Genomic DNA, 72,089 nt, shown 5'->3' on the forward strand with positions numbered 1-72,089 from the left:
ATAAACAATGATATTATTTCTAAATTACCATCCTTGCCTTGATAAACTGAATGAAGAGCACAGCATAATCTGGAGTAAGGCTTTAAACCAGTTCTTTACTTCCTCATAGCTGTGGCTGTCTTTGTACCAGAGCTAATACACAGACAAGGGGGACTTGATCAATCATGTGTATAAAGACATGCAAGTTCCCATCATGTTACTTTTCTTCAAACTAGAAAAGAGAAGGCTTCCAGGAGAGTTTTAACCTACATACAAATAATTTGATGAGTTCAGTGAGCACTCAGCAGGACATTCATTCAACTCATCATATTTCTCTAGAAGGTTTAAAGGGTCAGTTCACCCAAATTATTTTTTCCTGAGTGTAAAAAAATAGAAGAATCTTAACTCGAGGTCCACCTACTAGCTTTTTCCAGAGCTTTTAAGCAGTCGCAGTCTTTGTCTTGCTCCATAATAGTAACTGATCAACAATAAGACTAATCAACAGTAAACTTCATTCTCTGAAGAGGACCATGAGATACAGTTGAAAGCTCCAAAAAAAGATAGTAGGTAGACATTGAAATGAACAAAGCCACTCTAGCTACATTAAGTTTCTGAGAAACACTAGATACTGTGTGATCAAAATGTCTTTACTGCCACACATATGCACCAACTTCACCTCCTCACCTCATATTGTAATTTTTACAGACATTGTGAAGCTGAATGAAAGTGGAAACCAGCCCAGCACAGCCCTGAGGCCTGTTGAGCCACTAAAACTGCCAAGGTTGTGTCACGGTCAAATGACTACCAAAAGTTGATTGACCTTATGACATTTTGTGAGGCACTTAACCGTTTAGCATCAGTAGCATCAATTTGCGCTCATTCACATCATGAGGGTCCTCAAGCCTTCAGTTACCAGTGGCATCCCTGCAGCTCTTTGATCAGCTGAGCACAACCGCACATAATTGAAATATGCAGATCGTTTTTCTTTCTTTCTTTTTCTTAAAGACATGTCCCCTTGTTGAAAGCTGTGCATTCTAAAAGGCCATGTCCCAAACACCGGGCCGTCGAAAAAAATCATTTATGGTTGGCTTTCCAGCTGAACTGTCATGGCTAAAAGGAAATGAAGAGGTTGGGAGGGGGGATACAGAGAGTGGAGGGGGATGTTTGGGGGCTTGGGGTGGGGGTGTTTTAAGGGGGCTATGGGGTGGTGGTGTCTTCCCTTTTGATCTTTTTAGGGCAGCAAAGAGGGAGGGGGGCTCTCCCTGAGCTGGCAAACACATTTAGCCAGTAATTGTTCAGATCAGACTGACAATCAGTCTTGGAAATGCATGGACAAACAAAAGTTTACAGCTCCAATTGGAAAAGTCAACAGGTCTCGCATAAGGCCCGTACATAAACAATGAAACTGTTGAGCTGGAGCTTCACTTTGATCAGTTGTTTGCATTTCAATTATCCAGCCTGGTCGGACTGGTGGCTTTTGTTAACACTGCTGAATGGGAGCTTGGATTTAATGGGCTGCCTGTCATTTTTGATAGAGAATCCATCCACCTTACTAACATCTCCGGAGAATTGTTGGTTAGCAGCTCAGTACAGTACAGCATGAAATCACTGATGTCACATACAGGGTATTTTACCCCAGGTGTCTCTCTGACAAGGTACAGAGAGACATTTTGAAAACACATGACATGAAATTATTTGTACATTGGATTGATTTTTAGATTTTCTCATTTTAATGTGTGCTGTGGGTCACTGACATAAACCTAAAAGCACCATGAGTCTAACCTTTATGAAGAATGTTGATTCCCCACAAAGTTCACTTGAAAACACCTCACTACTTAGTGAATGCAGACTGAAATGTGTCTGTTGTACAATGTAAGCTCTTCCTTAGGTTTTTAAAAGCACCAAATTTCAAGCAGCAATACCAAGGATATGACTTCAGTGTCCTGAATGGTAATGGAAACATCAAGAATTGGCATCAAATGTCTAGCCAGATTCTGAGCTCTGTTACATTCAGGCAATGTTCCTTATTTAACATTTTTGTATAGAGCAGTTTGGTGTATTTTGTTAAATAAAAGAGTGGTTTAAAATGTTGATATTGCCAAAAAATTAATATGTACTGAAATTGTATTTGTACCACATCCAAACTTTTCATACACAGTGTTGCAAAGGGTTGACCTAGTGATGAAAAGACTACATAACTAACCACTGACAGAATTTATTAGCAAAGTCAGCATTCCTAAAAATGCATGTATATACAGGTATATTAAGTTTTTACATTTTACACCCACTGTGTCAGTGTATAACCAGAAGGACTCATACAATAATAGTAGCACATTAATCAACATCAGAATACAAGTGGATCACAAACATAAATACCAATCAAACGATGAAACAAAAAGGGAGAAATAGTAGGGATCAAATGAAATCAATAATAAGGACATGAGAAAAAATAAATAAATGAAACAGAGAGCAATTGAAAAAACAATTAAATGGAAATTATTTCGTTCGAATAATAATTTTATATTCAAAAATTGTATTCAATTTGCACAACTTCACTTGCTCATTTTTTGGTCTAAAAAGATCCAGTCAAATTAAAAAAAAAAAAAAAACATTTAAAAAATCTAGTTGCTCAAAGTGAAGAGGTCAAATTCACACACAAAAATTTTCCTTCACAGTCACATGAAGTAGAATATGTCAGTGCTTGAAACTAAGTTGTTTTTGAATATTAATATTTAGATTTCAACACTTAATATTCAGTACTGTTTACATTTTACAATAGGTGTTCAGTTGCTTGTAAAATTAATATTAATATGGCCTTTTCTTTTGTTTCCATAGCCCTCCTCATGGCTTGTTGAGTATTGTTTTGTTTTTTCTTGCAGTTTGAGTCGAAATTACTTTGACTGAGTGACTTCAAAGCAGCTGATTTGATAGACATGTTTACCTAAAGAAAATAATATCTAGATAATAAAGGCCTGAGGAGGGGGAAACCTTCACCACCAATGTATGTGTTAAAATATTGCAAATTTCGAGGTACCTCCATACTTCATAAACTGATGAATAATATTCTTGACAACGTTCCTGATACTATAGGACTTTGTAATATTATTCACCATGTGCAGATATTCCTCAGACACCTCAATGCTTTTCTTTGACTCCCAATCTGCAGCACATGAAAGTCAGCCCAGAGGGTCAACAAGGGTTGTTTGCTCCCTGGGAAAATCCTCATCTCACTTTCAGAGCGTATACAAGTGGTTGGAGGTTGTAAGTGCTTTTTGATGGGAGCAGCTTCTGTGTCGTCTTGTGGCATTCGAGGCTGCTTAGGGAGGCAGGGTCACGTTCCCTGGTCACCCCTGCTATTCTACGGCCTCCACAGGGGGGGTCGAGGCAGGGGTTAAATTGCTCCCTAAGCAAATGAAGAAGGTAGCTCTGTTTGTTTATCCGGGGTTAAGGATGATGGTTGCGGCTCAATAAAATGGATGAAAGCGATCTTACCCCCGTTTTTCTGCACCGGAATTGCTCCACATTTGCATGGCAGCACTGGCGACACAGAAGGTGTGATTTTTCCCACAAGCCGGCTCTTCCCCAAGGTTCACTGTGACTGGAAGTGGTGGTTGGGGGCTGTAATGGAGAGGCCAGACTAGGGCCCTTAGTCAGTCAATTTACACATAAGTCCCTTTCACACATGCACTGCAACCCTGAAATTATCCAGACATTGGAGGAGCTGTATGTGTGAACGCAAATGTCCGAATCAGTTGGACCGGACATTAAATAGACTTTACCCTGCCAGCTCCCTAGTACAAAGTCTGAGTGATGTCCAATTGAGCCCATGTGTGAATGCAGCAGCTCATTTTCGGGAGAATTCACGTCGAGTTAGTGGGCGTGTTGATGACGTTTCTATCATGCGGCTGGCACTGGCAGCAGGCCAGCGAAGATGCATTGTTTTGACTGGGCCTGAACGCTCCACTGTGAAGCTAGCATTAGAGGACTTCCTGTGATTTCTCAGAAAATAACAGCAGTTTTATTTCTGGTGTAAAGTTTAAAAACGCCAAATTACAACCACAGTGTACTTTTTGAGTCATGTCCTGCCTCCTGCACGCTCTACCCAGGTGCCACTGCAAGCCTAAACCAAAAGTATTTCCAGTAGGTGAGAATGTGTCTGACATGGACAGTCTCCTTCTGTATGCTACATATGTGAAAGGGCAACTTTCATATGTGAAAACTGCTATAGTCTACTGGCCCTCCAGAGGGTTCATAAATCCTGGATTTGAGAAGCAGCAACATAAATGCATAATTCACCAACAAAAATACATTCTCAGTTTACATCATTGAGTTATCATGAGGCACTGGCTATAATTGATTGATCTGGTGTCTAGGAGCTTCTATGGGAAATCCTCAGGGACAAATCCCTCTGTTAATCCAATGTGGAAGGTCTTAAGCAGATTAATGTCAAGTATTGTCAAGACCATTTAATTCAGTGATTTCAGTTAGACAGGTTTTCATAGGTCAGGCTTAACTAGTGAAGGAACCTCACCATTTACTTCCATTTTTCACCTGCATCTTCTCAGCATAAAGAAGTGCACAAAATGTTTTAATCGTGCCAACTAGGTCATTGTGGACTTTATGGAGATGGGATGATGTGGGATTCCCATGACAACAGATGAGCTATGAAGATGGGCATGCAGTGTACATGTTGGGGAAAGATTACAGTATTTCTACACCGATGAGCCAATCAGCTAAAATTCTAATTTCAATTTTATAAAATTTTTTCATTGTGGTGGGGTAGTCATGCCGAGCCATACTGTAAACAGCCGCAAGCTGTGCTGGTTTTCTATAAGAGCCTGTCATCTACAGCTCTTCATCTAACATCTCACTGTGGCTGTTTCTGCTTGCACTATTTCTCCCTGCAATATTTAAAACTGATCCACTGACCAAATAGTGCTAAATATCTCCATATCTGGTTGTTTAGACTTGTGTGAAGAATAGCACCGCTAACGGAGCTTGCAGAGTTCGCCACAGCTATTGTCTTTTGTGAGGCTGCAGTGGAAATACATGTCATCTTTTTTTAAATGGTTGACACACTTGGTTAGTTTAACCCTAGCCCTTTCCATTAACTGTTATATTACTTAAAAAATATTACCATATTATGTGTGGAAGAAAGATTTTCCAGGAAATTTTCTTTCTTTCTTTCTTTCTTTCTTTCTTTCTTCTTACATAATAAATGTGCTACCGCTACAATGCAAGAGCACAGCATGAAGGATGGAAGAAATCCATGTGGATTATCAGCTGTCCATTCTAAGGTCAGCTAAACATCAGAAACATTCTAACTCCAATAATTCTTGAACTGTTTAAAACATTTAGTCTGCGCTATATGATGTTCCATCTGTCTGAGTTATTGGACAGTACATTCATGTGCCCAAGAAGATGGTCATTTCTTTGATTTTAATGATTTCATGGATTTCACTGGTACCACCCTCAGGAAATACGGCTCAAGGCTGCTAAGGCAGGTGTGATCAGACTGAAAGTAAGGTGAAAATTAGAGCTGATGTGAGAGCATACAAAGACTCCAGGTAGCATGAATTGAGGTGATGGCACTTGCACAAATGTTGGTGCTTACCCTGAACTGTATGACTAAAGGTCAACTCATGGTCTGCGTGGTTGTGAGGGTCTATGTGATGTAAAATCTTCTGTCCATGTAGATGGACATCTGCATCGGGGTCCAAGCCCAGAATTTGCAACTGACTGTGCTTGCACTACAAAAGCAAACTGGATGCCTGTTTCATGTACTGTATGTCTCACTGTGTGTGTCCATGCCTCAAAAATATTTAAAAAAGCTCATTGTATTGTTAGTTTCATCTAATGCCGGGATCACATTACACAATTTCTGAATGACCAAACTCCAGCCAGACCCTGGCTTCTTAGAACTCTAGTGTGACATTGTTTGAAAGAAGAATGAATGGTCAACAACAAATGTCCTCATGGGGGAAATTTATGGCCAACTTTCAATCAGCAGTTCTGGAACTATTTGCTCTCCTGCTGGTAAACAAACACATACATGAGACACTGACGCACCCATACACAAGTCAGACATCAACACACAGGAACTCAGCAGAGGTTTTCCAGAACACAACTACTTTTTTGGACTGACTGTTAATCAGTTCAGGTTAAAGTGTAGTAGTGTGTAGATCAATCACACAAACATTTTAGTCAACCAAAGTGCATCACATCATCATATGGATGACAATAAGACGACCAATAAGAAGCCAATATCAGAATCACACAAACAAATCAAGATAGCAATCTAACTCTCTTTCACACAAACATACCTGCATAGACATACACTCTAGTGCATGTTGGGATTGTCCAATCAGATTAAACCCTGGGGTGTTAAAAGGTGGAAGATTAAAGAATAACAGTAGAGATACTGAGAGTTACAGAACCTGGAGGAAGCTAAAGCCTAAGAACAAACACAGTGGTATCATCTCCACAACAGCAAAGCACCCTGACAGTGACATGCTGCTATCTGCTAAAAAGGAAGGAGGGGGGTGATCTTCATGACTTCAAATGACCTTGTTATCCCTGTTGAGATCAGACTAAGAATACCCTCCCTGTTAGCTTTCCCTGGTCAGGTTTCATGTGGGGAGAAACCAAAGGCCACAGTGTTTCCTTTCTGCTCAGTTAAGAGGTGCTGGTGCAAGACAGTTAATACCAGTGCTTAAGAGTACATGTTTCTCAACAACCCTCCTGGAAAAATAAAATGATACTCAAAAAGATCCAATCAAAAATCTTCTAAGTAAAGGTAGATAGACAGATGCATACATTGGATTTTGCCTTAAATAAGGTGGTTCAGGTTCAGACTTAAACAGCTACAGATTGATTTGGTGTAGAAAACCTCAAAATCTACAATTTAGTGTGGAAAATTTCAAAATCTATGCTGACTGCTGAGCTTTACCCTGAATCACCCAGCCCTGGACAAATTCACTATAGCACATTTGTGTGCTCTTGTGCCACAGATATAAGTCAATACATATACAACTGTTGCAATACAGTGACATTATTTCAGCTGTTCAACTGATGTGAAGTGAGATTAGATATGTGGAATATACCATTAATAACAGGCCTACTCTCTGCTGGGATAGACAGTAGGCCTGTAGTAGGCAAAATAGAGGCACCAGGTTAACAGCCATGGGGATGAATGCTCCAGTTTTTAGACTCACATTTTTTTATTTTGAGGTTTTCAGAGAGTTCAGTATGTTAATTAGAGTCAAAGACTCAATGTATTTTGTATTTTGTACGATGATCTAGAGAAACTGGGACACCTTTGCTATTATCATTTTTAAATGTAAGTTTTCAGTGCTGTTAGCATCACAAACTAAATTCCATTCACCTCCACTGTATTGGCGAATGGAATTCAGCCTATCTCAGAACCTGGACAAATGAAACTAAAACTATCTGCATGGATGGATGCCACGAGTACAGTGAGAAAATATGTTTAAACCCATTTCAGAAGATTCCAGAAGATTTTCCAAGTGAGGAAGCAGATGAGCAAATGCTCAACTTGGGCTGGAATCTAATTTGAAGATCAAACTTTGAGTGTTAACCAAAATTTCTGGTCTTGGGTCACTTTGGGTCTGTTGGCAATTTGGGATTTGCATTTTTTCTTTTAATTTAGTTGCAATAGTCACAGGTACAAATTTCAGACCTGTGAAGACTCCAATTCCAAACATATACTGTAGTCTTCTACTGTAGCAACTGTTCTATGGAAACAACATGGAAGACAGTGATGGATAGCTGGCCACATACAGCTAACTGACTAACAAGCTGACACTATGTAAACGCCAAATTAATGATCTGTAAAGTATATGTGACGAAATGTCAAACCCAACAAATAAGTCCACTGGAGCACTGTTGACTGTGTGGCAGCTCTCTGCCTTCATAGCATGTGTATGTTCTAGCATTAGTATATAGCATTACAGATAGCTCAGCTGCCACTGGTTCTCACATATAGTAGGCAAAAATGTTGCTTTAAGATAGTACATATTGAAACAAATGTATAGTATGCTCTAAAAATTGACTAATAGGTCGCAGTATCCAAGTTTTAAAATATATGGTGCACAGAAGGGGTCATGATGTGGTTAGCCTAACTTAGCAAAAAGACTGGAGGCAGGGGGAAACCGCTAGCCTGGCACTGTGCAAAATTCAAAAATACACCCACCAACACCTCTAAAGCTCACTGATTAACATGTTGTATCTTGTTTGTTTAATCTGAACACAAACAGACATGTAAAACTAACAACTTGACGTTTTGGAGGTAGTTGCTTGCTGGAACTATTTTGGCAAACAACAGTCGGGTGAAATGATTGAGCATAACTTCCTGAAGTCTTCTCATCACAGTGAGGTTTCCAGATTTGGTACCACTGTACCAGTATAGAAACCAAAAACTTATCGTTTGGATTAAACAATAAAATACGTTGTTAGCATGTACTCCAGAACGACACACAGAAGTGTTTTCTGCTCTGACAGACCAATCAGCAGAACCACGTCAACTGCCTCTGCCTTCAAAACCATCCCATTTCCTAAACCTAACCAAACGTTGTTAACGTTTGGTTAGGTTTAGGAAACATCTTGGTTTGGGTTTAAAGTACTACTTTGTTACTTCGGTAGGGGACCTTTGTCATCATGGTTGCAACCACGTTGTTAAGGTTAGGGGACAATTGTGGTGATGCTTTAAAATAATCTTGTGTTAGTTTGCAGTTAGAAAGGGGAAATGAACAGTATTCTCCCATGTTAAGGTCTGATGTGTTGTTAATCCCACACAGACTTTGTTGCTCTACAGTGTACGGGTACTTGAAATTTGTAATCAATAACGGGCTACATATTACTCATTGTAAAAGTAATTACATGACTTTACTCATTACTCAGCAGCAAAAATAACATGTTACATTACTCTTAACTTTACTTTCATTACTCAGCCGCTGGCCCAGTCAAAGTTTCCTTCAAACAACTCAGAATCTTCCACAGCCACATGTTGCATCTTTTGTATTTAACACATGTAGGAATAGAAAATGAGACATTTGTGGTTTAACAAGCAGGCAGGATACAGTTTGGAAGGATTTACAGACCAACCAGCAGCTAGCGTTAGCGTAGCCTCAGTGACTACACACAGCACCCCAGAAGTCCCAACCTCAACTGCACGATTCACAAACCCTCCAACTCAACCAGCATCAGTGTCAGGTGACTCCTGAATATAGGCGTGCCTGTGACTAACGTTAGCAAGCCACAACACACAACATGTAAATAAGATGACTTTGGAATTACAGTAAGTCATATTTCTGTCAGCTAATTGCAGAGACCACACTGATATCAACCCTCCATTAATCCTGGTAAAACAGTGAGCACGTGGACCCCCAAGTGTAAAAGTAACAGAGTGTTACTGGGATTACTAACTGTAATATAATTACTTCATATTGTAACCCTTTGCACTACTTGTTACTGACAAAAGTAATCATATTACTGTAATGAGTTACTGCCCGAACTGTTGATATACATACTCAATAGGCAGACTTCAGTCCTGATCCAGACCTAATAACAATTTAATCTGGACCAGAAACAAAATAAATAAATCATGAAATTGAACCAGCTGGAGTCACGATATCAAGACTCCAGCAGAATAATTGTAAAATCGAACATTTTAAACATTGAATACAGCGAAGAACTCACTAATGAACACATTAGTGTCTCTGCCTGGTCATCACTCCTTTTTATGCTCAAGTTTAATGACTCAGTTATGTATCAAAGGTTTCTCATCTCCCATTAATACAGAAATGCTGTTCATGCACAGAGTTCTGGAGTTTTTGTACTAACATCAGGTTATGCAGCCTTACTGGAACTTTGATGCTGTTGAAATTCATTAAATGAACCTCCAAGATTTGTATTTGAAGCTGCTGCTCTATAATAACGTCACCTGATTTCCTCCTTTGCTCCTGTCACTGCAGCCGCTAGAGGGCGCTGTCACTTGAACGTAATTACATGTTGTTTTGGGGCACTTGCTGAAATGTCCTGGGAGGATGCCAAAACTTTTGGCAAATATCTCCCTCTAAAACCACAAATTGACAGATTTACATTTAAACAAATGAGATCCAACATGTTAATCAGCGAGCTTTAGTGGGGTTTGTATGTATATTTTTGAACAGAGCCAGGCTAGCTGTTTCCATCTGCTTCCAGTCTTTATGCTATGCTAGGCTAACCACATCCTGACTCCTTACTTAATACACAGACATGAGATGGATATTATTTTTATAGTAAGTGTATTTCCCAGAATGTTGACCTGTTAATTTGAAACATTGGATTGTAATATCTATAATGAACAAATGGCCGACTATTCAAAACATTACCAGTGAGCGTCATATTCCACCTGGAAGCCACAAAACAACTAGAGCAGCAGGTGCACAGATGGTTTCATACTAACACTAGGCTTAGTTAGATACAACTAAGTATGAAAGTGTTGATGATAATGGTGGTCAGTAAAGTTATGTGTTTATCATGTTTCACAAAGCGGTCCAAAGCAAGCATGTACCAAACAAGAGTTTAATATCAGTATTCTAATGTACATTTATTAAACATTTTAAATAAATATTCCATCCTTAAAATTATTTTACACATCCTCAAATAAAAATATATTTTTATATGTATAAAAAAGACATACAAGGGGCAACAAGAACACAAGAGGGTGAGGGTTAGTGGGTGTGTCAAGGGGTTCCTTACACTTCAATGCATTTTCTACACATCAACTTTACAGTCAGAACAGGAAACCTGTGATTATCAAATGTAGCTGCCCCGTTGTTCTATCAGATGCTCCTAAAGCTCTGTTTGCTTTAACTGTGTGATACAGAATGATCTGGGTCATGATGCAGCATCTAGAAAGAGGCTAAACCCTGCAGTGTTACCACCACGTGGTTATGCAACGTTTACTGAACCCTGGCGCTCTCCAACACAGTGTGTGACAGTTTGTGTCTCTGAACGCAGCGTTCCCTGGCAGTGCGGTCAATCAGGGCCCTTCAAGTCTCCTTGAGCAGCAGGCAAGAGTCCAAAAAACGACTCCACTGGTCAAAATGACATAAAAAAAAAACAATACAACGCACTCTACTAAGATGTCCCCGATAAGTCAATGAGTTATGTGCATCTAAAAACAAACTTTCTTTTGCTTTTTTACACAGGTCAGTACTAAAAGTCTGGAGTACAAAAATAGATTTCACATGTTTTTGTCTATTTACAGCTTTTTTTTAACTTTGAGAAAAATAGAAAACAAACTACACATTAAGATATAGTAATGCACGGTATAAAAATGTCTCTAGAGGTTTTTTTGGAGAGCAGAGGATTGTGTCGGCTCCTGGTAGTTCAGTCTGTCAGTTTCTCCTCTTTCTCTCTCTGCCTTTTCTATCTTGCCCCCACTCCTCAGCGCTCTGACGAGTATCGTGTACGTTTAGTCCTTTGACTGAAGGGGTAGTGGATGAAGTCGAAAGGCCGGTGGTGGCTTGGGTGGGCGGGCTGCTGGCCCTTTGGCAGCCTCTTCATGAAATGGACCTCGCGTTGGTGCTGGCGTGTCTGCGAGCCTTTCCTTGGCCGCCCACGGCGAGTGAAGGCCATGTACCAGCCCTCGTAGCGGGCGTTCCTCAGTGCTGTGTAGTTGTTCTCCAGCACAATCTCAGTGAAGATACAGTCTCGGCCTTGTCCATTTTTCTGCAGAAACACACACAGAAAAACAGTCAGTCGGAATGTTCACAGAGGACAGCTCATTGAAGATTTACAGATGGGAAATATCAGATGTATAAAGGCTTCCCTGTGCAGCCTGTCCCTTACATGTACACACTCACACACGTGCACACACACACACACACACACACACACACACACACACACACACACACACAAACACACAGAGCCCTCCCCTCATACTGTACATGCAGCATATGCTACAGTCATTACAGATCAGAGAGAGGGGGATGACAGTAAGCGATGACTCTTCTCCCCCTTCAACAAACATCCAGCAGCCCTCGTGGGTCAGTAGCTGCAGGACGGAGCTTCCAGCCATAAAGCCTTAATCAGCCCCCGAGTGTCACTTTCACTCCTGGTTTGATCTCCTGTTGCATTTGTGGTTAAATTTAACCGAACGGGGCTTCTCAAATTGAGTATCAATCGATAAATCCTTAAATACATCTCAGCAGCTCTCTGCTGTGTTCAATTAAGGCCCCTTTAGATCAGCTTGTTGACTTCAAACAACAATGCAGGACAGGGAGGAGGTGATAAATAAAAAGATGAGTAAACTGTTACCTCCAGTTGGTGATATCATCAAGTAACATTAACATTACACAACTGATCAGTAATTCATTAGTAATAAAATGTACAGTGAGGTCAACTGAAACAGCATCTACTGGACATGGACACACAGTGCTAGTCTACTGTAACAAGCTCCCACCTTTTTGGACAAAATAGTGTGTTAAAAATAGTCATGATGCAACCATGTGCACACACATATCCAAAAGACACACTCTGTTCATTCCTTCTCTCTTCGCACACACATACACACACACACACACACACTGTGGTTGGGGCAGGCTGTGACTGGGCCGGTAGCTCAGGGCAGATGGTGTACGAGGCAGGGTGCTGGGTGGGCGGGGGGAGTGTGTGCGGGGGGGTGCAGGGAGGCTGGCAGCTCTGTTTATTAGCCATCACAGTAAGAGAGGGGCACTGAGATAACCTCAGCCTGAAACACACACCTACATACTCTAATAACAGCAACATATACACTGTACAGCTGAGCCCTGACCTGCAGATTTATATTGTAGAAGTCCAGTTTAAAGGCTATAATACAAACATCATGCAAGGCTAGCTATCATTTATCCATCATCAGCCTCTATTACCCTCTAAACACTCTGATCATAGAAGCATCAAACAACTCTCCTGAAATTATGTAGCTGGTCATCGTCCTGAAGTCATGACAACACCAAAATCACACACGAAAGGTTAAACCAGTGCAACACGCTAAACATTTAGAATACTAGGCTACTACTGTCACCTAAAGCAAGGTTTTAAAGATATGGCCTAGAGGCTGAAATGATTCTAAGTGTCTTCTATTGTCAACAAATCCCATGAAAAGACAAAAAAAAAATATAATTTCCCAAAATAGCTGGTCACTGTCATTTTTTTCAAATATTACTCAAACAGGAAGAAATAGTGCATTTCTTGGGGTCTATTTTCTGCAGCGGAATGAGATATAATAGGCTTCATATATACAGATAACACTTGTCAGTAAGATCAATTTGTTGGTTGGTTTTAGTCTTTTATTGGGATTTATTGATAATAAGAAAAATAATGAATGTGCCTTATTGTGTAAAAATCATCATAAACAATGTTTGCATCTTGTGTTATATTTGGAACTATTTTAGGTGAGCAGTTGTTTGGGTCATTCATTCGCTGTGCAGTGATATCAGGCTGCACACAGTCTTTTATTGTCCAACACATTTTAGTCCTATGGACACAAGGGAAAGTAGTCCCAGCTAGTTCAAAATAATATGGTAATTTAATATATTTACTGTAAATCTTAACGGTCTTCAACAAAACTTGCTAGGGTTATTATTTAAGACCACTGATGATTTAGCTTTAGAGCATCAACAACTACTTATTTTTTAAATTTTCACAAAATGTAGTGTGAGAATTGGCATGGAGCACCAAAGAAAATGGACAAATAGATCATTTTGGTCTCAACAATTAAACTTCTGCTCTCAACAATTTGCCACAGGGTTTTCCATTACACCACACAAAACCACGAGACAAACCTTAAATCCTCTTCTAACTGTGCTGCTACAACTGTTGACATTTTGACCTCAGCTACAATAAGCTAGCCAACCTTTTGCTTCTACTTCTGCTGGTTGAGATCAATGTTTCCCCTCACCTTGCCGATGAGCTTCCCCCTCTTGTTCATGCAGATGTAGAAGCCGGTCTCAGCTCCCTTGATGCGCACACGGCTCCCAAATGTGTCTGTTTCCACGATGAGTTTAGCTAAAGAAACGAAACAAAAAAGTTTCATCAACAACTACAGCTGATAGAGGGAATGTGAGGGTGGTAAAAAGGTTTTAGCACAAAGTGGCTTTTTTTGTTTAAATATTTTTAAAACATTAAAACCTGAATGAATGACTTAACAGTGTGCACGCATGTGTGCATGGACATAAAAGCATCGACAACACACGCAGAAATGCTTGAGTGTGTTTCCAAGCATGCATAGTCTCTATCCTCAGACACACACACACACATACTAAAACCTGTGGGACCATTCCTGGGGATTTATGCAAGCTGAAATTCTTGCAAAATGATAAAACCACGTGTCTCTCGATTCTTTGAAAGCTAAAGAGGCGACCCTGGCAGGCCCATCAAGAATTCCTTTTCAAATAAATCTGCATTGCCCTCACACATAAAGCTCCACATTTATCTCTATATCCCGAGAAGTACTGAAAGACACAGGAAATATGGACAGTTGCATTTTTGTGTTGCTTTTCAACAAGATAAAAAACTAGTCTGGATTTATAAATGTGAGTGAATTTGCAGAATGACAGATAATGTGTGTGTGCACAGGTTATTTCCAGTCTGATACACACAATGTGTTTGAATCAGCATTGCAGAAATTGAACAGTCTCACAGATATTGATCCAGAACATTGAAAGCAAATAGCAGATGAGCGTATATAAATTCCATTTTAATCCACATTGTCTCATAAAAATGGTTCCATGGCGTCGGCCACAGGGTTACTGGGGTCACTGGGAATGGTCAGGGCCTTTTCCACCCACCCACTGACTAACCACTACATGTCTGAGAGTTATAGTTGTGGTCACAACCAGCAGTTATAGCTGAGCTGAATAACGGGCAGAGTCTGAGTGAAAGAAAGACGTGGGACACACACACACACACACACACACACACACACACACACACACACACACACATCCCCACTCTCACACTTTCGCTCTCTCATTTCATACAAAATGACTTCAGCTTGTGGCCACACACGTGCACAAGATTACATCCTGTAACAGCTACATTTGAGCTCCCTGCCTGTACAGACAGCAGCATCAAACTATAATCAATACACATTTTATTTCATGAGTTCATGCTCCTTATGAAATTGAATCTACTCTAAATACAACAGAAACTGTAGGCCAGAGTGACTGCAAAGCTTGACGAGGCCAGTTTACGTTCTAAAGCTGGATGGAGTGGGGGTGGAGGGGGGGAGAAGCAGCTATGCAGGAAATGTTCAGGAGGTAGAAGTAAGATGACTTCTAATGGCTCTTCCAGACCTGCAGGATCTCTGGAGGATCATCTCCAGCACCATCTACAATCCAGTGGGCAGTTTCTCTGAGCTGCAAGCCTCTTCCCATCCACCAGTAGTAACTGGGATCACAAATGGTGCAAAGAATGACCTTCTCTATGAGTCACCGAGTCTTTCCTTATTTGGGGAATTTCAGCATCTTGAAACAAGGCAGAATTTGATCAGATCTCTGAATGACTAAAGATTATTAAAGAGATTCTGCATTAGAAATGATCTATCCTCTATTGTTTTACTTACATATTTTCATCTCTTCATAAAAAATAAGAAATAAACATAAAAACTAAATATATGTGTTTTTTCGAAGGTAGGTGGTTTTGCTGTGACAGATTTGCATACTTATGTCATATTTCTACTCTTAAAATGCTTCAGGTCATGAATATACAGCCCTTATTTCACTATGTGAATGACATTATAATATTGGCCTTGAACCACGTTAAAAAAAAAAAAGTGCAGTGAAAATGTTCGTTCACAGTAGAAAGGAGGAGTAGAAATTAATTCTAGAAACTAAGAGTAAAAAAATAATACGCTAAAAAAGAACATTTAAATATTGAAATGTTGTAAATGCAGGCACATTTTAAAAGAACTGCATAGAAAAATGAAAGAAATTAAATTCGAAAATCTGAAATGTACATGCTCTGAAGAGACCTTGAAGTGCGCAGTGAAAGATTTCCTTCCGCTCACTGAGCGTAAATCGAAAATGTACATAAAACTAAATAAATCGAGATTATTCGTTTATTGGAGCCAAAATCCAACAAAAATGTTTGAATGTTAAAAAAAAACGATACAAAAAATATATCAATTTGAAACTTTGTCTTAATATTAAAAGATATGATGTGTCTTTACTGAATTGCTGGGCCTTACCGTGCACATCTCCATCGTCGGCCATGGCGTTGATCTTCTTGTTGGGCAGGACCTGCACATGCTTGCCGCTGGTCCTGCTGTACAGCTGGTAGATCCGGATCAACCTGCGGCTCACGCGGTCCGTCACTTTGCTCTGCTCGCTTACATGCTGCGTGAAATTAGGCGGGGACTGATTGGTTACCTGTCAGAAATTAGATGTCATCACAATCAGTATGTGTACATTTATCTCTTTTATTCTTATTTTTAACTGACATTAATTTGCGCAGAAGAGAGAAAAAAAAAATTAAATCAGGACTAAAATACTGAGATTGAAGCCAGTCGCTTGCCTTCGGGTTACTGTAGGAAATCTTAATCACAGAGGGAAAACATATCCTAACGCAATAACAGCTTGTTGTTGTTTTTTCCCGAGTGACAAGTGTAACAAGTTCCAGGAGAGCTGCTGCCAAATGAAATTAACAGCTTCCAAAACAGACGCACGGTGTGATTACAGGTTGTGCGTACAGGAGAATGCGCTCCACAGCGCACAGCAAAAACACTTTATAAACTTCTCATTCTTTAGTATGTGAACTAACAGGTCACTGACGTTAACCTCACACTAACCCTAAATCTTTATTTCTCTCTCTCCGCCGCGCTCCGCTGTGATGGAATGACTGCTGCTGACGGAAACATTGGCCCTCGTTTACTTTAAACCCCACGACATTTTTCACAAGACTCGCAAGCATTTCCCCGTGCCCTGATGCCCACGTCTGTGCTCGCGCGTCCTGTGCCAGGTGCCGGTCTGTTCATCAGCAACCTGCCAGCAGGCCGCGCGCCCCGCTGCCCGCCGCGCCGTGGGAGCCATCCGATATTGTTGTATCACATAATGTTATGATGATCCCTCACCTTTCCTCCACTCGCTCTTACTGCGCTGTGCATCACCAGCTTTGGTTACCGTTGGTTTTAGAAATTTGTGAAACTAATCATATTTTAGAATGAAAAATAAAAAAAAGATGATTCTAAAACATTTATATCCGTATATTTATATAAAAAGGAGTAAAAGCAGTGACGTACCTGAGCATAGTAGCAAAATGCGAATAAGTGTAGAAACCTGCAAAGAAGAAGAATAAAATGTATTAAGTCACTTAATTCAGAGCTGCGTTTAGGAGCATTAACAGTGCGTAAAGAGTGGAAGTGAAGGAAGAAAAGCACTCACAGATAGCTGAGTCTGGATGGGATGGGTCGCATGATGGATGGAGGTGAAAAGCTCTTCCAGTAGCTAAATTCTGACCAGGATCCTTTCAGAGCTGCGAAGTCCCGCTGATCTCGTTGGAAATAAAACGATCAAGTCCAAAAGATTTCACTGAAATCCACAAAAAGGTCAGAGGTGCTGGCAGAGAGGCTCATGAACGCACAGCGGACTCATTCTTTATCAAATCAACGTCCATCACAGGCAAGCTCCTGCTCCGCTGAAAAGGCTGAATAACAGTGATGAATGATCACTGGTAATTAAAATAAAGAGCGTCTGGCTCTGCCAGATGGCTACACAAAGTTTAAGTGCACTTGCAGAAGCGGAGCTGTACGCTGAAGTTTTGGGAAAAGCGCTGCAGGATTGAATTCTTTATTTTTACTAAGAAGATAAAACCCTGATGCAAAGAGAAAATCATCCGGACTGTCAGACTTATTCCGTCTGGTTTGTAATCCTCGGCCTTCAGGTGTGTGTGATCCGCTGCAGAGGAGACTCGGGCTGGCTGTGGCTCCTCAGTGCTCTCGGAGTGGCTCGATGCTCGGCTGTGGCAGGACTGCAGGCAGGACGCTCCTTCTCTCCACTCTCTGCTCCCATCCCACACCGCTGTCAAGCCTCTCGCTCGGCGCTCACACACCCCCGGTTAAAATGGCAGGCTGATCTGTTAAGAACAAGCCCCCTTTTTCTGCAGAACAAAAGCAGACACCCCCCACTCTCCCTTCCCTCCCCCTTTGATTCAAAACATCTCTTTACCTGAGGAGCGGTCCACACTTGGAAGGGGGAGAAAGAGGCGAGGAGGAGCCTGGCTGCCACAGCCAACACACTAAAATACAATATTACCGCCTCCCATCATGATCATAAACAGTTGTGAGTGCATCAACTGTGTTGTGATAAATCATCAGCTGTAACCTGATGACCTCGCAGACCCTCTCCTCTTCTCTCTGTCCAGCTAGACTCGTGCGTTTCCAGTCTTGGGATGTGCTCAGTGAAGCTGGAGCTGCTCAGCTTTGTGTATTGACAGAGCAAAGTGTGAGACATATTAAAAGGATTACAGGCGATTAGCGTTTTTAAAACACCCTCTCCCTTCATTTGATAAAGAAAGCTGCCTCTTCTCGCCTTAAAGGTTTAACTGAACTGCAGAAACAAACAGACTTATTCATGACTTAATCCGAAGCAATAAATGAAACTCTAGAAAGCTGAACTGCTTGAAGATGACAGAGTGAAAAATCAATTCATTAAGACGAAGCAGACAGCAGAACTAGGACTGGTCAAAGGATGACACATTCACACCTCGCAGCTTGGTCAATGACATTAAACAGGCCCATTTTGTTTTTGACACAAACCACATTAATTATCTGCAAACCGCGCCCTTTTATTAACGAACAGCCATTGAACGCGACAACTATCACTTAGACTTTATTGATTGATTTGACAATTAATTAGATAACGTGCTTTCCCAGTATCGGCCACAACAAGAGCACAGAAACTCACAGTCTGATAAATAAACACCATTTAAGGAGTCATTAAATTAGCTGGAAAGGCTTCAAGTGGCCCATTGAGAACATCACTCTGCTCTGTTTGTAGTGTAAAGCAAGGTCGCTCTGCAGAGTTCACTTTCTCAACCATCTGGACGGTGCAAGGCAGCAGATCAGGAGCCAAACGCGCATAAAGGCTGGTCCGTTAAGCATTTTACTAGAAGAGTTCATGAGGGTGACCTAAAATGCTGTGTTATACATCCCAACATTACATCCCAACTGAAGTCTCAAGCATCCCACAACTATGAGAAAAGCATGATTTCATTGTAAGCCTGTCATATAGAATTATGCCACCAGTGGGCGCTCCAGAGGAGATGGTTAGGTGTGGGCTGAGTCAGTTGGCCCCAGTGTCCTTGATGGTGTAATAGGACAGACAGTATGAAGGACAGTGCAGGCTAGTGAGTGGAGCTCTTCTCTGTATGTGTGACATGCTGCAGTCTCTTCATCTGTTATCTTCTTTACTGACAGGCTTCATGTTGTCGGATGGTTTGTTTTTCTGTTTCCTTCCCTCCCTCCCATTAGCATCTTCTACCCTGTGTGTGTGTGTGTGACTGTATGTGTGTGTGTGTGTGTGTGTGTGTGTGAGAGAGAGAGAGATAGACAGAGTGTGAGGGGTACAAGTTAAACTTGTCACCCCAATGTGAGACATAAAGTGGGTCAGGGTGTGTTAGATGATGTGAGTAAAAGTGGTGGTGCTAGACTAAAAACTGTAATGAAAGCTACTGGACTGTGTGTGTGTGTGTGTGTGTGTGTGTGTGTGTGTGAGTGTGTGTGTGTGATGAGCGGCAGGTAGCTGCCACTCTGTACCCTGGCTCAAGGCCTGGCTGCCCTCCCCTTAACCCCAGGAGCCCTGCATCCATCAGCAGCCCTGCAGGGGGCAAACACCCTTCCCCCTCTGCTCCTACTGTCCCTCTCCTCTCTCTTTTATCCACTCATGATCAGGTCTTCAGTGTGGAGTTATGAAAAACATATTTTAAACTGTAAATAAATACATAATTAATTAATAATTGACAATCTTCATCAAAAGAGAGCGTAGGCTATATATGAAGTATTTTTCTAAAATTAGTATTTGGACCATCATGGGACACTAAAACAGCACATGTTAAGAGAAGCTGAATATATTTGTTTCTCCCACAACTATCAACAACCATTTGTACATTAGCAAATATTTTTCAGTTTTAGATCGCTGCCAGCAATTGGTTTCTATCCATTTCAGTATGGTATGAACATACTGTATATTTACAGATACTTTAGTTATGTAATGCATCACTGCTTTTACTGCTTTGAAGTTATATGTTGTTGTGTGGTAATGCATTAGTGACTGATTTTAATAGTTTGCACTGCATTACTCTGCAACAGTAATGTAACTGACAACAACAAAAGCAGACATGATGTCTGTGATGAATTTACAGAACAGGATCATTCTGGTTTATTACAGCATGGGTCTTATGAGCGCTCACCAAGAGCCATCACTAAAAGAAGTCAGATGGGTTAAGAAACAGGAGCAGTAAGGCAATCAGACAGGTTATAAACAAACATCCAGGTTAGTCAAACTTATCTAAAAGAGAAAATGAAGGTGAGCAATAAAATTATAGCCCAAACTGTCTGTTGTAAACATCCATCATAGTTTACAGACCCACTTCTTGCTCATACTGTACTTACTGTGTTTCCAACCTGTCTGACTGCTCTGGTTTCTTTGTTGTAAGACCAAAGACAAGACCCAAGTTATAATAAAACATTTAGATCTCTGAAAACTGATTTTACACTGTAGTGAAATGAAATGAAACTAAGAAGTCCTCCAAATTAAACAAAACATGCACTCCAGTCCATCACATACAAATGCTTTTTGATCTGAAGGTCCTATTGACTGGATGACATCATTTGTCTGTGCTTTCTAAAACAGTCACAAATCACTGACAAATGATGTGGTCCTGCTGATAGGGATGTCATCCTCTATGTGTCGTTCTAAAGGGCAATTACAAATGATGTATTTTGTTGTTTAATTTGGAGGACTTGTTGATTATATTGCCATCACATTTAAAGTAAGGAGGTGCATGTCTGAAAGGGTTTTTCCTTCCCTCTCTTTAATTCACTACCTTGGTTACACCTCTCTCTCCCTCCACACCAATATTCAGCCATCTGCCACTTCCCCTCCTCCCTCTTCTCTTCCTCCTCTCTCTCTCCCTCTCTCTGTTCTCCCTCCATCTCTTTAAAGGGAACTTTAAAGAGATGGATTTTCCCACCGTTTTGGGTCTAAGTGACTAATGGGGACAAAAGTATTTGAAATGAGTCCAGTATTGAGCGGGAGTGCTTCAGCTGGCAGTCATGAAGCAGGCTGCAATGTAATCCTTGGGGGCAATTGCACCCGTCAAAGTATGTCCACTAAAAGTGCTTGTTTAGCCACTGACTGACTGATTATTATTATAAGTAAAACAAAATAAGTAAAATAAGTAAAAATTAAAGTAAACACAGGAACTAGCCGCCTGTAGCAGCATTATGGCTAACTGCGTTGGGATGTATATCTGGGGCAGCTTGCCAGCTAACTGAACCATGCAGATATTCATCTGTGTGGTTTGTTTACACGTATGAGGCTGACTTTCACCATGGTTAGACTGTAAGGACACTAAAAAAGCTAACTGTAATGATGGATCATGGAATATTATGAGGACGATCGTGGGTCATTTCACTTTGAATGGCCAAACATTTACATTTGAGCCAGAGAACACAGAGAGGAGATAAAACAAATGAAAGAGGAAAAATGAAGAATGGAGGCAGAAGGGCAAAAGGACCGTCAGGAAAGACAACGTACAGTAACTGTTGGTGTTCCTGCAGTCACTGTTCTCTTCTCCTGATGAGTGAAGAGGAAAACCTGTTCTGCAGAGGGACCTGTTGCCTCCAGACTATAGAGGTGTCCATGGATGAGAGTAATGGACATTGTTTCACCTCCATAGAATAAACTAGATGAAAAGAGCGAGGCCAGCTCAGCACGGTGCGAAAAATGTGATTTCAAGACATAACTGTGAGGAATTACAGTATGTAGGTTCCCCACATATTCATCTGCACATACCAGTTTGTTTACATGTATGAGGCTGACTTTCACTGTGGATGGATTGTAAGGAAAGTTAGCCATAATGTTACTACAGGCGGCTAGTTCCTGTGTTTACTTTTCATTGTCAAACACTTAAAATAACAATCTGAGCATGTCAGTGGCAAAAAACAAGCACTTTTAGTGAACGTACAGTGACAAGGCGCAATTGTTCCCAAGGATTACATTGCAGCCTGTTTCACAGCTGCCGGCCTTTAAGCTGAGGTGGACATTATCTTTACAGGAAGTGCAGGGCCAGAAATAATCCAGTGAGAAGCACACTATTTCCAGCTGCTGGTTGGACTGATATGTTCAGTTTGTAACAATCTTTCATTTCATTACAAATCAAATGTCAACAAATCTCTTATTTGATGTGATGATGGAGTGAGTATACACTGGCCATCTGAACTGGTTCAACTGGACAACCTGAAGGCAACATCTAGAGCAGATTCCACATGTGTGAAATGTTGTGTAGAATTGTGTGAGAAGCTTTACCACTGTGATGTATTTCTGGGGAAGCATTCATTATATGTCATTTTTTTCAGTTCTGTATATAATAAATTTCTAAATAAGAGAGTATGAAATGTTGCTACAAAGCTGTAGTTCTCAGTTAATATCTGCAAAAACCTGCAGATATTTTTTTATCGCTGCAAAAGGTTTTCTTATTCTTATTTTTCTCTTATATATGTTTTTGCACAAATGAATAAGAGGAAAATAAGAAAGTCTTACATGGGATTCAACAAACTCTCTTAACTGCATTTCAGCCTGAGAGAGATGTGATCATTAGCATAATCCACGCCCCTAAAATTGCCATATAAGGCTCCATGTTCTGCTCCGTTTATGAGCGAGTTTCATTCACAAAACATAGCTTCGAGTCCTGCTTTCAGAAATCAGAAGACAAACACATAACAAATTTAGGAGTGACAGTGGGAAACCCGAAACAACTAGATCAATGTCATCAGAGCAGCTCTGCACTGTGACAGAAATAAAGGGGGGGTGATTTGACATGAAGTTAGATGCTAAAAAACTCTTTCCAAAGCAAAGTGCTCTATGATGAGAGGAAGTCATGTGACAGTCACAGAGACCGTTACAGTCTACAGTAGGTGATGTTACATCGTCAGCTGCAACACAACATGATGCTGGACAGAGAGCTGCAGAGACACACAGGCAGCTGTGTGAGAGAAGTTTCCAACAACTACTGAAATGTAGAAGTTGCTGCACCAAAATATGCTAACAAAAATCATAAAATCTTAACCTTTCAGTAAATTGGCATAATGATGACAATAAACAGAATATAAATTTAGCATTAAGTTGGTTTTGTTATATATTTAGCTTTTGTTAATTTCAGTTGCATTTAAACTCCAAACTAATTCAGATTAGGGCATTATAATTGTAGGTCAAGTTTCTCCCATGTGAAGAAAGGCAGAGACTAATTGTCTTAAATCACTTGTACGTGCATCTTGAGAATGAATCTGTTTTTACGAGTGCTTCTTGCATGAGGCTATTGTCTGTAATATAACTGTCTTTCTCTACCATCTCACAAAGAAGATGAAACAGAAACAAGACTAGTGTTTGTGTGTCAAGTATGATAAACTTAGGATCTCTTGGATGTCTCTGTATTGAAGGAATGTCCAGCAGTGAGGTGACCTGGGGGAATGTCCAGAACATGCCGTGGGAACAACATACTGTAGGCTACAGTGTCCTCCAGAGGGAGACGGGTCTGGGAGATGGAAGTCTGGCCACTTTGCTTTGTGTCCTCCGCCACTCTAACCTAGACTAGAGAAAGAAATGGATGGATGGACTAATGACGCTTAGGGCAAGTTGAAGCAGGAAGACCATCATCATTCTGTGGGTTTACCTGTCATCCAATGTTCATCTCAGTTGAAGAATATTTATATCACTTCACCTGTCTTGTCTCTCTGCAGTTGGTGCGGTCTGTGCTGCTTCGCTCTATCTTCACCCACATCCCCTCTATTTTCATTTGACTCTCTTATGGCCACATTCTCATAGAGTTTGACATTGTTGTTGCGCACAGTTAATACTCCAGTATCAGTGTCAGTTGAGAGTGAGGGCAGATTGGTGATGCATGTACAAAGTTAAACAACCATCCGATGCAAAGTTACTCCTGCAGTATCTCAGATCCTGAGTCTAACCAACAACAAAGTATCTCTGTGTACTTTTCACCTTACACAGTGAACTGTGTTCATGAAGATTCTGGTGTTCTGCTCAACAGAAGTCATGGCTGACTGCTCTGTCTCAAAAACAAACCAGCAAAATAAGACAAGCCAGAAGTCTCAAGTTACAATGTGCTCCTCCACTCACTTTCTTAGACCCCAGTCATTAGGTGTGTGTGCGCCTTAAACTATTTATCCATCTGGATTGGGGGAGAGAGAGAGAGAGAGAGGAGAGAGAGAGAGAGAGAGAGAGAGAGAGAGAGAGAGAGAGAGAGACTGGCATCTATGAACTTACAGACATTTCCAGTCTCAAATCCAGGGCGTCTTTGATTGCCCCGCTGGGTTTGACCAAATATACCCTCCTTCAAGGAACACATGCTAGTAATACCCATTCCATATGACCACTTAAACCCAGTGCAGCAGCTTCAGCTTCAGCTTCAGCAGCAGCCACTGGCCTGGTTTGCTTCCTCTACAAAGGTAAGCCCAGCTCTGACGCTTGGATCTGTTAAACTGCAGTCTGACAGTGGAGCCATGTTTGCAGGAGAGTAAACTGCAGAGCATCTCCATCATGCTGACTGCTCAGCTGCCTGGAGCTGTTCCTGTGAAGTGCTGATCTGTGGTTAACATGTTAAGATGAAACAAGCCTTTTTAGTGACATTGTTCCACTGGCTACCATTACATTTGAACAAACACCAGAAAAAGGCCATTTCTGCAACTCTTCATGCAGTAAATCCTCTCTGGGTGTCTAAATCAAATATAGATCATGCTCCCTCCCCATAATCTGTGCTGTTTGTTTGCCACAATCAGGCTGGTTGTCATGCTGACAATGAGCTTATTTTCCTTTTAAGTCACATGAAGTCAGTGTTATTTATACAGCTTTACAATCAGCACTATGCCCTCTGTCCTTAAAACCTTCATGCTGATGAGAGAAAACTCCAAATGCAATAGTAGAATTATATCATGAAGGAAGAGACAATATTACATTAAGTATGTACATATATATATATTAAGTGTAATAAGTTCAAGATAATGACTTGAGCTGTTCATTTTGGCACTTGTATGAGCTCAGCTTGCATCTTCAGTTATTTCCACATTAAGTGCACGGTGACTGATCACTTGTTGAAAATAAGATCCAATTGGTCACTTTATGTCAGTCTCATTGGCTAAATTAAGACTGTATAGGCAGAACCAAACAACCATAATTTCTAGCATAAAAATGCTAGCTGACAAACCTTTATCTCTCACTCAACAACATTATTCTATTTCCTGTGTCTCTGAGAAATGTTTGTAACGTTTCGGAGACCAGTCTATGTATATGTTTATGTCTACTGCATGATAGCATGATAGGATTAAATGAACCTTAAGATGTTGGTGACATGTAACCATTCATCCAAACATTTGCAGCTGAAAGCATCAACTGTCATTGACTTACAGTATGCTTGGCACACAACTTTACCTGAAGAGGTTCAGCTGCTCTCAGTTAAGCTGCTGCTTAATTTTCCCTCTGTGCTGCTAAAAACAAACTAAATAAGTTAATAACTGACTTGTCAGTTAATGTTAATAATGGAACAGGGTTGATGCTGTTCCAGTCTGTGGGCTAGATGACAGGACCACCACAGTGACTCTGACACACACAGTCATCTAATTACACACCCAGACCTGCACACTGACCTCAAATGGATGCACGCGCGCACACACACACACACACACACACACACACACACACACGAACACACACACACACACACACACACACACACACACACACACACAGAGTTTTAGCAGAGCTAGAGTTGGACTGGGCTTTCTGACCTGGTGGCACAGGGTCATGTTGATGCAGAGGTCAGCTAACAGTCTTTACACAGAGTCTCACATGTGTTTCATGACTTGAGCTTTTACTTGGAGATGACCTCAGCATCTGCAGTCCACGTTTCTGCTTCCCTGACATAGACAAGAACATGCTGACAAATAAACAGATTGATTTCACACACACACATGATAATCATTCATTTCAAAGCTTTCAATATATCCCTTTAAACATATTTTTTTCAGTTTTAGGAAAAAGAGCACACACACTTCATGACAATATACTGTAATATATACAGTATATTGTGTATCTGCCTATTCCCAAACTTCATGGAAGCTATCTGATACTTACACTGGGTGAAACAATCAAACCAAGGTCACCATGTATGTTTTTTATGAGTGCAACATAAAGAACCACAAAACCAAAACATTTCATAGTGGACTAGAAACACCCTCCGCAAATAATTATTCTGCAGAATGACAGATTAGTTAGAAAGAACACTCATATTTCTCACCATATTTCTTTTTTTTTGTTGTTGTAATATTTGGTAGAAGGCAGTGGTAGCCTCTGTCTCTTAATGTGGATGTATTCTGTATCTGGCAACCCATGCTGTAGCTGGAGATGTTGCACGGAGGCACTGGGTAGATGGATAAACTATTGACACAGATATGGGAATGAAATCAATCGTCTCATGTCACTCTCAGAAAAAAAAACTGCACAAATGTATTTGCCAAAATGTTGAATTTTTTATTAGCAAGCTTTCACAAAGTATCAAACTGTGGTGTAAAGGTAAACTTTATCCAACATGTTAGTGGACTTTTTTACCTGTGATGCTGGTTGACCTTTACTTTTTAATTTTTGTTTTCATTTTAAATTGTGGGTATGAGTGTTTCCCAGCCAATGCAGACAGTGGTGGGAGTGCTGCCTCTGGATCAGCTCCAGGCATTGCCATGTTTTCTGCCTTCACTACAGTCCTCTGGACGTCACTGGGCTGCTTTTCACATCCATGCTCTGCTAACACCATCCATGACACACACACACACACACACACACACAGAGGTGAGGCAGTAAAAATGCCTGGCAACCTGCCGCTGCTGAGAATTAGCTGAACTGAGTGAATGTCTGAGAGCGCTGCAGCAACCAGACTGTGGCACATTCACACTCACACACTTACATACATGAACATCACATGTACAAGTACACACATACATCCACAGTCAGACGCACACAGACTAAAAGGCACATGATAGCAAATATACAAAAACACACACACACACACACACAGGCATACATGTACAGACAAACACCACAGTCATCTAACACATGTATATGTGTACAGATATTCAGTTAAAACACACAGACATTAAACATTAAATATAGAACTACAAAACATACATGTACACACACATAGTACTAAGCACACCTACACACACGTGCAGCTGTGGGCGAGGCGGTGAGGTAGACGAGTGTAAACCAGCGTGGGAAACTGTTCCCACAGTTGGCGAGTAGAGCAGCGTGGGTTAAAGGCGGAAGCTGCTCTGTTCACATTGGTGGACAAGGTGTGAGGAGTGTGAGTGTGTGTGTGTGTGTGTGTGTGTGTGTGTGTGTGTGAGAGAGAGAGAGAGAGAGAGAGAGAGATGGCGTCTCCCCAATTGATTTGAATACCAACTGGTCCTTAATTTCCCTGGCATAGCTCCACACATGTGTGTCGAGAGAGGAAAAGATGGAGATTAGTTGTTTTGGATCAACACACAGCTCTGTGAGTCTTTGGACATATAGCAGGACATTGATAATTGAGTGTCAAATGACTTTTGTCAACTGCAGCTCAAAACTTCACTACCTGATCTCTGAAGTGAAGAGTGTGTCCTGGAGACCAGGGTTCATCTGAGGTTATCAGTCATCATAACACCTGTGTGTGTTGGACACTGACTGATGTACAGTATTATGAGCTTGACACATGGTGGGTTCCTAGACACCTGTGTTCAAATGAAGACCACAGTGTATACCGGTATATACATTTGAATTCATTTAAACAGACCACTGAATTTTAGTGTTTAGTATGTTTCTTCAGCATGTGGACAGGAGGGGCTGAGGATTGAACCCTCAACTGTATGATGAATGGATTACTTGCTTGACCATCTACCACAGCAACAGTGCAGCTCAGGTCAATTAATCAATCAACACAATCAATAAATAAGGACAAACTCCCCCTGATAACTGCACGTCTACTGTGTACTACAATGCAGTTGAGCAATACCTTTGTCATTGATAGTCGTTCAGGTAAGTAAAGTGAATATAAATCCGTAGATTAACAATTATTAAGATATATGTTAAATTAACAAGTTAGAGTTTTAAGTTTAAAAATTCAAAGTTAAAATACTTTAATATCCTGAAATACGTTGCATTTAATTAAAAAAAAAACATATTTAGTTTGTCCATAAGTCCATGAAAGAGGACTTTCAACATGTTTACATGCACAAAAGAAGGTGCCAGATCAAGCAGCAACTACCACAGCTTGAGGCTGAAGCCAATGTGGAATAACCTTAAAGTGCAATTCCACTGATGACAGTTAGATGCTGTCTCCAAAAAATCCCAGTCAACTTCTCTCTGGAAAAACTAAGCCAGTCATTTTTTCAGCAAGTCATTATGGTCTCAATTGCTAAATTCAGGCCCTCTAATAAGTGTGCTGGTGATCATTTTGGAAATTATTGCTCCGTTAATAAGATTTGAAGACACAGTTGCTTTGATTTTTGTCGTGTGGGTGTTGATTGACCTGCTGCTCTCCTCGGTTACGTGACTTGCACTGACTTGGACTATTGTTGCAATACTTCAGTAACTTTAATGTTACTTGATTATGATACCTGCCCTGTTAATACAATTTAGCTAAAGTAGCTAACATTAGCCCAAGTGTACAGCCCTCACTGTTCCCAGTAAGCTAGTGTTAGCTTGGATCCAAGGTAGCGCAGCGTGTTTCCAGAGTGTGAAAGGCAACACTCCACACTATTTAGAAGATGGCGCCAACCAGAAGCTGCAACTCTGGGCTTCAAACCGGCTCCAGTGCAAACCAACAGGTGACATCATACCTCGCTGTGTCCGTCTGTGCATACACTCTATGTGACAGATATATAAACAATGTGTATGCACAAAAATCCTGCATACAACAGTTCACACATAAACTGGTATGTATAAAAGAAGAGAGTAAGGTGAGAGACATAATCTTGTAGTAAAATATGTTTTGTTTAGGTTGTTTGACAATTTCACTGTCTCTCGGCACTTTCAACTATTAAATAAAAGCAAAACTGCTAAAAAAAATACTCAGGCAGGCAGATGCACTGGTATGCAAATGGATGATTAGGAGTCTACATCCATTTTTGGCTAACTGTGGGAGTGGAAATTGGGCCTTAACCCAGTTATTTAAAAGTATGCACGCACTGATTGATTAAAGGCTTCAGTATGCTTCCAACAAAGGGCTTGTTTGATTGTCTTAACAGCATCTGAAGCATCAGAAACCCTTTTTTGAATATCTGAATTTGAACAGACTGTGTTGGCCAGTGCCTTTCTGAAACAGACAATCCAATAATCATGTCCACTTCATGCAGTGATTGGTCAGGTGTGTGGAGGTGTAAAAGTGGGTGAAGTTTGAACTTTTCATTCAAGTTTTCTTTCTTTTACTCTTCAAACAACTTCTTTAGTGAAACCATCTGTCTGAAAGTGCACTCAGTTATCCCCATTTGTACAATTAACTAATGACATAGTTTGTTTGAAGCATACTGAGGCCTTACAGGTGTTGTAATTAGTCAATAGGTCAAATTTAGTGCATATCAATGACAAAATCCTGACAAGTAGATTAAACATATACATATGGAAAACAAACAGATTTTTTGCTTTAGAAACATTATAACCACACATTTTTAATCACTTTCCTATCTTGCTCCCATGAAAGCTATAATGGCTTGGATTGTAAATTTGACAGCATAATTCAAATTCTTTTTTACAACATAGCCATGCCACATGTCTTTTTTATTTGGCTTGAGAAGGAACCAGAGAAGGAATCAGCTTGATCTTCAGCAGTGATGCTGACCTCTCATTATTTCCCATTTATTGACATATATATGTGTAACCTAATACGGCAGCGCGCCATGACAGTGACATTAGAGTGAATACACAGGACATCAGGTGACTGCAGTCTTCACATTCCTGAGAGTACGACCACCAAATGGGTCTGATGCTGAGTGGAGCAGCATGTGTGACATCTCTGACAGACGTGCACACACATATACACACACACACACATACACACACGCACACACACACAAATATACGATGCACATGCACATACACTAACCTCTTACTTCTTTCTCTCATTTGGTTTGGCTCAAAAAATAATTGGAGTTTTAGTGTTCTGTGACGGTCTAATCTGTGGTTGCAAACATTGGGGTTTGGACTGGTCTTGGGACCAATTTGGGGATACTGGGACCACGAATGAAAGAATTTCTTTTACACAGAATTATGTTTTATTGTTTCTCTAATATTTGCTTTTTTCTTGTGAAATACTCTATTTTTACTTCTTTTGGACGCAAAAAATCCTTGAAATGAAACAATCTGAGAAGGAGAAAATACAATCTTTGGTTGAACTACTCACAACTCATTTCCAAACCTGTCACAAGTGGTAAATGTTGGCAACTATTTGTCTAAATGCCGCTGAGGTGACAATCTCTTGAAATTTGTTTGTACTTGGGAATGAGAGTAGCTGAAATGTGGCAGTAAACAGTCCAGTTCCAGTCTCCATTCCAGCAAATTTGTACGAACAAGAGAAACTGTTCAAATGTAAACTGTTCCACAGTGATGCTATGTGATTTTGTAGAACATATCCTTGTGGCCCAAATGGGAAGTGAAAAAGTGTGACTCCATGCAGGGATTGCTGTTCAGAAAGCAGATAATCTGTGTCCTTTGAGGGGAAAATCAGAGTTGGGATACTTTGAGTTTCAGAGTGAATGTAGAAAGAAAGTGAGGGCAAAATCAAGAGAGTGTTTAGGGTTAAGTGGAATGAGTGAGAGTCTGAGAGATCAGGCAGCGAGCGAGAGGGGAAATAAATTGAAAAAGCAGAGAGTAGTACGGGGTCTTGCAGGAATTTTTTCGAAGAGGAAAAGAAAAAAAAAACGGCTGGTTGAAAAGGGAGACGCGGCATCGTGTTCAGAGCTGTTGTGTTTCTCTCGGTCCCCCTCTTCAAAGGGACGCTAGCCCTGATGGCTTTACCATATGCTGCTCTGGGGGTTAGAGCTGGAGCACGGCACTGCACAGTACCTGCAGGACTGGAGCTACAGGGAGCGGGGCTCATGACGGCCTGGACAGGGCTCAGTAGGCAGCTTCACTGTGGCACTCCAGGTGAACCTGCAAACGTACAGTATGCTGACAGACTGCTTGCTGATGACAGAGAGACTGAGGACTGCAGCTCCACTGGACTGAGTGTGTGTTTAAACAAGACTAGGTTCAAAACCCAATATATGGCTGGACCGTGTATGAAATGTTTGAAGACATATGCTTAGAATTGTTTAAATGTAACATAAGATCTTCAAGAACTTAATTCTACGAATGCAAAATTTTGCTAAAATAATGAACAAATTAATGATATATTGTTCATGGCTGGCAAAATTAGGATTGTTGAATATTAATAACAATGTCATGTTCTTTAAGTGAAATTTCCTTACAGGGAGCCCAAAACATTGTCACATGTACACACTGAATAAACATGTTCTAGAGTTTCCACCATATACAATAATTACAAAAAGAGCATTCATTTTCTGTATGAGGAATATATGTGATAAGCAACATGATAAGCACATAATGCCAGTTGACAGTGCATTAATTACACTACTATGCTCACTTTGGGAGACAGGAACACTGTATTTCTCTATAAAATCTTCATATGAATACAGAAGCCCTTCACAGTTAAATAGCTGTTTTACAAGCAAAATGTTGTCAAACCAATTTTCAAAAAATAATGACTTGTTTCTGTACGTGACATTGACATCATTCCATAAAAAGCATATGTGAGGAGAATAGTGGTGCTTATATGAAAGGACCAACACATAAGAGCTTGCCTATGAAAGTTAATTTACTGACAGCATGAGGACACATTAATAAAAAATTAAGACCACCTACTTTTTGAAACAGAAAATTTGGGATAATATTCCACATGCTATCTGGATCTTTTAGAAATCTTTTGATCCAGTTAAATTTGACAATATGGTTGAATGAGGAAAAGTCCAAAACATTAAGCCCTCTCTCTGTTAGAGACATATACATAACCTTTACCTTAACCACATAACCATTTTTACCTTGTGTGGCTTATGTTCCAAATAAAGTTAAAGGTGCAGGTCTACACAAGAAGTTTTATGTTTAGTGACATCAGGGGAGGAAAAGACATAAGAGGCTCTTGTTTTTGTATAATGGGTGGCTCACATAGTGACTGGCCCACTGAAAGTTCTCTCGTGCTCCCAATGGCCAGTCCAACTGCCCCGGGATGATGATGGATGTTGACTGGCTGGTCAGGCTGCTGGCTGCTAGCAGCTGAGATGAGCGGCTGGCACCCGGGCAGCGGCTCCTCACATCTCTGAAAATGTTGGAGCAAATTTCCAAATAGGCATTATTTGGATAAACTGACAACATATTTGGAATTTTAATGCCTGAAAAAGTACTAAAACTTAATAAAACTTAATAAAGTGATGTATTAACAGTCCTACAGCAAAATTTACAACAGCTTCTGGCTGACTCAAAATCTACACCATCACGGCCATTTGGTGCGAAATGCATTCTGGGATACTTGGCTGTCCCAAGCTTCGGCCACCTTCAGCCAACCAATGGTGTAACTTCATCACTTAGTCAGTCAGTCAGTGATTCAGTGACAGACAGACTGCAGCCATATGACTTTGTGAAGACTTGACATCTAAAGCTCAGACAGGGTTAACTGTCCCTGGAGGGACTGGATGCAAGCAGAGGTTTAATGAAGCATAAACCCTCCTCAGCACAGTTTGCACACTGTACTAAATAACTTTAATTATGTATTTCCTTTGAATTATTTTTGTAATATTGGAGGTTATCTTTCTTATGACATCCATCATATGATGTAATATATGCACAGGCAGCCAAATCTGCATTGTCTTTGAAATAATTTCAAATTCATTTATATTCTTTCTATGAAGTCAAACTCAAATTTGAATTCTCCTCTTTCTGCAAGGAAATATTGACTATAATGATGCTGCAGCTATTGGGCAGATGTTTTCATTTTTCAAAAGAGGAGAAAATCATTTTTGGACATATTTGTGGAAACTGTCTCAGCTTTAAGCCTCTGACTGATTGTCTCCCACAGCAGCTGTACATGCAGGTGCGCTGCAAACATCCATGGTGTTGTGCTGACTGGAGAATATCGTACAGTACCAACAAATTTGCACAGTGTTAGCTATCAATCATTTGCGATTTAAGCCATCTGCCCCTTTACAAGATTAAATATTTGGAAGACCATTGTGCTGTTGAGGTTGTATTCCACACAGAAAGTGGAAGCTAGTTAGTGTAGCTTGCTAACGTTAGCACTGATTCCCGCTAGACTTTACTTTTTGTTCATGTTATTTGAATGTCTGCTGAGTCATCAGCTGCAGTGTTGATCCTGCATTACAGACCAGAGGAGGCCAGCCAACATCAGCCATCTTTCTGTCATGGGTCCAGAGCTCACAGCAACAGGTAGTACTGTAACCTCAGCACTCGGTATGTTACATGTGGCAATGCAATAGATAACAATGTCAGAGCCTCAAGTAGTTCAAACCTGTGCAATATATATTCAAGACTGACTGTGGCTGTTGGAAATAAACTGATATAATGAACTACTTTTTTGTACCTACACAGGTACTAGACCAATTAAAATTATAGTACCTACATTGTCAGTCTGTGACAAAAAATCACGTAAGGAGCATTGTCGCTGCAATTTTGGTAACGCTTCATTTTACAGGTTCCCTAATTTTATAGTGATTTCTTGGATTTTTTTGAGTAATTTGCAGGTATTTAATGGATAATTTGTTGGGACATTTGGTACAAATTATAAGAATTAATTGAAAAAAGTGTTAAGTACTCACTCATTATAAGCTATTTGGGTTCATATGTAGATTTAGATTTATTTTCAAAATTTCTTGATAAATAAGGTTCTTGACAATTCTTTAACTGTCAGAAAATACTTAGTTTTAGTTTAGTTAGGACCTGTAAAATGAAGCGTTACCAAAATTTCAATTTATTCTTTTTGGTAATCATAATTTTGACTGAAACTATGCACAAGTCAAAACAAACATCAAAACTGAAACGCTGATTTATTAGTATAATTTTTTTTTTGCAGTTGGTCTTAAATGTAATTCAGATGTTTCAGTTAACCTTAATAATTAATCGTCATTTGATTTACTGTGGTACTATGGTGTTTCTTGCCTTGAATTTTTTAATCTATTTTTCTGCAAACATTGTTTGCTTTTGCTTTGAATTTGATCTGAAAAGTTTATTACATTATTTGTTAAATGCTTTGTTTTGACATGAACTAACTAAATAAAATTATATATAATAAAAGAAACATCATGATATGTCACTGGTATTATATATCCATGACACCTGGCATGAACAACCTTGACCTTCGACCCCTGCATGGTGGTGTGGTCCGCATGCTGCTGAGGTGTAATTTCGGTGCTAATTCCATTAGAATGACCTCTCTCGCATCCTTCATACAAATGAGTCATATTTTCAATCACTTATCACTTACATATTTTCTACCACTGTTGCCTTCTGATCCTCTGTTGGGTCACCAGCCCATATTTAGCAGACACTAGAGCCACAGAGGAATGCTCTGTAGCAGGACAGAGATTCCTGGAGGGTGTGGGAGCTTTTTCAGGGTGGGGGGGCTACAGTTTAGAGGGGGAAGACAAGGCTGTCAATCGGATGCATTATCTCTGCTCCACCCTGTCGGTGAGCCTATCACCCCTGGGTGGCGACAGAGGTGGTTGCTCATATCTGAGAAAGGTTGATAACCCTGAAGACCCACAGAGCAGAGACTCTCGCTGTCCAGCTGGAAGGACTGACAGCACATTCACTCCTCCACACACACCTTCTCATCTTTCTCTTATTTTGGATGCAGGAACACTCAGACTGAATGGAAGTCTGGCTTATGGTTCAAACTATTGGTGTTAGACAGTTGATAAGGATTTATATTTTGTGCGGGTATTTGATATTTTAAAGATGTGACCACTTTCATGCTGATCCAAAACTCCAAGGTGTTTTTACCAGAGTTGCATTAGGGTGGTGTACATGTATTTCAGCCCTATCGCTAGACAAAAACATTTTTATTGGACATTTCTACAAAACACTCATTCTGCTCAATGACATTTTTAATACCAATTAATTACCAAAAAAACCAAACTTATTTCTTTGTACAATATCTGAGCATGACAAATATCATATGGTTTAGGTTTGGGAGAGATTGTGTTTAGAGAACTAAAAATCAGCAAATGTTAACTGGACATGAATTCCATTCTCCTACATGGAAGTTGAATGTGCTACATGCCTATGTCTGACCTCCACACATTTATTTATCCCCTCACCACATAAAGGACGCACTCCTTCCTGAATTGGCACTGAACTGTTTGAAGGTATTGTGTGATGACATCAGATTGCGTTGTGGCACAGGTTGAGCCACATTCAAGGATTTTGCTTGTAGCTGGAGCCTGTGCCAACACAATGGTCTCTGTGAAATGAATGAGGGAGGCTACGTATGTTGATGCAGTGCTAATGTTGGTCTGAACACAGCCTAACTGGATGGAAAGGATGCTATCATTTCACAGATGGATATTCTTTTTGGTGTCTTTTTCAGAGTCAGATGAAAAGATGGATATGAGCTTCATCTATGTGTCCAGAATAGAGAGAAGTGGAAAGAACTCCAACAACTACAAATTGGTCTGATTTACATGTTACATTTTGTGTCTTTACCATGTGTGTAAATAGAAATTTTAAAACAAGACATTGTCATTTTAGGGACTGTTGGTGTTGGAGCGCATCTTTGTCTCTATCCCTTTGAAACACACATTATTTTTAGATTTATCTAGTAGACTCTGGAAACTAAGGTCCAAGATCTCCAACTTAAATGATGCAGTGGGTAAACTTGACAACTTTGCAATTAGTATTTTTTCAGTTTTGACAGCATCAGAAAGTTAGCAGCTTCCCTCTTCTTCCAGTCTTTGTACTAAACGCACCATGGTCCTATTTGTATACAGGAAACACAAAGATGAAATCATCATAATTAAATAGTGATCCAAAGAAGAGATTTGGAAGGTGAGTGAAAATGATGAGTAGCCCAGTCAGGGATACAGGGTACAACTTACCTGTTAAGATAAGATAAGATATACTTTATTGTCCCTGAGGTGAAATTTGGCTTGGGCAATAGTGTTGCATACAGCTGCAATCAACCTAAGTACAATATATAACCAACAAATACTATAGTAGTATGTCATAACATAATTTACATACAACAAAGTAGAAAAGATATATAAAATATTGCACATGCCCAGAGGGGTAAAAGATATAAATTCTTAATCATTATAAAAGGAGGAATGAAATCATGGAAACCATAAAACCAAAATTCATAATGCTTAACAGCTAGAAGCAACAGTGCCTCCTTACTTATGAGGCACTACATAAGCATAAATGATCTGGGTGTTTGTTCAAACGAACTCTGGTACATTTGCCTGTTTGGTGTGGTGTGTTTGGGCAGATGTGAAAGATGTCAACTGAACTCTGTTGTGGACCAAACAAGTGGACAAAGACTGCCTGAAAAGGTGAGTCTCAGTCTGCTTATTAGTGGAGTTTTGTGATATGTACAGTGGCCCTGAGGTGCCAAACACATCAACACATTAACAAAATGGAAAACACAACACCGTCTCACAAAACATAACATTACATAAAACACAACATGTCTGAAAACCCATTTACAAAACTAAAAACATGACATTTCACAACCGTTCTTGTTTGTGATTAGACAGAACCCAAGTCAACTCAGATTTCTTAGAAAATCAAAGGTTGGTGTACAACGCTATATGGAAGTAAACACCCATGGATGAGCTGATTGGCATGGACTGGGTCAATCATTTAGGCCTCTGTCTTGACCCTTTCACAAGGTCATTTTCTGTTTCCACTTTGTAACTTCTTGGCAGTCTGGCCTCCATGTTGCCTACGTCTTCCAAGCGTGTTGTCAGGGTGTGAAATGACATTTTGATGTTGAAGCACAAAACATACGTATGTACATACACTATATACAGTACTGTGCAAAAGTTTTAAGCACTAAAAGTCAAGTGAGGATGCTTTCAAAAACAATGTCATGAATTGCTTTTATTTCTAAATTAACTTCACACAAAGGTCAGTAAACAGAAGAAACCTAAATGAAATCAATATTTGCTTTAAAACAGCACCAGTTCTCCTCAGTACACCTGCACACAGTTTATCAGGTAGTTGGCAGGTCGGTTGTTCCTGCATCTTGGAGAAGTTGCCACAGTTCTTCTGTGGATTTAGGCGTGTCAGCTGCTTCTGTCTCTTAATGTAATCCCAGACTGACTCCATGATGTTGAGATCAGGGCTCTGTGGGGGACTTACACTTATTGAAGTGCTGCTAGTCACTGGAATTGGATTTCCCCATGTGGGTCAATACAACTCTGATAATAATCAGTCACCAAAACTGTAAATGAAAAAAGGTAACGCCTGTGCACTTACTCCAAGCCACAAAATTTTATCTCGACAATGTTTCAATTAAATCTTCGTCAAGTCAGAATGTTTGTAAAAATGGAAAACACACCCATATTTATACATCCATGCACATGAATAGGCTGACAAGCTGAATGATGACAGGTGTAGTTAACCATTCAACCTGCCAAGGGTTATAACCATCTTAAAGCAATTAATAATTCAATACAGAGAAATGAGCAGAAATACAAAGGCCATTCTTCAAACACAATACATCAAAAATATCACAAATATCAAAACATATATCTTATATATAAACATTACATCATATTCATCATCACATATATCAGAATTAACATCACATATGTTCAAAAATATATCATAGTAAGCTAGAAAAGAGGAGCCTTAAATTCTTGTACAGAGAGGGAGTTGTGTCACCATAACTGTCCAATCAATGAGTTACCAGTCAGTCTGTATATCTTTATGTTTACAGCTCTTGGTTCATTCGTGAAAAGTCATTGTGAAACTGATCCAGACCAGAATGAAAAGGTCACAATGAATTATTTTTTCCCTTGCTCCAGTCCTAATGAACTGACCCGCTGGTGTGAAAGCATCTGTCTTCACCCAGACTATTTGTTCTAATTTGGACACTGAACTTACTTCACCTTCTCAGAGCATTTCTGTGCTGCACCCTTTGCACATGTTTCTGCTTATCAGCAGACTGAAATAGCAACTAGGGTTAACAAGGAGCTCAGTCTGACACCTGGCCTGTCTGACCTTACAGCTAGTGCATTGGGAGGTTGATTTGCTGATGTTTTAGGAAATTGTGCTTTTTTATTGAGCATTGGATATTGGCCAGTCAGTGTCATCCACTGATCTAAAACCTGGAAAACATGATGTTTCATGGGTTGTACATTTTCATCAGTCATTTGTCATCACTGACTTGTTCAATACTCATTTTTATAAAATCTTAACTTAAAAGCAGCACTGATTAACATTTCCCTCACCTGCTCTTAAACAGCTGGCAACTCCAATATAAATACAATAATAGTAAGTAATAAGTAAGTTTTTTTAATGTTCCATGATTGTCTAAATGCAGTCTTTTCACCCTGATGAGAACAAGATTTGGAGGAAATACAAATTCTTTTAAAGATAAAGAACACAAAATACTTTAAATGCAGTTGTAATACATTATATAAGCACTTGAAAGCCACACCAGTCAAAGTTGTGTGATGCTTGTGTCACACCATATCTTTCTATCTTTCATACTTACATTTCATAATGATTAGCAATTTATGATCTCCCCACAATTATTAAAACATACTGTATATATGAATACACACAGCGGGTAGCTAAGGTACACACACTCTTTCAATTGTGAAAAAAAGTGTGTGTGTGTGTGTGTGTGTGTGTGTGTGTGTGTGTGTGTGTGTGTGTGTGTGTGCGTGCGTGTGTGTGTTTGTTGGGGGTGGGAGCAGGCTGTACCAGTTGATACATCTGATGTGAGACGAGCTGGCTCTCTGACAGGAGCTGTCACTGGAATAGCAGGGGGGTCCTTATCAATCAACCCCTGCCAATCAAATCCCCTCACCATGGCAACCAGTGCCCTGTTATCTACACAGCTGTCAGCTCTCTCTCTCTTTCTCTCTCTCCTTGAGTCTGGGCCTGCTTACCACACTTTGCACTGGCTCACTGGCAGAAACAGTTGATATATCCAACATCACCTGCAATTGGTCACACTACAGCTTGTATTCTTTTTGTCCTTTTTGTCGTTGGCGTTTCCTCTGCTCATCGAGACCAGATGTACCTGAGTTGTGAGAGGACTTGTGTATCATCAGCCCCATGATTTTCAGGCCCCCCATTTTTGCACAGTGTTATTAATTAAGGTAGCCTCTGGCTATTACAACTTGGGTTGTAATTGCTGATATATGAGCATGTGGCAACATCAGTAAAAATAGCTGGTCAAGAAACACAAGCAATCAAACAATCAGACAGGTTGGAAACAAACCAACCAGTTATCCAGATGATGTAAACCGTTTGTAAACCACACTGAGAATGAGCACCTGAAATGATGCTAATAATTGTACAAGAAATCTGTGCACACAACTATAGTGAGAGTAGAGTTTTCTGAAAAAAGGGGTAATACAGGTCTCCTGTGGTATGTGCCTTAACCATTCCACTAGCAAGATGCCCCTAATTTGGGTAATAATTTTACTGTTCACTTTTACTCTGTTTTCTCCTCCAAATAAGTCTGTCCAACCTGAAGATTTGTTTCTAACTATCTGATCGTCTGATGGCTGCTTGTGTTTCTTGATCCATCAGATTTCCTTTTTGTCAGTGTGTTCCCAGATCTCAGCTATTTCCTTGGTGAGTAAAAGATATAAATGTAAAAAAGAAAAAAAAAAACAGCATAAATGAGATTAAAGTTCGTAATAAACTGGAATTAGCCTTTAAAGCCTGAAACATACCCTACATGCTCTTTGTATGTGAATGTGGAGGCTTTGTGGTATTCAGTCCATTTCAAGTGTTGTAAGATGTATAAAGAAATGTTTGTTTTTATTCATGCATTTACACTGAGTATGTCCCAAGCTTAAGCCAGATTTATGCTTTTTTATCGAAGTGTTACCTCCATATATGCCCACTGAAAGCATTTATATTTAACAGTATTTAAGAATGGTCCCAAATATCAACAATTCAAACCCTGACTGTATCTGGTTGTCCAACAAATTAATGATGGAAAATCAGATATGTTACAGCAATATGGTCTCTTGCTTGTCTTTCCTCTTTTCTCTCACTCTTTCTCTCATCAACACACACACACTGACACACACACACACACACACACACACACACACACACACACACACACACATACACACACACATACGGCACTATAGTCACAGAGGGAGAAAGGCAACCTGTGGCCTTTGTTTAACAGTAGCAGAATGAATATGTAAAGAAGAGCTCATAAATAGAGAGCTGAAAGACCCCCAGCTGAGGCTGCTCTGGGCCGGCCTCTAGCCACACACACACACACACACACACACACACACACACACACACACACACACACACTGAACCTTTCAGGCAAAGATAAGCAGCACTCAATCAAATGTCTGTAAGGGAAATAGTTGTTAACAGATCAATCACCTATAGGATGAGACCAACAGAAGAACAATCCATCTCTAGCTGAAGCTGTATGCTAATGAGAGGAGTCACTGCTAACACACAGACACACACACACTGCTGACAGGTTGTCTCCATGAGAAAAATTGGCTTTTCTGGAATGAACACAACTAGGCAAACTGTACCTAAGCTGATAAGCATACTTCATGATTTCTGAGATAATGTTACAATATCTAATAGTCATATCTGCAGTTTATTAAAAAATCAAACAAATTAAACCTAAACTATCAGGCTGGGCAGAGAAAATATGCAGGTTTTTAACATGGGTGACATCAGTATGATATATTTGGATGCTCTGGAGAAAGTAGTTTACAAATAGTTTGATACATATTCTTAACTCAATATCTGCTTACTGTAGTTTTCAGCCATATATCTTGGCCTTCATTAGCAACAAAGTTTGTTTAGTTGTTAAGTTTCATCAGAGCTCTCTGTTCTTTCTGCGAGATGTTTGATTTGAGGGGCTTGGCTGTACTGAAAGGACAAGTTCACAATTTTTCAAGTCTGTCTTAAAACAAGTCAGGTGCCAAATGAACACTGAAAGAGGTTTTTAGACAAGAGACATTTAAAAGTTGATGTGAAGCTTATATGAGGCTTCATCAGTCTGAGTTAGTCATATCAAGTGGATATCTGACACATTAACAGTCTTTTTAGCATCCAATTCCCTCTTTGTGTTTCCTCAGACTGTGTTTCCCTGTTGAGCTGTGGTGGAAAAGGAAAAACCTATTTCAATGTTCATGTGGGCACTTGACTGTTGTTTTAAGACAGACTTGAAAAATTGTGAACCTGTCCTTTAACATCCTGGTCATATCCCCCCACGAGGCCCAGTAGCTGGTATGATTTCATCCTCTGGGACTTTTTTGGGTGTAACTGTGCATTTTAGACCCTTATGTGATACTGCAGTTTCAGCTTTGATCAACTTATGTTTAGGTAAGTTCATTCATCTGTCCTTATCAACAGTGTCTACTGTGGTTTTTCATTCCCTCAGTCTCTGTTTCCTGCATAGAAGGGAAACAGTGGAGCAAAGTTACACATGTGGGTTATGTGATTGCAACTGAACCATCTCCATAACAACTGAACAAACTCCATCCACTAAAGAAAGATGAATGATGTAGCTGAAAGCACCAGATAAAATTCTAGTGCAGCAAGTGGACTTTGAGTTAAGATTCATAGTAGAGGAACTACTATGGTACTATGGTACTATGGTACTGAGAATGAGCCTTCAATCTCAGTTTACAAATAAAACTTCAGAATAATCAAATTGTATTTTTACCATCCAAGGATAATTTACTCACTTTGAATAAAAGTGTTCTGTTCCCTTGCAGCATGACCTCAGTGTATCAGCACAGTGGAATTGTGAATGGGTGTAAGAGTGTCTGTGAGTGCTTACACCAGAGGCACAGAGAGAGAGAGAGAGAGAATGTAAAAATGTGAATGAGAGAGTGAGAGGGAGGAGAGAGATACAGCATAGCATACATAGCTGAAATAGCTGATGTTGACTTGTTTGTGTTGTGTCGGAAACACTGCATAAATGTGTGTGTTTGTGTGTGTGTGGTCATGTGTTTGTGTTGAGGTACAGCTGCTCTCTGCTGTTTGTCTCCACTCTGTGGAGTCCCGCCAGTCTCTGTGGATTTTCCTTCTTCCTCGTCCAGGTGGACTCTATCCCTCCATCCTTCCATCCCGCCATCCGGTGGCTCGGTGGTTAGCACTGTTGCCTCACAGCAAGAAGGCCCTGGGTTCGAACCCTGGCCGTCCCAGGTCCTCTCCTTGTGGAGTTTGCATGTTCTGCCTGTGTTTGCATGGGTTTGCTCCATGTCAACATGGATTCTATGTATTTGCAACCATTGTGCCTCAGCAAAAAGGGAACGGACGAAAATTAAAGGCTGTCTGACTTACATTTCCTCCATGTATCAATCATAATTTTCATGTTGAACAATGAACAATCAACACTGACTACATATTGGACTGTACATGAACACAGGCTACTGTTGAACGCAAACACTTACAGTAATAGGCCTACAGCCATTACCACCACACCCTGGCTTTACACTGCTCTGCATCATACTGGACTACATGGGCACTGAACTGCAGCTGACTGTACATCATCAATATAGAATAGTTTCATGTGGGGACTGGATTGCCTGCTCAAAGTCTTTTCAGCTCTAGTTACAACTGTCTGCTGCTGGTCTAACAATGTAATATGAATATTAAAGGGACGCTCCAGCAGTTTAGAATTGCACTTTTATAAAGTTGGGGGATTCATACGAGGTGAGAATAGTCAAAATCTGCACAGCAGAACATCCTGACTTTCAGTCTGTAGTATCAGAGTCAAGCTCTAAAAACATAATATATTTCCCATAATGTAACCAAAAGTATCTTTTTGCTAGAACCCAGTGGCCTGATAATGCCTGCATCTTTCAAACTCATTTTATAACAGTGTCTCTTTGTAGTATAGTTGTAATATATGTCCAAGGCAAGGTAACCTGGTGACATCAGTATGACATCATCAGGGTTATCTTCTCAAACTTGACAAGGCTCCTCCAGAGCCACAGAAGACATTATACAACTGTTTTTACAGGCAGAATAGAACTAGAATTTGTATGTAGCATTTCAAATATACACAATGGACATTTAATAGAAATGTCACAGGTTGTATGGTATTTGAAAACTGCTATAACAATAAAAACATTTTAAAAATGCAGCTATAAGCAAGGCACCTCCTACAGCACATTTGACTTTCCCTCTATTCACTTCATCTTTCCATTCAAACTCTCTCCTGCTCTCATTCTCTTCCTACCATTCCTGCCAGCTCCCACCAGTTATTATTGTGGCCTGCTAGCCACTGCCGATGCTGTAATCATCATAGCTGTGGTGGCTCGCTCATTACACGAGGGCTGTGCTGTGATTTGGACAAATTGCGATGAGATGTCTTTGCTTCTCCAAGGGTGAAAAACACTGGTTGGGACACATGGAGCTGGATCAGGAAAAAAGAACGTGGACTAGAAAGGGAAGTGAAATATTCTCTTTGTCAGAGAAAGATGAAGAATTTGATGTCTTTTTAAACTTCAGTTCTTGTGGTTGCTGTAGAAAAGAGAAAAGACATGCAAAGCTCTTACTAAATAGTCTGACAGAATAAAATGTTAAGGAGCCCACTGCATTTTTGAATGCATTGTTACTGTCTGTACTGAAATATGTATAAAAAAACCTGCATCTGTGCATCCTGTCACCTAAATTGCAGGTTAGAGTTCTACACACATTTAGCTAATCATGCTAAACTTCTGTAGGCAGAGCCAAACAATTACCATTGTGAAGTCCTTGTTAGCTATGTGGAAAACTGTCAAAAATAATTTATTATTATAGTCTTTCACATTTAGCAGGCTAGCAATCAAGCAAATCTCAACAACTAGCTGGTTGGAATTTTAAAGGTCTGCTAGGCTAACATGCTAACCTCAATAAAATCAGTTTTCATATTGTACAGACTGTAATTATGAGCTACCGCATCAGGAAAAAAGCCTCCTATTTGTAATTCCAAGTCTGTCCATAGATTTCTGACAGTATCAGTTTCTAGGTGAAAAGAACTACAGAAGGGTACAAAAAAACATTGCTGGCATTTACATTTAAATAAAATCCAATATTTACACTAATACAACCGATTCAGCTAATTAAAGATTAGCTGTATTATTTGTATCTGGTTTCACATGTTAACGAATTACAATGAATTTGTAACACAAGTCACAAATTTCCATTTATCTGATGTGACTGCATAGTTAGCATTGGGGCTAATCATCTTCAAATTATTCGTGAACGTTCCCAAGAAGGAGGTTTTCTCAGCATTCTGCTGACACAGCATCCATGCCACATTAGCATAGCCAGCTCATTTTGTCCCTCTTGCTGTTTAAACTGAGCTTCAGCTATGTTACATAGCCAGGAAACTGGTTTCTTTTGCCCTGCCCACTGACATTTAGGCAAAGTAAAAATACTTTGGTGTCTAAACCAACTCTGTCTCTGAGAACTGCTCTCAATATCTCATAGTGAAACCAAAGGTGGTTTGGTTGATTTGAAGGAGCATAATTTATCCCAGCATTAGCATGGAAACGTGTATTGATATATCTGCATGTCTGCTCTCAACATCTCTATGGTTTTGTTTATTGCTATGACAAGACTTGCAAGTCTTTGACTGAGACTTCATATTAGTTCTGAATACACTAGACACCAGCAGGTGCATACTGACTTGACCAATCTATTGGATGATCCTACCAATGATGCTTGCAGTTTTCACTTGACTATGCCTACAGGTTACATTGTTGAATAGGAACTCAGACAGAGTGTAACACAAAGTGTTGAGTTTGATGACAGACTCCAGGTCTAAGAGCTGACCTGGGTCAGTCTCACAGATCAGAGCCATATCTTCTGGGCCAGCTCCAGAATGTGGCTGCTGCTAAAATCACGGGTTACATATGGTCACTTTCTGCTGGGCTCTACGTGGACCGAGTTCCGGGGTGTATCCAACCCTGCTGGGTGGACACACCTCTGACCACAGCTCCCCTAACCAGCCAAGCATAGTCAAACCAATGCGTTATCACCTTGGCTGTGCTCCTGCACAGACCAAAGGCTACTGTGACACATCAATTCATGCAGAAGCTCTAAGAGTCCATATTTAACTCTTTTAAACCAGAGATCATCTTTTTAAACCCTGTTGCCAATTGAATTGAATGGATACTTTGATTGATAATTGATTTGGTGCAAGCACTATCACGTCTATGTATTTCTATTTGTGGTTTGCCATACTTCACTGTGGACCTGCATCCTGTCTCAAAGCACATCATGTCTTACATTCTAGTTGACTGAGTCAACTGTTAGTGGAGAAAATTGATACCTTCTTGTGTCTGTTTCTGCCTGGTGACAACACAGCTGAAATCCTGATGTCACTTCCTGTCTCTCTGTTGTTTGGGCTTGTGTAACAAAATTCAGTCCATTATTGATGGTTCATTTCAAAAAATAAAAGTGAAACATGTTCCTGTGATATTTATATTTGCAATAAATAGATAAATGCGTTTCTACTACAGCACTTACAGTTAGTTTTAATAAAGTTAGACAACAATTAATTTGTTAACATACAGAAAACTACATCTTCCAGTTTTACCAGTGAGACGGTGTGTGTATTATATGTCAATGTAAAGTGGCAGCAGTGACAGCAGAAGCTGATTTTAAAGGTATTTTGTAAGGGGAAATTTTCTTCTCAGAATTTTTCATTCAGAGTGTGATGTTAAACACTCTGAATGAATCCTAACTACTCAGAAACCCAAGCATCTAATCGACAAAGCACAGTTAAAACTTAGTCTATTTGGGCAATTAGCTCAAACTTGCAGTTCTAGTAACCTAAGCACTATTAACACCCAATCAAACTGCTATTCAGCTCTCCAAAACCCAAAGACTTGATTGTATTTTTACACCCTTGCTCAGGTCACTGCTCAGCCAATCATGGTAGCATCTGGAGAAGCTGCTATTGTTGTGTTTCGTGTATTAGTGACCATAAAGAGCCTTCACAGGGCCCAAGAGACCCACTGTGGGATCACAGGGACCAAACACAGGGGCCACAACTGGGAAATGGTTGTATTGTTATTCGTAGAGGCAGACACTCAGGTTTCTCTTTTGAGCGCTGTTGGGGGATCCACCATTACAGGTAGTTGCGAACTGTCACTACTTGTTAAGATGAGGGCCTAGTATACAATGAACCGCTGTAGGGTACAATGACTTCAAATAGGTTTCAAGGTAAACTCCCTCTGCACAAAAGAAGGGCTTGGGCCCGTCACGTCACAGACACTGAGGGTCACCTTGTGTATTGAGCTGTGTATTGGTGATTTGTTGTTTTCGGGGTTTTGAGAGTCGTAAACGAATGGAGTAATAGCATGTCTGTGCCATGTTTGCCAGTGAAAGGAGAGTGAATGGAGGAGGGCCGGGGTGATGTTGTTGTGACCCTGCAGAGCAATAATGTTGTGATCAAACAGAGGGATGCTGCATGGGAGCCTGTCCCAGTCTGAGGGTCTGGACTAGCTGAACTTAAGGATGAGCTGATATCACCACATCTTTCCTACTTCCACCTGCTGACCTGAAGTTGTCCTTTTCTAGTATCATAAAGCAACATGCAGTTTGAAATGCATCACTAGTGTCCTCTAGTGGCAGTTTCTGTTCAGTGCCGACAAATCAGCTCAGACAACTGTCACTAATTATCAGTGTCATTATATCACACACCTATGTAAGTAAAGCATACATATCCATACAGTACACTGCAAATGTGTTTATGTTTTTTGGACATGTAAGTAAGCATGTATGAATTTAAGTAAACAAAACCCCGCTGCTTTCTTTTATTGAATGGCACATAACGAGTAGTGACAAAAAAAGATATCCTGTAAGCAGGCAATAATGATGACATAATAATAAGAGTACAGGCTCATGTAGGTGAGACTAGTTCCTGGCCTACATCACTGGAGCCTCTGAGTATTATGTCAGGTAAAAAGAAGAAAGAAAGAAACACAAAATAATAAATGAACAAGACTGAGGTCGGATACAAACAACAAGGCAGAAGTACAATACAAAGCAAAATGTTAAATATCAACCTCCTCACCCCAAACCAACCACCCCCACATCAACTCCCCACAGTGATTATGTAGAATATTTTCATTGTCGATTTAAATCAGGGATTGTTGAAATGTCAGCAAATTGCTATCAACCAGATTACAACAAAATGACAAAAACTATTCTTGAATGTGCACAGGCACACTTTGACCCTGACAGTAGCCTTACATTTCCACTTACACCACACACACACACACACACACACACACACACACACACACTGCTCATCCACATCAAAGCCAACAGGTGGAAAAACGCCCTAACACATCCACATTGAGGAATGAAAGACTGCAATCAACATGTGACTGACTTTAATGATGTGGGAGAATAAACATGTGAGTATAGTGGAGTGGTCAGGAGAAACCAGTTCAGCTCTGGAAACAGCAGATGCTTATTGGCCGACCACATTATCATACCAGCATCTACGGCCGTGTCTGTGGCCCCGGGGCAAGGCAGTGGTGATTAACATTTAAAACAGGCCCAGAACTCTCCAATTCCCCTGCCCTCGTTATTCTAAATTATAGTGGACAACCAAAAGTTTCCAAAGATACAAAATATGGCAGTTGAATGTTTGGGAACATACAATAGTGTAAATCATGTTGTCTAGGGTTTGAATATTTCCCTTCATGTCATATACTATTACTTGCTTGAACATACAGATTATCCTGGCAGACTTTTTTCAGTAATTTGTCCAAATAAAAGGAAATGCAATTACAGTTTAATTGCTTAAGAATTTACAATTTTGTTCATTTACACATAATTTGTGTTAAAAAGTCGTTCCCCTGCTATTGATGAAGCTGTTTACCCACCTTTGTCCTGTGATCATGTCACTGTTCCAGACCCCTGGTGGTCTGTGCTGGTATTGCATGATATGTATGGAAGCTTTGAAATATCTATAACTAGATTTTTGTTGATTAAAATTAGACATATACTAATATAATTATTTCCCATATCAAACTCATTGTTAATAGATTATAAAAAATCTCTGTGTGTCTAACTTTCACTCCTGGAGATACAGGTTAGACAAAGCCTGGTGCTGAGACTGGACTCTGTGTACAGTAGAGAGCAGCAGCTGGGTGTGTTCATCCACAGCACACAGATATATCAATCAATGTAGTTACACTCTTAAGTGTGAAGAAAATAGAGGTTGACTTGGATCCTAAAAAGGTGCTTTGGGTTACAGTTATGTAAGATATATGGCCAGTGTGGAGAGCTGTGGTGATGAAAATGAAATCATGTGTGTTCCACCAGATGTGAGAGAGAGGGGAGAATGAAAAACATGGCTGAAACGTGTGGACACAAGAATTTTCACTATTACATTGCATTTAGGCTGTGAAGTGGCTCTGTTACGTCTGCATGGTTCCAGTGCACACAGGAACCATGCAGATGTAACAGTTTGCCTGTTTAGTTTGTAATCTGGACATATTCAACAGGCTAAATTATTTGAATGTGGCTTTGTATGCGTATTTTACATTTTTCTTTTACACATGATGTCACACATGTGCAGCTGGGGATGCCACTAGGTTCGGTCAAGGTGGGGGTCCCTGAGGCATGTCAGCTCATCACAAGAGATCCAGTGTGTTATATTTTATCGGTGTTAAAACTCCTCTATTGTGTCAGTGCTGCAGTTTGTATTAGGAGGTGCAGTCACAGCTTTCACCAATAGCTGCATTAAAAATGACTCACATACATGATGAGATGACAAAAATTTGTTCAGAGGCATATTCTGTATTCTCAGAGACATGTTTGAAATGTGTAATTTTTGGGCATAAAATGAATGTGTAGTGACATGTATAAGCTCACTGCAGTTTCACTGAAAGATGATCAAACCCCTCTCAGTCTGTTCTTCCTGATGTATTTATGTGACAGAGAAACATATTGTATGTGTGGCCACAGAGCTGTCTGTGTGGCAGCACGGTGCTAAAGCATAAAGGATAGGCCAGCCCAGTCGTAAGACACTGTCACAAAACACTTACAGCCTGTAGCAGGGAAGTGCCACATTCATCGGCTATCTGCCAGAGCATTTACACACCCACCATCAACAGCTCTGAGAGACAGAGGACATGGAGGAGGAACTGCACTAATTCATTCTGATGTGAGGAGTCATTTATACTGAAACTATAGAATTATAGGGTAGAGGTGGAAATAGAGATTTTAGGCATTCTGATGATGTCTTTTTCCATTAATTAATTAATGAGCAGGTCACAGCCCAGACTACATTCACACTAAGCAAGCTAAACGTGAGCTTTTAGAGAACAATGATGTAAACCTGTTCAGACGTGGTCAGTAGCGTGTGGCAGTAAAGCAAGCAGCTGTTGTCATTAACCTGTATGATTTTGTCAGAATCAATTTCATTCAATTTTTAATCATAAAACAATGATTTTTTTTGGCCTGGTTATTTTACAGGTAGTATTCATGAGCCACAATCAATCACTATTTTCCGTCTGTTTTTATTGGACACCAGGTACAGACAAATATGTAAATGAGAGAAAGTAAAACATGAATTCAGCTGTATGAAAACATAGTGTGGATGATGCCAGACAGCTGGAGGACACTGAACAGACGTTTAACCAGCTGATAACGAGCAGCAACTACCACAACTTGAGGCTGAAGCCAATGTGAAAGTACCTTAAAGTGCAACCAACGGCCACTAGACTCTCCAACTGACTCCCATTCAAAAAGTCTCAACTTTTCTCTTGAAATACTACGTCAGCCATTTTCTCAGTGAGTCATTATGGTCTCAATTGCTAAATTCAGACCCTCCAATAAGTGTGCTGGTGATCATTTTTTAATAATTGCTCCATTAATAAGATTTCATGTCTGCTATGTGGGTGTTTATTGACAGCTGTGATTGACAGTCGGCTCACCTGCTGCGTGGGTTTAATGTTTTAAGTTTAACATCACTTATGATACCTCCCCTGATAGAACAACTTAGCTCAAGTAGTTAACATGACGTCACACCTGGCTACATCCATCTGTATATACAGTCTATGGCTGAGACTTAGCAGAGGAATCAAACTGTGAAAATGGTGCTTTTTCAAAAATGCTCTTCAGAGTGGATTACTATGAAAACACCAGTCTCACTTTGTAGTATGGACATTAATACAATGTATTAAAACATGCTATACACTACTTCACAGCAGTTTTTGAGCCTATTATGTTTCCACACCGGAAAAAAAGTAAGTATAAAAAATAAATACACTTAAAACACTCAGTATGCAAATAAAGAATGCTATGTACTGTTGATGTAAACTGCTGTCCCATAATGCAATGCACAAAGGAAATGGATGAGCTACTTGCAGCTGCAAAAATGTAAATTAACTGCAGATGGTGATGAGGCAACTACAGACGGATCTAAGAAAAGAAGAAAAAAGTATTTTTGTTTTAGTGAAGTGAAATTTACATTGGTCTTCCAAAGCTGCAGATTGATTCTGTTTGTGCTCATATTGTATCATCTGTATTAATCAGTGATTTGATTAAGGGTCCAAATGTGGCTGCCCACAGTTATTGAGTGCACTTACATGCACATGAGTATCCAGGTTTCTGAAAACAGGATAACATTTTTACATGCACAACACATGACAGGGATACAGGTAGCATTTTTAACCAACTTTCAAATCCATTTTGTCAGGCTATTCCATCACAAACCACTCTGACCCTGCAGAGTGGAAGGAACTTTCTCATCCCAAATGGAGGGAGTAGATGGCCTGATGTGGCTATCAGGTAGGTGGTGAGCTGACTGGTGACAGAGCTGCAGTGAGGGCATGAAAAAGAAAAAGAGCCTCCGAGGATGAAGTCAAAAAGCCCTGTGGGATTTCAGTCCGACAAGCCTGCAGCCGGAAATTCTAAATAATTCCTCTGAAGGATGGAGCAACACTGCTGCAGCATTGGCATTGTACTCTCATATTCTCCATGTGTGTTTGTCTTGGAATTATACCAATAATGTAAATTATGTATACACATTTATACACAATTTTTATTGATTTATTTACCTCACTGTTATTATATTATCCTTATCAGAAATGCATTTTTATACTTTTTATAGTGTATTTTTATAGTGGTATTTTGGTACTGCAGGTTGATTTGTTCTTATTCTTTTTCTGCACTCTATCCTACTATTATTGTAGCTCTCTCTTGTTCCCCTCAATTCTTCCTCTCTGGTTTAATTACAGCAGCAGTGAGTGGCTGTAGTGGGGCTTTAGCTGCTGGATCATCCATCTAGTTTTATTACTCAGTGACACTGTCACCACTCGATCTGTCAGCAGCCTTGTTCCATGATAACAGACATTTGTCACTGTCCTGTGCCTCCCTGCTGTAATGCCATCAGCACCAGTGACAACCACTTGGCAAGACACACACACACATACACACACACGCACACACACACACACACAAACACACACACACACACACACACACAGGTTTGTATGACCAGAGGGGAACACACTGCAATAAAGATCAGCAGAAAGCTTATTAGGGACAGAGGTACTACCATTAATTACAATGCTGGGATGGTGAGGTGGTGTGTGTGTGTGTGTGTGTGAGAGAGAGAGAGAGAGAGAGTGAGAGATGGCGACATAAACGTATTGATAGATGAAGTGCATTATACTGCATTACACACAGACTATAACTTCCTTAGGCAAGTCATATAAGGAAGACATTAAGAAATTTAAATTAACATAATTTTATTAGTTGGACAGTCCAGCTTAAGTATTCAACCAATACTCAAGTGTGTGAAGGGAGGACACACACTTGATATTGTTTATGAGAACATACTGGGCATTTAAGTTAATGGTGCAGTATAGAGGTGCTGCAGTGATGTCACTATCCACCCTGCCAGGTTCATAAATAACAATGAATAGTTCAGTGTTTTTTCATGAATCGGTCATTAAATGAGGCTGGTTTTACAATGACCTCTGGTGTTGCATGATAACTAGAGACATGCAGTGGTAGAATAAGGGAAACATTGCCTGCTCAGATGGTTACATGCCTAACCATGGTAACATGTATGCACCTGCACTCTCAGCTCAATTTTAGGAGGAAGATTTGTTTTCAAAGCCTTCATATTTACATGTCTCATATGAAAAACATACAGATACATGCACACATACTATGACACATGGTCACATGTACATTGAGGGACAGGTTCACAGTTTTTCAAGTCTATCTTAAAACAACAGTCAGGAGCCCAAATGAACACTGAAACATGTTTTTCTTGCTGTAATCATTCCTCCTGTTCATACTAAACATTAGAAGATCCCTTCATAATGCACTTACAATGTAAGTGATGGGGGACAAAATCCACAGTCCTCCTTCTGAGCAAAAATGTATTTAAAAGTTTATCAGAAGCTAATATAAAGCTTCAGCGTCCAACTGAGTCAAATCAAGTAGATATCTTTCAACGTTACAGTCTTTTTAGTGTCAAAGTCCCTCTTTTTGTTACTATATATACTATATTTTAAATGTATTTTTGTTCAAAATGACTGTGTGGACACACTGTGGATTTTGAAATCCCATGAAATCACATATTTATTGTAAATAAAAATATAAAAAATATCATGTTCATTTATCAATGATGCTGAGAAATAGGTTCTTCAATAAAAAAAATGCCATCAGACAGAAACCATTATAAGCTTGTCATGTCATGTCATACATATAAAAGATTATGTACAGTAGGCGTGCATGCGTCTTCATTCATTGCATTACTCTTAAGCCCCTGACTGTGTTTATGTTTTTCACTGTCTGATTATAACTGTTGATCAGACATATTTATTTTTTGGTGACAGCAATAAAATAAACAACAACAACAAAGCATCTGAGCTTGAGCCATGAATCTGTGTGAAAAGACAGCTTCATTAACAGTGATAAGTGTGATAATTCACTTTTTGACCACTGAGGGTCAGAAGTGAGTTAGGTTTGGAGTTGGTCAATCAGGGACAGCATGGTGTGTACCTGTAAGAGAAGGTGTAAGTGTAATTGAGTGTATAGATAAAGCTTCAAGTTAGGTTTCATCCATAGTATCAACCTGTAATAATGAGAATCTTCATTTTTATTTTTATTTTTTTTCAAAATTTCAACATGCAACAGCAGGAAAAACACAGATACAGGTAAATAATCAAATGAATGATGCCTGAATTCCATTTAGCTGCTTCAGTTTCAGATCCTGGTATTGTGTATGCTGGCTCACTGTCACAATGTCATGACTTACTGACACACTTGAATAGAAGGGAGCCATTGTTATTGTTACACTTGTACTTTTTCCACTGTCACAAGTCAAAATACCTGCTGTGAAAAGAGTCTATTATGAATGTGACTTGAGTCATGTGACTCAAGTTATGGCTGTGTCTAGAATCACTCCGTTGTATACTCATCCACTGCTCCATTTATAATAGACATTCAATAGTTTACTCAATAGTGATAATTGAGATGCTGGACACTCTAACCATCATCGACAGCACAATGGTAATTTTTGCATCTATTAAATGTGACACATTGCATTGTGGATTGTTAGCAGAAAGAAGCATACATGCCATGGCCACTACTTTTTTCATTCCATTATGGATTTTTTGGGGGCACTAGTGCATGCATTTACACACTCAGAGTTTGGACACTCACATACAATGGTGGAGGGTAAATATAGAACACTGTATAGTGGGGAGTGATTTCAGGTACAGCCATTACTTATGCTATGGAGTAATCATGTGGAGACACAGAATGAAGTGTTCAACATAGAGTATGTTAGAGTCCACTATCCACTATCCTACTACTACTAGCCAATTGCAATGAGGCCGTCATTTCCACACCTCCCATTCACTTAAAACAACTAATTTTGGACTAAAGTGCAAAGTAAATTTGCATTCTTAACTGCTAAACTCTGTGGACTTTGTTACATTGTAAACCAAAAACCCATTAAATGATATAGTCCATCATATGATTTCTTACATTCCACACCAAGCTGTGGAGTCAATATTTTGTTATATAAAACATATTTAAGAATGTTATTGGAGAGATGGCAAATGTGTTTGAGAATAACTGTCAAAAAAACCACTAAGACACAGTATTACAATATTATTTAATTCACGTAGTTATCTTTGAACACAATTAAAAAAATGCTTATGTATATTTCCATGTATTGAAACAAACTGGGTTGCACAGTTTGTACAAAACACATTTTAGCACACTTTACTGTACAGACTTTACTGTACAGCACAGATAGTACAGAGTGCTCTGATACAGTCTGTTAAATGACTGAGTATTAAGAGCTGGTACAAGGATTTATATTTAACTACAAGTGAAACAATATTAACAAGTAATATAACTTTGCAACAAAAACAACATGACAGTCAAAAACATGCATAAATATTGGGATTTCACATTGTAGAGTATTTCTCACTGCAATATCCAAAATATTCAAAAATGTATTTTTAAAAGGTTAATTTCTGTCACTCATTCATACTGCACATACTTAATTTCCCACAAGCTCTGATCATTTTGTTGAGTCTACCCTTAAATTATATTTTTAATTGTTTGTGTGTTACTAAGCTGACATGTGGGACATGTATATGTACAACTTAAGCACTGCTAGCATTCAAACAATGGATACAGGTACATGGTAGCTTGCAGCAAGCAGTGCACATTATATTACAAACACTACTACAATTAACATGACATTTTTTATTAAAGTGCCTTGATAGGCACCCTCCCTCCACCCCCAATAATACTAACCCATTGTGATAAGTGCCCGGAGATTAAAACTTGTCAAGCTATGCAACTGTTCTGTTCTGACACTGCCTCAGCACATCCTGGCTACTGTAACTATCTTTCTGACGTGCCCAGTGTGTACTGCAGGTGTCCACTGATTAAATGATGCAGAGCTCTGCTGCGTGCCAGATATGCATTGCACTTAATCACTGAGATCTGGAAACATGGTGACATCACTAAAATAAGAATGACGGGTCAAGAAAACATGAGCAGTCAGACAATCAGACAGGTGGGAAACAAATGTCTATCTAAACCACTTGGTGGTCAGACTGCAAGTGAGTAGAGCTGAAAAAATTCATTGATTAGTAAATTGACAGAAAAAGTATTGGTAACTCAACTTTCGATAATCAACCAAACATTCCTTTGTTCGGGCATCTAAATTGTGTTTATTGGTCACTTTTCTTTGTCTTATGTGATAGTAAACTGAATGTCTTTAAGTTTTGGATGGTTGGTCAGATAAAATAAGACATCTGATATCATCAACTTGGACTTTAGGAGATGGTGATGGGTATTTCTCACTAGTTTCTGACATTGTATAAACCAAACAATGAGTATTCATTTAGAAAATAATCAGCAGATATTAATAGAAAATGAAAGTAATCATTCAAGCCTTAGTTGCATCCCTAAAAGAGAGTACACCTAAAATTTTGCTAATAATGCCTCATTCCTAGGTCTGTCAGCTGCGACTTTGCCTTCATTTTCTCTTTTAAATGAGTTGGACTAAGCTGGATGTTTATAAGTCTGATCATCTGACTGCTCATGTTTCTTGACCCATTGGACTTCTTTTCAGTGATGTTTCCATGTTCCTAGATCTAAACAATTACCTGGGTGAATACAGTGTTATGATTACTGAAAGCAAGGACATCTCCATAGTCCTAACTTTTCTTTAATGGCTTAGACTGACTAAAACATGAAATCGATAAGAAGTTGCACATTTCAGAACCACATAATGTACTGTTTATTCAGCAATGTTTTGAACCTGAGTATGATCCAAGTGAAACGTCCAGCTTTACCCGACCAGAGTAAGTGTTTGGTTAATGTGTACAATCTGGATCTGTAGTCCCAGCGAGAACCTGAATGTTCATTAAGGTACAGAGGAAGAGCTGTCGAACTCCAGTGACGTGTGTTCCAGGCCGCCGTAGCCGTTCATCTTCTTTAGCTTCAGCTGGTCGACGTGGATCAGGCCCTGGGTCTCTAGAATGGCCTCCTTCTTAGAGAACATCCGGCTGATCTCCATGAAGGTCTTGTTTTTGGTCTCAGGGATGACAATGTAGACATAGACGGCCACAGACAGACAAATGCTGCCAAACACTAAGTAGCAGTACGACCCGGCTGACATCTATGTTTGGATGTGACAGATTGAGAGAAGGTGATAGAAAATTGAGTTTGAGACCGAGAGTCTGAGAATTGATTAACAGCATGTTTGTTTTCTAGAACTCAGTGCATGAGAGAAGCGATCTATGAAGCATTTAATCCAAAGAGGAAAGAGTTTAACTCTGTTCAAACTCAAAACAGACCAAAGCTGAAGAAAAAGGATGAGAATTTATGCTGTCATAGGTTAATATGGAGCAGACTTGATGCAAGGAGAGGTTAGACTGTTTACACTGAGAATCCGGTGCTGTTTGGTATCAGCCTATAGTCATTACAACATTATAATGTAAGTGAGGCAAATGAATAAACATCACTGGAGCAGTGTTTTCACTGCCTCATCCTTCATGATTCATCTCCACCAAACAGGAGTCTGAGGCAGTTCCTGTTGGGGACCAGATGATCATGTGGGATGCCCTCTCTGTTCCTCATGAGCTTGACAATTGCAGGTAATTTAAATAGCCAGCTCAGATTGGCCAGTTACTACACTATTTCTATGGCTTACTGTTACATGCTCAACACAAACATGCCTGCATGCTTCAGGCTTGTGACACATAAGAGACTTGGTATATGTTTGTGTCATTACATTGCCTTGCAGCACACCTTCTCCTCCAGTTATGTGACTGCAAAATCAACAGATTCCAGATTTAAAGGGTTTTGGAAAGGACAAACAAATGGTGTTGTTCTGACCACAGTAGCTGATTAGAAAACACTTCTATGTGTTGTTCTAGAGCGCATGGACAAATGACATATTTTGTCATGGTGAGGATTTGCTGGAAGTACCTGTCTAATGTTGCTGTGGTGATATCAATGGGTGAAGTCTAAAACTTAGAAGGAAAGGTTCACAATTTTTCAAGTGTGTCTTAAAACAACAGTCAGGTATGTACTTGATTTGAATCATTTGGATGCTAAAGCTTCATATTAGCTTCAGATGAACTTTTAAATACATTTTTGCACAGAAGGAGGACTGTAGATATTGTCCCCCATCACTTACATTGTAAGCGCATTATGAATGAATCTTCTAATGGTCAGTAAGAAGAGGAGGAATGATTATGTCAAGAAAATCTATTTCAATGTTCATTTTGGCTCATGACTGTTGTTTTAAGACATACTTGAAAAGATGTGAACCCTACCTTTAACCCCTTGCATCAAGTATAAATGAAGCTTAAAGCTCATGCAGGGCAGCACAGCAAAGGCTTTCACCTGTAAGAAGGGGAAGACGAAGCCCACTGTGAAGTTGGACAGCCAGTTGAGTGATCCTCCTACGATATAGGCTGCTGGGCGGTGGGACTGTTTAAACAGCTCTGCTGTGATCAGGAAGGGAACCCCCGCTGGAACAGGAACAAAGCAGAAATAAATGAACACAAATCACACACTTGTTTAATGCTGTTGTGGTGAACTCTGAACTCATTTAAAGGGTTACCCCAGCCATTTAGTATTATTCTTTCATAAAGGAAGGTGACTCACAAAAGATAGATTTTAAAAAGACTGAATGGGCGCCATTTTTAGTCTGGTATCCAGCTCTTATAATACATCCATGGGACGGGTGCCTGCTGTCCTCCGCAGGGCGGGATTCTTACATCGATTTAATGTACCTCATTTTTTTTCATGCTAATCTATGATTGGCCAAAACACGTAAAATGACGCGCCAAGGGAGAACATCCTCCCTAACCAATCAACAACCAGAATGCAACATTCACATTGCGTTGGTCCAATGATAGTTTCTAGATGTCATCTTCAATTCTCTCCACTGTAAGGCAGAGTAACAGCAGTAGATAACGAGCAGTAGATAGCTCCTTGCATTAGCCAACGCAACAGTTGGCTTGTTGTAGCAGCCTGAAGGACTCTTTATACATCCAAGGAAGGACTGTTAAGGACTGATGTTGCTAACAGGAGAATGGATTTGGACTGTGTGGCGCAGCAGCGGCAGGATGCTACTCACTCATTCATTTAGAATTCAACAACCACTCAATTTTTAATTGAATGATTAGTGATTGAATGTGCAGGAGGTCTGGGTGCTTGCTTGTGACAATTTCTTCAGTTTGTTTTTAAGCTGAGTCGTATATTAAGTAATAAGTTTAAAGTTACTAGAAGAGCAAGTGTAACTAGTGGTGTAATGCATCATAGTTGATCCGTGATTCGTACGGATCGCCCCCCACGGTTCGGAATGCATCTGAACTGCGGATCAATTGCAAAATTTAATGTCTCACTTAAGGCAAAGTAAACAAACTGCTGTAAGTATAAGTCATGGACAGAAAGCATGTTGCTAACAGGGATTTTGAAGAGCAACGATCAAACCAGCATCTAACGGGTCCAAAGTGACATTTGCAGGTACGTTTACCTGCTGTTTAATGTGCTGCAGCTGAGCAGCTAATTAGCAACGTAGCTGCTAGTGGTGAATGCTAGTTTTTTGGCTCGTTCAACAAGCTGCAGGACAAGACTGTATTCATGTTTGTAAGTTATCATCAAGTTTTGATGATGTGGACACAGGCTGTTTCATTCACTACTGTGTTTAAAAGAGGAAGGTATCATGCTTCATATTGCAATTTAATTTAACAATAATTGAGCATTGAATATTTTATATATTTTAAGATTTTATTTGAACATTGGACATCTTAAATGTTTTCATTTAAGACCATGGGCAAAAGTTCGATCCGAATCGTGAGTTTTGTGATCCGTTGCACCCCTAGTGTTAGCATATCAGCTTTGTAGACTATATTTTGTGTCGTGCACATTGATAAGAGTGTGTAAGTCATGTATTTGATACATGCATTAATACTTTCTGATGTGAACCTACACTTTTAGATCTGTGAATGTTTTTAGTGTTCAGTCTTTCTAATATTCAGCACTGATCTGTTCCTGTATCAGATTATAAGCTTTGTGGTACTTTATATATTTCTGTATACTAAGAAAGTACATAGGAAACACGTGTAAATCATGTGATATGTTGTCTGTTTTTGATTCTATAATTCTATAAATTTGAATTTCACTTTGTTGGTAAAATGACACATTCTGAACCACTCCACGGCTAAAATGAGCATTTCTTTGTTTAGAAACAGTATGTTTATGCTGAATGTCTTTAAATAAGCAGCCTTTTCACCACTCAAGTGTTTTCGTTTTTGAAAGCAAATTGATTTATTGGCCAATAAAATTGGGGGACAATGATATAGTTTGATGCGGTTTGTTGTAAGATTCCATGTTGGTTTTCCTCTTGTCCCCCCTTTTTTGAGTCACCAGCCACCACTGGTCCCTAGTCTGGTCAAGCTCCAAAAACACTGAATCCAAAAGAAGAAAAAAACAAAGTTCTGATACAAAAATCTGTTTAGAAGCAAAAATCACAATTTGATGGAGCTGTTAACAACTCAGACATCTGACTACCCCGACTACACACTGCTTTTTGTAAGAGGTCAAAAGCCAAAAAGGTTGGAAACCACTGGTTTCATCTTTAACAATGTGTTGTATTTTAAAAGCTTGTTATATTATCCATTGTGTCAAATCTTCATCTGAACAGTAACTAAAGCTGTCAAATAAATGTAGTGGAGTAGAAAGTACAATATTTCCCTCTGAAATGTAGTGGAGTAGAAAGTACAATATTTCCCTCTGAAATGTAGTGGAGTGGAAGTATGAAGTAGTATCACATGGAAATACTCAAGTAAAGTACAACTACCGCAAAATTGTACTTAAGTACAGTGCTTGAGTAAATGTACTGGTCTTTGGGCCACATGGAAGTAGAAGGGGGTTTTCATTCTTTAGAGTTATAGAAGTACATTTGTTTCCACCTTGTCTTTAATAGAAAGGGAGTGCCGATTTGTCTCCAAACAGGATACTGTATGTCAAACCCAGGACTTCAGTCAGGAGTTCAGAATGCGTATGAAAAATAGGTGCTCTACTTTTAATAAGCCTATTACACAATTCAAAAAAGGCAACATTAGCTGCTTGTATTTGAGGCATACCATTCTACTGATGACAGGGTGAGTGTGGAATATATTATTAATGTCCATGATTTGATTATTCATGTTCATTCATCATCTTTCACACCAATAAGGCCTATGAAAGGCTAATTAGGGATAAACAGAATCAGCCAATCATGTGAGGGCCAGGCCAGCATGTGGATGGGAGAGTCATATATCAAACATGCATATTACTAACATTATATTATTATATTCTATCATTAAAACAACATTATTTGTCTCTCTTACAGGAATCATAGAGCCAGACTACATGGGTTTCTCAGCATGCATAATTGCATACAGAAAAATAAATAGCCATATTTATCACTCAGTGTAAGATGCTTTGGGAAAGAGTTAGATAAAATGTAGGTACAAAATCACTTACATTTACACATTTACATTATGTTATTCTTGCGGCCATTAATACTTGTAAATATTATTAATTCACATATCTGACAATTTATATGTAAAAATAAAATTAAATAGCTTGAGCTGCCCCTGAAATTACAGTAAATTTGGAATCTATCTTTAAATTAGAGATCCCTTTAAGAATTTCTTAGGTATGATGGCCAGGGGGCGCCATTTCATAACACAAAGCACTCTGAGCTACTGCTGACTCAGTAAATACTGCATTCTATCAGGGGGAGAGTGGAGAAGTCCAACATAAGGTGCAGAATATAGTAAAGTGAAAAAAAGATCTAAAAATCCCTTTACAGTTTAGTTATCAGATCAAATTGAAATCCACTCCATGTAAAAGGGTAGCTCCACTCAAATGATCAAAATAACACACTCCCCTCCAATGTTTTCTCTCCACGCAGGTAGTATTTGTTTATTTGTCCAGGTTTTCAGATATCTGTCTCTGAAATTTCTGCCTCCACTCTAATACAATGGAGGCAGGGATTTAGTTTTGTTGTGCTCAAAACATTGAAACATGACATTTCAAAAAGTAAACAGTAACATGTCCCTGTTACTCTGGATAATCCACAGAACACACTGAGCTGTAATGATTAGTTGATTGACAGAAAATTAAACGGCAACTATTTGGATGGTTGATTCATCTTTTTAGTCATTTTTTTACGCAAAATGCCAGAAAGTCACTGGTTTCAGCGTCTCAAATGTGAATATTAAAGTCTTTTATAATAGCAAATGAAATATCTATAGACTATTGGTCAAACAAAACAAGAATTTGAAAATAATAACATGAGCTTTGGGAAATTGTGATGTTTTATTAGTTTTGGACATTTTATGAACCATATGATAAATTGATTGAATGAGGAAAATATTAAACAAATTAAGTGATGATGAAAATGATCAGTATTTGCAGCCAGATGACGTGTTTTGTGTCACCCAGTGGACTTTTGCAATAGCGGGGAGCTCTCGGTGCAGGCAACATGGAGGGAAGTTAAACACTGTTCAATTGCATATACTACCCACATTGTAATGATACAATGCTGGTTGAAAATCGGCAAAGTTTCCCTTTAAGTAGAAAGCAGTTGACAATGCATTCTGTTTGTAAGGTCCTCACAATATGTTAAACCTGTTTTTCCCAGAGAATAAAGCAGCATGCACACTTGCACTTCTTTCCACTCTTTTTCTGACTTATCTGGAATCAGTAGAAATGCTTTTCCCATTCATACCTCTGACACCATGTAATATGATGAGTAACCAGAATAAAATGATACCCTCAAGCAGTTAATGCCATGCATGAGGTGAACATGGCAACAGGTACACTGTCTATGATGTCCTGTTTACAGTATTGAAAGATATCAGTTTCCAATGACGACTTCTTAGATGGTCCTGTGTACCGTCATCATTGTGCGACACTGTGTGGTTGGTTGCTGCTTGATCGTTGCCACATATTTTGCTCTTTTTAGTTTTTAACTACTCTTCTACAATGTGTTTTCTATTTTTTTTTTTTTTTTTACTTTTAATTGATTTCTAACAGACTGACCAGAGTGCCACCCTTTGATACATGTAAAGAGCATGTTACACTTGAATCATCTCAAGACTTTAAAGTACGCCACAGACTCAGACTGTTGCATTTAAACATCAGAGGCCTGCTCCCAAAAATGGACTATATCCACATTTTGATAAATGAAACTTTCCCAAATCTTCTTGTTCTGTCTGAAACATGACTTTCCCCTAAGATCTCAAATAATGACATTACTATAGATGGATACAATGTTTTTAGGTGTGGTCTAAGAAGTAAGGGAGGCGGAGTTGTGATCTATGTAAAAGACTACCTCACCGTTCACAAATCTCCTTGGACCATTGTTTGGTATCTATCACCCCCCTTCAGCACATTTTGATGCTTTGGAGGACATTGCAAAGCTCTGGTCACTGTATGCCTCTGAATTAATAATAATGGGGGATCTTAACCTGGACTGACTCTCTGACAACTCTAACAAATTAAAAGAACAGTGCCTGGAACTTAATTGTTTTCAGCTCAAAAACAAACCCACCAGACCAAATGTCAAAAATCCTCTTAACTCCACATTGATTGATATGATACTTGCTAAAAGACCACACAAATACCCTGCATCTGAAGTTTTTGCCCTTGACGTTAGTGATCACTGCCCCATTGCCTGTGTCAGAGACACCAAAATCCCTAAATCTCAATCTCAAATTACCACCACAAGAAATTATTAGAATTTTAATCTTCAGGATGTTGTAACTGTGTTGTCCATCTTGTCCATCTCTGACACTGATAATACTTTCTCTATTACTGATCCTGCCATGGCACTGAAAACTTTTCACAATCTTTTAATGTTATTGCTGACAGACATGCCCCTTATATAAAAAACATATAATTAAAAACAGATACAGTCCTTGGTTGTCCCCACAACTCTCCAACACCATCCACAACAGAGACAAAGCCTTGACCAAGGCTAAATTTTGGAACTCTATAGTATCTCTTAAGAATTCATCAGAGTCATGTCTCCCACCACAAATCAAATCTGGTCATATTTCCAATAGATGATTCATAGTTGAAGCTTTTAATCACCATTTCTTCTCCTCTTTTATTTAATAATATGTCTGCAGATTCAACTGTAGACAATTACCATATCTGTCCAACAGAGAGTCCCCAAAGCCTCAGCTTCTTCTGACTGCAAATTTTCTTTTAGTTTGGAAGCAGTGTAGATGTTCACAAAGCTCGGCTTAGGTTAAAAGCATGCAAAGACAGTGGCACAGATAATCTTGACCCATATCTTCTTCATCTAAGTGCCCCTTAATCTGTCCACATTTAGCACATATTTTTAACCAAACCTTTTTAACAGGCATGTTTCCAGCTTTGTGGAAAAGTGCCTTAGTAGTACCCTTACACAAACGTGGTGATGTCTCTGAACTACTCTCCAATATCTAAACTTTCTGTCTTAGAAAAAATCCTAGAATCATTGTTTAATTTACAACTATGAGCCTTTATTGATTCACTAAACTTACTACAGCCACAACAGTCTGGTTTTCGCCTGGGTCACAGCACAATTACAGCTGCAGTTTTTAGTCACTGACAACATCCTCTCCTTCCTGAATAAAAAAAAACAATTTTGTGCAGTTCTCTTCATTGACCTCTCAAAAGCATTTGATATTGTTGATCATAAAATCCTACCTCATAAACTACAGTCAATAGATTTAGATGAAGCCATGCTTAATTGGTCCCACTCTCACATTGCAGAGAGAGCTCAGACTGTTGTTGCTGATGGTACTCAGTCAAGCCTTCTTACCATCAGAAATGGGGTGCCACAGGGATCTATCCTTGGTCCACTGCCGTTTACATTATATATAAATAACAGATATGCAGAAAAGACCAAGTACATGGTATTCTCCACCTCCATCAGTGACTCTGCCGTATCCTGTCGATAAAACTTTAAATGGCACCCATACTACTCTTGCTGAGTCATGCAAATACTTTTGACTCAGAGAATATAAAATCAAACTAGGCTTCTTGTACAGAATTAAAGGTTGTCTCTCCTCTTCCAGCTGTAAGACTATTGTCAACATTCATGTCTGTCCTTCACTATAGAAATATTCTGTATTGTCATGTTGCCCCATCAACACTTCAGCAGTTAAACCCTGTGTATCATAGTGCTTTACACTTTATTACAAATGACAAATTTTTAACTCATCATAGTTGAATGTTTCTTGTTCTCAAGTCTCTCTTGGAAAAGAGAGATTAATCTCAATGAGATTGCCTGATTAAATAAAGATAAATAAGAAAAATAAAATAAACAAAGAATATCAGTAGTGCATAACAATACAGGAGGTTCCACTATCAAATGTGTTTCTGCTACACAGCATTAGACATTAGACAATGAAGTTGTTGCTGGAGTTTTGACCTCTTTAGACTTCTTTCCTTTCTCTGTGCACCTTGGAAGTAGGTGAAGTTGTGCCAGAAACCCCTACTCTGCATCTGCTACACAGCATTAATAAGGTTTATATCCTCACAAGGGCTGAGTGAGTGTAACTTGTCCTTTAACATGCTAAAGATCAACTTGCCTGGACCGATGCAAAAGCCAGCGATGATGCCGACCACACAGCAGACACTGATGTAGCGCATAAATGATAAGTGAGCCTGCAGGGAGAAGAAACAGCATGAGTCAGTATGATAACATTTAGTTATTATCTCTGATGAGAAAGTTGACTTCATTCTTTTCCAACAGCCTAAATCACTGGCCCACAGGGCAAAGCAGGAATACAGTGACTTCTGCCAACTGAGACAGAAACAGGCACAGCTGTTCATCCCACTCTCATTCCCCTGTTTAACATCTGGGGTGTGCTCCATTTGTCTTTCCCTCTGCTTGTTTCTTCCCCTCCCTCACGTCCACTTGTCTCCTATCAGGAAGTGACGAAAGGAAGGGAGGAAAGTGACAAAAAAAGGGATGGAAGTGAAGACAACTGGTCACAGTTACATAAAATTTTACTTCAAAAAGATGGATCATAAAGGTGTGTGTTGCCAAGTGCATATAAAAACTATGTGCCTGTGTCAGGATTGTATTTTTCCCATCATAGTCAACTTGTAGTTACTAGGACCAATATTTCACCTTAGAGAACAACCCAATTGCCAGAACAAAACGTTGGAATGTTTCTGCAAACCACAGAAACGTTGAATATATATGTTTCAACATGTGTAATATGTGTCATATCAACATTTCTACCAAACGTAGCATATTAACATTTCTATTCATTGAACAATGATGTTTTATGGTGTGACAATGCTATGGTTAAAGTCTGGTTAGGTTTAGGCACTAAGACCACTTGGTTAGGGTTAGGGAAAGATCATGATTTGGGTTAAAATAAAATAAAAAATAAAATAAAAACGACTGCAAATGTCCCGACGTCTCGCTAAAAACACCCACCTGCTTTTGTCAGTTGAAACGGGAAGTGGGCATTGGTTTCGAGGTGGTCTTGAACCGTACTCTCTGCTTATTTCCAACTTTCTGCCAAGAAACTTACTAACCATCCACCTACCCCTCCTCCTCCTAACAGGAAAGTCAGCTAGCAGTTATCGTATTAGTTAACAGATCATGAATGACAATGTAGTAAAACACAGCTTTTATAATATAAAATATGTCTTCATAGGAGAAGTTAGATTTTCTGACAAATACTGTACATTAATAAACACTGTCCTTATATCAGCTCACAGCTATGTTATTATAACCCATTTATTAAATGTTTGTATTCTGCTTATAAATACTAATAGGGAAGAATTAAAGTTACATCGGTGGAAATTGAAAATTTACAAATTTAACCATCACAAAGAGCTGTATGCACATTGTCTCAGATACATTATTTTGTCATGATGTCACTAGAAGGAGGCTTTAAACACTGTTGATGTTCAAGGGCACACTAGTAGTTGCTGAGATAGAATGTTTCCTTTTTCATTTGCTTCTTACCCACATCTCCTCTGCTTTCCACTGGAAATGGTTTGTGTTTTGAAACTGTGTTTAAGGAACTCACAATAGTCATGTTTCCATCACTTCAGATGTAATTACATTGACTAAAATTCATTTCCTGGAGGCTTACCCTAATCCTAACCCTAAACTAACTCCCTAACAGTTACCTTACCTTTCCTTAAACCAAGTCTTCACTCTAAAATTAATGATTCAGTTATGTTACTTTATTTTGTCCCCAAAAGGGAGGCAAGTGCCCACATGACTGTGTAAACAGATTTATAACTCCACAACATGAGGAATACCTGGTATAAACACACACACACACACCTGTAAAATGAGGGATAATGTGATTCCACCGCTGCAGATTCCCATCATAGCGAAACCCCCGATCATGAGAGGCCTCCTGCCCAGTTTCTCTATGGTGAAACACTGCAGGACACAGTCACAGCTCATATAAGGATACACACTTCAGATACAGGAACATATCCCTCAGTGCCTGAGGTTAATATAAAGAAAGAAACCACTCCAATAAAAATGGGGAACACCATTTACAGTACAATCACACCTCTCTAATCTGTAATCTTACCCCAATAAGTCCAGCGATGATTTCTATTATTCCTGTGCCTGCTGTGGTATACTGGATCTCTGGTGCAGGGATTCCTGCATTCTCAAATATGTCATTGGTGTAGAACCAGATCTGTGTTGGAAAAACAAGCATTTAAAGATCAGTGAGCTGAAATCCATCTCCACAGTCTGACATGTTATGATTATAATGTTGAAGAGCAGTAGCTCTCTCTGTAGCTACTGTACCTTTCTCTAAAACAACAGTTTGATTCAGTCTGATAAAATATTAATAAACCTAATGAATTATTTCTCATGTTTAGTTTAAATAGTTTGTACTAACACTATTAATAAAACTATTTTTAAAAAAGAAATCTTGATTACAAAGCTTTATCATTTTCATCTTAATTATACTGCTTTCTACAAATGCTGGGCACCCCAAACATCCAAAAATCCAAGCGACATGCATTGCTGTCTGCCACACAGTATCTTTTTTTAAATCTTTTTTGATACATGTAGGACATTTAATGTCAAATTGTGTCTTTATGAGAAGGAAGTTCACCACGTCTGATGTAAACAAAGACACACAATGGAATAGGTAAGGAGAGCACTGCAAAATGAAATATGTGAGATGAAGGCCAAATCTGAAATTGTGAAGAAAGTATTGTTGAAATATTGGCAAAATAGATCTTGAAAATATTTTTTCAAGAAACTAAGGGCAAGACAAAGCTCTGCCAGCAGTAAAAGTTGAACACCTATTTATTTTATCCTATCCTAGTTTTTATCCTGAAAGTTTTGCATTCCTTCTCTAAACAATAAAACATAGGACAATTCTTTAAAAACCCCAGATTATGTCCAACAATTTTTTAAATTCTTTAAAAGATTCTTACTTTCTGCAATATCTGCACACCTGACCCATAAATAGAATGGGATTAAAAGTCAAGATATCTCAACCTCTGCGGTTTTGATTTTGACCGTTCTTTTAAAATCTGTGTCTTGTGAATATGAAATCACTGGACCTAACAGAAAATGTTGAAGCAACTCCGGGCTGGAAAAAAATGAAACATGGAGCATGGTGGTAGAACAACAACTCTAGTGACAAACGCAAGCTTATAAATCCTTAAAGGATAATTCCGGTGATTTTCTATATTTTTATATTTTTCTTATTGTCAACAAATCTTGTGCAGAGCCAAATCAACAATGAACTGATCTACTAACAAGTATTCTGTCTGCATCCAAAGCCTGATATATCTTATTCCTCTGTGCTGTAGACAAAAAGCCATTGTTTTCAAAAAATATTAATCAGACATCGATGACCAACAGTGTTGCACTAGGTGACATGTTCCCTCATTCTGAATAAAATGGTTAGTTGTCTTTTCTGTATATGCAGTGTGTAGTTTTATTGGTTTTTATTATATATTGCATGGATGACTGGATTTATACTTTATAGTATGGTTTTATGGACTTATTTATTGTTGGATGGTTTGATGGATTTGTCATTTACCATTGCATGTTTGTTATGTTTGGACTGAGGATCAAGGTGATCAAAGCCAGCTGTGACTAAGTGGACCACATTGTCCACACAGCTCAGGATTGGCTGAAACATGACACGTGTGTTTTTGAGTAGACTATGCGTCTGAGACAGGTGCAGGAGAAACCAGGAAGTGGAGAGAACACAGTCACTGGTGGCCAACAAAGTGGGGAACACAAGACATTGAACTGAGTTTGGACCGCAGAGTCCAAGAAGAACCCTGATGATGAAAGACGTTAGTGCTGTTGTTGACCTCCTTCTGAGGAGGTGAAGCAAGACACACAAAGGACCAGATGGATGGTCGTTGACAAGCCTGCCGTGACGCAGAGGCAGAAAGACTTGATTTAACACCTGCTACAAGCAAAGAAAAGGGAAGCAGCCAAGTAACCCAACCTTGTGTGTGAGGATATTTGTGTACCCATGACTGAGGATGCTTCTCTTCTCCCCTTCCTGAACAATTTTATTGCCTGTTGAGGTATTGGACTCTGCTTTCGCCATTTTAAAGGACAGTTTTTAACTGTGTTTTTATTCATAGCCTCCTACGACAACCTCCATACTGGGTACATTTTAATCATTTTACAGACGTTTTAAATAGAATTCTAACTCCTTTCTAGTTTATCACATTTTATTCCTTTTACGTGGCTGTCTTGTATTTTTATTTTAGCCTGGGATTATTTTTACTGTCATGTGATATTTTATTAGTCTTAATAAATTAAAGTTCTCCTGCAACTGTTCAACATTTCTTAAGTGGAAGTATTTTGCTGGTATACTAAAAGAACCTCACACTGTTGTGTGACACTTTCAGTATTTGCAGTGTTTCTCTGTAAGTGCATGTGTTTAACAAACTGGTGGAGATATTTTCTTCCTGTGTTTTGTCTACATGCATGTGTTTTCTGAAGTTGCAGTGCGTTGAGCTCTCAGGGCCACCGTAGAAAACAGTTGCATGCTGCTACTGGTAACCAGGTTGATGACAACGCTGAGACTGAGCCACTGATCTGTCCTTGCTTGTCTATTATCATTTCCAATTAGCTAAAATAACACACTATCAACATTAGTAGTAGTTTATACCTGTAGTGTACTGGTGGTGTCTTATGGAATTGGGACACACTGCATGTTCTATCGCTACAATTATACCCCTGGAAGCCTGAAAACCAAAGCTAGCTAGTTGCATGGTATCTTTGAACGGTTTTGAGGATGGGTGAGAAGCAAATGTAAAACATTACTCCCTATAATGTGACATATGCCTAGAGAAGAAAAACAATTGCGTAAAAGTCTAAATGAGAGAAACATTTAGGACTTGAGGGCTGCACAGGTGGTGCAGCATTGCCACAGAGAGACAGCAGTCATTTGCTCACATTCAATTTAATTCAATTTGATGCTTTAGGGGAAGCAGGACAGGACAGGAGGTGTATTAACTGGAGACAGCAGACGGTGATGGTTAGAGGACCAGGTAGATGAGTACACCAACACATGGTTGGCATAAACTGTTACACACACACAAAGTCCTGTAGTGTTCCAGGAACTGTGCCAAGGCTTGCCAACTGTCACATGCACTTACTGTAGGCCTAAAGATCATCTCAAGCATCTGCCACATCGCAGTCACCATTACTATTATCATCACATCAATGGAGTCGAGAATATTGTTAACATAATCTCAAGTATTGTTTGTCATTGTTAGAACTGGCACCATCATCATCCTCACCAAAATCATCAACCTCAGGAATTATTGTGATCATGCTTGTCAGCATCTTAAGTATGCACACCACCTCAATCACTGCCATCATCATCATCATCATCATCATCATCATCATCATCATCATCATCATGGCCATCATTACTAATTATTATCATCATCATCGTCACTGTTGTTGCCATTGTGAGGTATAATAATCAACTTTATTGCCATCACTATCTCTGTTATTACTATCATCTTCATGTTCACAAAAATTAAAAAGCATCTCAATCATTGTCACCAAAATGACTTTCATCATCAGCATCATCATCACTATCCTAATTATCATTGTTGATCATCATCATTGTTGCCATCAGTCACAATAATCATCTTTATTATTATCACCATCCCACTGTCATTTTTATCATCATGGTCACCAAAATCACCTTCATCCCCAGAACTGTCATCATCATCATTGTCACCACCACTGACAAATATCATCATTCTCATTCTCAGTATTGCTGTTTTCATTACCACCATCATCATCACCATCAACAACGGTAACAATATAATCATCATCTTCATCATCATCATCACACTATTCTAATTATTCTCATCATTGATCATCATTATCACCATCACCCTCTTTGTTGTCACATCATCATCTTCATCACCATTATGGATTACCTTATCATTATTAATACTAACATATTACCATGCTCATCCTCATAAGAGCTGCTTTTTATCATTTACCATCAGCATCATCATCACCACCCCCATCACCACCAATATCACCATAATCACCATAATCACTACTGTAAGTATTGTAAGTATTATTATCATCACTGTTTTTGTCATTGTCAAGCATACTAATCATCTTGGTCATAATTATTACCATCTATCATCATATTTTATCCCTTTCATCATTATCATCATCATCACTGATGATACTCACTGATGAATATTGACTTTAATTAATTTCATTAAACTGTATACTATATATACTCTATATTATCATTCTCATTACAGTATTGCTGTTTCATTATCAAAAAATATCATCACCACTGCTAATATCACCATAATTGTTCTCATTCCCAGTGCTGTTTTCAGTATGTGCATGTTTCAGCACTGCTCCACTTTGTTTAGGCAGAGCTAATTAGCAGCTAAAAATACAGCCTGGAGAAGGGCGTGCTAATGAGTTCAGGTCCAGCGCTTACAGTGTGCACTTTCTGGCCCAGGCACCCTGGTAATCATTTGAATAATTAATGAATCTCTGGGGCATAATTCAGAGAGGGAATTTGGCTAATCATATCGGTGGAAAAATGATGACACTAGCTTTTGGCTTTATGCACAAGACCACACGAGGCTTATAAAACAATGAGGGATCATTTAGGCCTGTTTTCATCTCAGTGTCTTTGTCTAATAAGCTAGATCAATCAGATGAAAGAGCTGTAGAAAAAGGCGGAGTGGATGAGGTGGACAAAGGGGGTGAAAAGGCAAAAGGAGAATGATGTGAGATTAAATGTTGCTGAAAGAGATAAAGTGCCAATGAAAAGAGCCAGAACTAACTGAAACATCTGATGCTGTTTCATCAGGAGTTTTTGCCAGTTTGTGCTGCTCATCACTGTAGCCTTAAGACTCCATTTACCAGACACCATTTGGCAGCCAACACCTGATGGTAAGCATGCACAAACAGGGGATGGAAACAGAATACGTTTGTTTATACTGTTATAAAGCAAACAC

The 72,089-nt window shown here is 39.4% G+C and overlaps 2 protein-coding genes across 2 annotated transcripts in view; both read right to left on the reverse strand.

Annotated features, from left to right (window-relative positions):
- Nucleotides 1-10,617: 10,617 nt before the first annotated feature.
- Nucleotides 10,618-18,113, reverse strand: fgf8a (fibroblast growth factor 8a). The gene is made up of 5 exons (XM_067611077.1): nt 17,409-18,113; nt 17,267-17,303; nt 16,217-16,397; nt 13,928-14,034; nt 10,618-11,715 (listed from the first exon to the last, which is right to left on the reverse strand). The coding sequence occupies exons 1-5, from the start codon at nt 17,438-17,440 to the stop codon at nt 11,431-11,433; spliced, it is 642 nt and encodes a 213-aa protein (XP_067467178.1). The 5' UTR covers nt 17,441-18,113; the 3' UTR covers nt 10,618-11,430.
- Nucleotides 18,114-54,667: 36,554 nt separating this feature from the next.
- Nucleotides 54,668-72,089, reverse strand: part of slc2a15a (solute carrier family 2 member 15a) — a 26,153-nt gene continuing 8,731 nt past the window's right edge. The window contains 5 exon segments of the mRNA XM_067611049.1: nt 54,668-56,712; nt 57,945-58,072; nt 65,186-65,261; nt 66,910-67,011; nt 67,169-67,279. Coding sequence (XP_067467150.1) covers nt 56,458-56,712; nt 57,945-58,072; nt 65,186-65,261; nt 66,910-67,011; nt 67,169-67,279 — 672 coding nt within the window. The 3' untranslated portion in view covers nt 54,668-56,457.

This window comes from Thunnus thynnus, chromosome 14, assembly GCF_963924715.1.
Source record: "Thunnus thynnus chromosome 14, fThuThy2.1, whole genome shotgun sequence".
Taxonomy (NCBI): Eukaryota; Metazoa; Chordata; class Actinopteri; order Scombriformes; family Scombridae; genus Thunnus; species Thunnus thynnus.

Bases quoted from the DNA above. Each gene is read 5' to 3' on its own strand.
- fgf8a (XM_067611077.1), bottom strand. From the start codon at position 17,440: ATGCGACCCATCCCATCCAGACTCAGCTATCT. The intron at 16,398-17,266 runs GTACGTCACTGC...AATTTCTGACAG, and splicing joins CATTTTGCTACTATGCTCAG to GTAACCAATCAGTCCCCGCC. The intron at 11,716-13,927 runs GTGAGGGGAAAC...GTGTTTCTGCAG, and splicing joins GGGGGAAGCTCATCGGCAAG to AAAAATGGACAAGGCCGAGA.